The sequence below is a fragment of the Bufo gargarizans genome, chromosome 2 (genome assembly GCF_014858855.1).
Source record: "Bufo gargarizans isolate SCDJY-AF-19 chromosome 2, ASM1485885v1, whole genome shotgun sequence".
In the NCBI taxonomy this organism is placed as follows: domain Eukaryota; kingdom Metazoa; phylum Chordata; class Amphibia; order Anura; family Bufonidae; genus Bufo; species Bufo gargarizans.
Genome location: NC_058081.1, coordinates 207161088 through 207233176, shown reverse-complemented (window position 1 = coordinate 207233176; position 72089 = coordinate 207161088).

Genomic DNA, 72089 nt, shown 5'->3' with positions numbered 1-72089 from the left:
GATGGTGAGTTCAAAAATAGTTCAAGAGGGGCCTGGATGTATTTCTGGAGTGTAATAATATTACAGACTATGTCCACTAGGGATAGGTTGTTGATCCAGGGAGTTATTATGATTGCCTGAATGGAATCGGGAAGGATTTTTTTCCCCCTAAAGTGAATAAAATTGGTTTCTACCTCACAGGGTTTTTTGCTTTCCACTGGATCATCTTGCAGGATAACAGGCTGAACTAGATGGACAGATGTATTTTTTCAGCCTTATAAACTATTTTAATGTGTTACTATGTATATGTACTGCACACTGAACATCCTTAGGTGGAGGGGTGTAAAAGTATAAACTTTTCTGCACACAGACAGTTAATAGGAACTCCACTGAGAACATCATCTAGGTAGGATGTTGTAAAGGTCACTATCCATATCTCTTGTATTACCATGGGGTGTTGGCCATGTGCTACGACATAGCGGCAGGAGTCCCCTGAATATTGTATTGTCCAGGCTATGTGATTATTATTTATTCTGTATGTGATTTGTCTGTTTTACCTCATATTTAATCACACTTAGTAAAATATTCATCACTCAGCCTAGTTATTCTCAAATTGTCAAATTCACATTAAAACAAGTATTTATTAATGATGGAGAATTTTTGTATAAGCAATTGTTATTTAGAAAGCTAGTAGTATAACTAGTGAAATGACTTCAAGAAAAAAATACAAGTCTAGTTGCTCTGACTTATTACTACTGATATACCATGATGTGGATAGAAACCTTCACATACTTATACAAATGTCTCGCATATAATTGTAAGATAACGGGTGGTTATAGCAAATTAAATACTGCAATTATGAAATTTTTATACCCTTGTTATGATATGCACTGTGCATTACTGCAAGATAATGGATAGTTAAAGCAAAAGCAATCTGGTAATAATGCAATTTTTATACCCATGTTATTAAATAAATCTTATTTTTACTGCAACAAATGGTTTTTATTACTGCAAGATACTGCAAATATTAAACATTTTACAGCAAAAATTGAATTGTTAAGGCTCATGTACACGACCGTATGCCCTCCGAGACAAACGGTCCGTGAGCGGGCCATATGTCCCGGAGCGGCATACATCGCGCGCACGGGAGCGCTCAGCATTATAGGTTACTATGATGCTGTGCGAATCGAGCAGTCCGCGGGACTATTGTCCTGCACTCATATGATATTATTCAAAGACACACTGCAAAAATTGCATTCTTATATCCGTGTTAGTGAACACACTACTGCATAATACCTTGTAGCTCAAATACATTTTACTGTTAAAATTACATTCTTATACCTGTGTTAGTGAACGCATTACAGCATAATATAATCTAATATATAAAGCTGTGTATGTATGTATGTGTGTGCATGTATATATGTCTGCTACAAAAATTTAACTGTGTATTGTGGCCACTGGCGAGTGGCTGGCTAGGCCTGCACTCATACTGTTACAGGGTGTCATTCAGTCAAATACCTTGCAGAAAAAAAAAAAAAAAAAAAATTTAACTGTGATCTAATCACATTAGCAAGCCCGTGTGTGTCAGGCGCCCCACACATACTCTATTGTGTCCACTGGCTAGTGGCTGGTTCAGCCTGCACTCATACCGTTACAGGGTGTCATTCACCCAAATACCTTTCAGAAAAAAAAATCTATTTTAAATTTAACTGTGATCTAATCACATTTGCAAGCCCGTGTGTGTCAGGCGCCCACACATACTCTATTGTGTCCCCTGGCTAGTGGCTGGTTAGGCCTGCACTCATACCGTTACAGGGTGTCATTCACCCAAATACCTTTCAGAAAAAAAAAATTATATTTAAAATTTAACTGTGATCTAATCACATTTGCAAGAACGTGTGTGTCAGGCCCCCACACATACTCTATTGTGTCCACCGGCTAGTGGCTAGGCCTGCACTCATACCGTTACAGGGTGTCATTCGCCCAAATACCTTTCAGAAAAAAAAATTAAAATTAAAATTTAACTGTGATCTAATCACATTAGCAAGCCCGTGTGTGTCAGGCGCCCACACATACTCTATTGTGTCCACTGGCTAGTGGCTGGTTCAGCCTGCACGCATACCGTTACAGGGTGTCATTCACCCAAATATCTTTCAGAAAAAAAAATATTTTTTTTTTTAACTGTGATCTAATCACATTAGCAAGCCCGTGTGTGTCAGGCACCCACACATACTCTATTGTGTCCACTGGCTAGTGGCTGGTTAGGCCTGCACTCATACCGTTACAGGGTGTCATTCGCCCAAATACCTTTCAGAAAAAAAAATCTATTTAAAATTTTACTGTGATCTAATCACATTAGCAAGCCCGTGTGTGTCAAGCGCCCACACATACTCTATTGTGTCCACTGGCTAGTGGCTGGTTAGACCTGCACTCACACCGTTACAGGGTGTCATTCGCCCAAATACCTTTCAGAAAAAAAAAAAATAATTAAAATGGAACTGTCATCTAATCACATTTGAAAGAACGTGTGTGTCAGGCCCCCACACATACTGTATTGTGTCCACTGGCTAGTGGCTAGGCCTGCACTCATACCGTTACAGGGTGTCATTCGCCCAAATACCTTTCAGAAAAAAAAATTATATTTAAAATGTAACTGTGATCTAATCACATTAGCAAGCCCGTGTGTGTCAGGCGCCCACACATACTCTATTGTGTCCACTGGGTAGTGGCTGGTTAGGCCTGCACTCATACCGTTACAGGGTGTCATTCGCCCAAATACCTTTCAGAAAAAAATATTCTATTTAAAATTTAACTGTGATCTAATCACATTAGCAAGCCCATGTGTGTCAGGCACGCACACATACTCTATTGTGTCCACTGGCTAGTGGCTGGTTAGGCCTGCACTCATACCGTTACAGGGTGTCATTTGCCCAAATACCTTTCAGAAAAAAAAATTATATTTAAAATGTAACTGTGATCTAATCACATTTGCAAGAACGTGTGTGTCAGACGCCCACACATACTGTATTGTGTCCACTGGCTAGTGGCTAGGCCTGCACTCATACCATTACAGGGTGTCATTCACCCAAATACCTTTCAGGAAAAAAAAATCTATTTTAAATTTAACTGTGATCTAATCACATTTGCAAGCCCGTGTGTGTCACTTATATAGAGTGGCACAGTACCTTGCACGCATAGTAACACTTATCTAATAAAAAATGACAGACAGAGGCAGGCCACGCCGCAGGGGCCGTCGTGTTCGTGGTGCTGTGATTACCACTGGCCCTGGAATAATGCCCAGTGTTCAGAGGCCACATACCCTGAACCCCAAAAATTCGGAGAAAATAGTTGAACTCGAAAAGTTCCGAGGACATAGTTGACTGGCTTACACAGGACACCCAATCTTCAACAGCTTCCGCTAAGAACCTTGACACACCATCCTCCTCCAGCTCAGCTTTGGTCACCACTCTCCCGCCCGCCGCCACCACCACCACTACCACTACCACCACAACCACCACAGCCGACCCCTCAGAGGAGTTATTTACACATCAGTTGGATGAAATTAGTGATGCACAACCATTATTGCCAGGGGATGTAGATAACAGGGATATGTCTCAGTCAGGCAGCATTACACACATGGACATACAGTGTGATGATGATGATGATGTTGTACCCGCTGCTGCTTCCTTTGCTGAGGTTTCAGATACAAGTGAAGTGGTTGATGATGACGATGTGTCCGTGGATGCCACGTGGGTGCCTGCTCGAAGGGAAGAAGAAGAGGGGGAAAGTTCAGAAGGGGAGACAGAGAGAAGGAGGAGACGAGTTGGAAGCAGGGGAAGGTCGTCGCAAGGAGCTAGTGGCACAGTCAGACAGCATGTATCGGCACCCGGGGCCGTTGCCACCACCAGAATGCCGTCATTGCAAAGCCCAGCAGTGTGGCATTTTTTTTGTGTGTCTGCCTCTGACAACAGCGATGCCATTTGCAACCTGTGCCAAAAGAAAAGAATCGTGGGAAAGCCAACACCCAACCTAGGTACAACTGCTTTGCGAAGGCACATGATCGCACATCACAAAATCCTATGGGATCAACACATGATGACGAGTAGAAGCAGCACACAAGCTCAAAGCCACCATCCTCCTCCTGGTCCAGCATCTTCAGCCACGTCAACCACTGCTGTACTCCTTGCCCCCTCTCAACCACCCGTCACTCCGCCTCTCACCTTGAGCAGTTCCATCTCATCTGCCCACAGTCAGGTGTCTGTTAAGGAAATGTTTGAGCGTAAGAAGCCAATGTCACAGCGTCACCCCCTTGCCCGGCGTCTGACAGCTGGCTTGACAGAACTCTTAGCCCGCCAGCTTTTACCATACCAGCTGGTGGAGTCTGAGGCCTTAAAAAAATTTGTCGCTATTGGGACACCACAGTGGAAGGTACCCGGATGAATTTTTTTTTTATAATAAGGCAATCCCAAACCTCTTCTCGTGATTGAAAAGGAAGTCATGGCATCTCTGGCATACAGTGTTGGGGCAAGGGTCCATCTGACCACTGATACCTGGTCTGCAAAGCACGGTCAGGGCAGGTATATCACCTAGACTGCGCATTGGGTCAACCTGCTGATGGCTGCCATGCATGGAATGCGTGGCTCTGCAGCGGAGTTGGTGACACCGCCACAACTTGCAGGTAGGCCTACTGCCACCTCCTCTACTCCTCCTACTCCATCCTCTTCCATAACCTCATTGAATTGAATTTGGGCAAGTTGTCACATGTGCCGTGCATGGCACATGTGTTGAATCTCATCGTACAACGCTTTGTGTCCAAGTACCCAGGCTTACAGGACGTCCTTAAGCAGGCCAGGAAGGTGTGTGGCCATTTCAGGCGTTCCTACACGGCCATGGCGCACTTTGCAGACATTCAGCGCCAAAACAACATGCCAGTCAGGCGCTTGATTTGCGACAGCCCGACACGTTGGAATTCAACACTCCTAATGTTCGACCGCCTGCTCCAACAAGAAAAAGCCGTCAACGAGTATTTGTATGACAGGGGTGCTAGGACAGCCTCTGCGGAGCTGGGAATTTTTTTGCCACGTTACTGGACACTCATGCGCAATGTCTGTCAGTGACTTCATCGTCCACCACCTCACTCTGCTCATCCTCCTGACTTGTTGACCTAACCACTACCTTATTCTTCCTACCACCCTCTTCATCAACCTCTTGAGACAGTAATTCCAATGGAGTTATTGGCAACTGTGTCTCCTCATCATCCACCTCATTAAACAGTTATTGACATTCCCCACTGTCATCGGACAAGAATAGGCATTTATATCAATGGCCGCCCGTTCCGCAAATTGCGGAAGGCACACAGACGGCTTCCGTTTTTTGCGGATCTGCGGTTTGTGGACCGCAAAAAACGGCACGGTCGTGTGCATGTAGCCTGAGACTGAGCCGAACACATGTCATCGGGTGCTATATAGCACATGATGGCGCTTTCTGGACAGTGTATTGCCAGTAACCAACATGGCTATGGGATTACAGTGAGGGCAGTATTTACCTGCACGTTTATTGACCCACATGAATACTGTATTACAGTGAATGTGAGGACCTCCGCACACATTTATTGGCACACGCACACGTAAAATTAGTGTTCGGCAGAGCATGCTCGTCCAACACTAGTAATATGTATTTTTTTTTTTTTTAAGACCGGAGGGCAACTTAGAGAATGAAGGGGATGAGTCGGCTCTGCAGCAGTCAAGTGCCTGCAAGGATGACACTCCCTCTGGGCCAGCGCAGAGCATGCCCCAGCACCCAGCACAGCACCATCCAGGCCTCCAGCTGCTCCCCCCCTTTGGCTCTACCCAGCTAGGCCAGAAGACGGGCCATGCCTCCTGCTGAATCTCTGATAAATACCCAGGTTCTGGAGTATTTATCTAGAGCCCGGCAGACTGGATTCTGGCCCATTTTTTGCGCCGGCTGCCTCCAGAAAGATTACTGAGAACCAAATCGGCTCTCAGAATCATTCTGGATGAAGCCACTCTACCCAATGACCCTACGGAGATGTTTGTGGCCCTGGCAAATTGGCTCATACATGGGCACATGTTTTGCCCCCATGCAATGCCAATTTTTCCAGGGTTCACAACCTTCACCACAGTTCCCTCTTCCAAGTGATCATTATGGGCCACCTATTCGGCCATATGGACCACAATATCAGGGGGAATCCTCATATGGCAGCCTGCCCCCACCTCCTCACAAGCTGGCTAATCACAGTACTTAGGCCCCCCTTCCCAACCAGCCTATCATGGCCCCCCCCCCTTTGCAATTGCAGACAAGATTAGGCATTTTATATTATAGTGCTGGCGGTCTAATGTCATAACCCGCAAACCTACATCGTACAGTGTGCAGTGCCCCCCCACTCCCCATTGTGACAGTATGGGCTTCCCGTCAAGGGCACCAATACAATTTTGGATTTGAGCCCTCTCCTGGAAGCCCTGGGCTATATCAAGCCACTGCTGCCTGGTTGGATGTGGCAGCACCAAAGCTTTCAGTCTCAACCAAATGGTGGCACATGTAGCCCATACCAAGCCAGCAATTGTGGAAGTCCCCATTCTAAATTCAAAATGTAGAAGATGAAAAATAATTGCCAGTCTCCAGATATCTGAAATGCAAAATAAAAATAAAAAATGACATTAATACACAAAATATCACGTTTTTAAATTTAATACATTACTTTACATTATTTAATGGCAATGTGTCTGGCAAGTTGAAATTAAATTAGACCATACTCCAAGATTGGGACTCAATACTTTATATTGATATATATTTTAAAGTAAGGAAACCCATTTAGCTACATAAACTTCCAGACCATTACCATATACACACAGGTGACGAATCCTCATCATTACAGCCAGGATTAAAAAGATTAACCCCCGAGGAACTTTATTCTGGTGTGACTAATAAATGACTTGGTATAACACCAAGTGACTTTATACAAAGTGGCCAGCCCAAAAGCACAAAGTTTCTTACTCAAAATGTACTATATACAATACATGTGTACCACTATTAAGTACTTATACATAGAACAGGTAAACTTCAGAATACACAGGCCATAGACCAATCTGCTATGTAATGGCAAACTGTGGGTTATTCATGTATGAGTCTGATAATATAGTCTTACCTTAAAGTTATAATGAGATGTTCTTCAGGTGACACACTCCACCACATGTTGGTGTCCTGGAAAGTCAAGGCAGGCCTTAACTCCCCAAACAGCCAATCAAAGATAGCCACGATACGCGGCAATAATTAAAGAACTTACAGGGTGCGCACGGAGGTCAGAGTACCAACAAATTGCCCTTTGCTGGCCCCTTGCAAAATAATAGGATGCACCCACATCCGCTTTCTCCACAGTTCTTCCTCTATCATTTCTGGACGCTCTCCAAAACAGCAGAAGACCAGCCAGTGTAAGAACACATGGTCCATGGCTGATACGGTTAAAGTGGACATCCTGCAAAGGGAAATCCAATAACCAAACACACACACCAGCCAAATGACCAAATCTCCCCAAACAAATGGAGCTATCTAAAAAACCAATGCATGCTGGTGGTATTTATATGTGTTTGCAGTAACAGGTGAATCTAGAGCAGGCATCCTCAAACTGCGGCCCTCCAGCTGTTGCAAAACTAAAACTCCCAGCATGCCCGAACAGCCTACAGCTATCAGCCTACAGCAGGGCATTGTGGGAGTTGTAGTTTTACAACAGCTGGAGGGCCGCAGTTTAAAGATGCCTGATCTAGAGGACGGATCAGTTTTTCTCATGCGCGTTAAAAATGCATGCAATCCGCATGTCATCCGTTCGGGAAGAACACAATAACGCAATGCAATCTCAAACAAAACAGATGCCCGACACAAGCAAAATCGTGTGATTATCATTGAATGCACACTGAACGTACCCTGAACTAATCCGTGACGCTCATGTGCAAAAGGCCTTACTGCTCCATACGTTTACTCATAGCTATATAAATGTATGTCGGTGTCACTCGATGACAGTTTGGGTTCATAAACTTAAGTGGGAGAAGAGGAGGAGAGACAAAGCAAAAAATATGTAAAAAAATAAAAACAATACGAGAGCCTGGCAATGAAAACATATTTAAAAAATCCTAGGAGACCTCAGAATGTCATATACCAATTTTCAGGACAGTCAGAGCATATTTGAGTTGGGTAGTATCACAAATAAAAAATTTTGAAAAATTTGACAAATCAGACATGATTGGTTTAGTTGCCACTAATTGTTTAGCTTAGCTTTCTAAGATTGTTCTTTTTTCCTTCTCTTTTTCACTGGCTTATAGCTAACAACTAGGGTTGTTGAAATCATTTGAGATTTTAGTCAGATCCCAAATGACCAGACACTTAATGTTTTTTTCTGGATGACTATTGTTTTTAACAAATATGATCATGTTTCAGCTTACCTCGTGAACACCTTGCCCGTGCTTTTATTTTCCAGTTTGGAATCTCCTGACCCGTTTTGACCATGTGAACTGTAGTTCATTTCCATCCTTTATGTAGCACTTGGTGTTACTGTATCCAACTAAACCCATGATGCTACAGCTCCGCCTCTAACATCCTAGCTAGTTAATAGCTCCTCCCACCAGATAGTTACATAGACTCTCACAGCCCCTGTTGTTGCTTTGACACAGACAGGATTTAACATCACAGAAAATAAGAGCTGCATGGACATGGTCATGTGACCATAGAATGGAAAACAGAAGATAGGAACCATAAAGGCAAACAAAATGCATTACAAAATTACAACTACCTTCATAAATGATTATTTTAAAGGATATTAATGCAAATTGGAAAATCCTTTAAGTCATGTCCTATTAACTTGATACAAGAAAGTAACTCAATGATTTATGCAGTTGATTCTTTTTGGTTTAGGGTAGGGGAGGGGAAAACTTCTCTAGGAAAGGAAAAAAATATATAAAGTGAATATTTTATTGCATCTGGTATAATCTAAACATATCACGCAGATGTCGTTTCTCATATCAGTGATGCAAAGTAATAAAAAATCAGTGTGCAGTGAAGTACTGGAAGAAGACGGCTTTAGGGAAGAAATATGATTCTTGTGATAAGGTTCGAAAAATTGTACTTTTAATGAAGCTTCTGAGGCAGTTGTCATGGGAACAAGAAACAATCATCGTGTACACAGATGTAGTTTACGGTATTTCCACATGCTGCTCCTATCCCAAGGGATTGATGCATTGAGCCTAGTAAGTTTAGGGAAGAAGGCTACAAAAGGTAGATGGCCAGCCCTGTGATAGGAATGCCTATTCTTGTCTGAATAGGAAATGCTCTTATCTATTTTGTGGGGCCGCAAAATGGAACTATGGATGCGGACAGCACACAGTGTTGAAATTAATGGGTCCGTACCCGTTACACAAAATTGCGGAACAGATGCAAACCCATTCATACGGTCATGTGAATGGACCATTAAGTTCCAGGTGAATGTGCATAGATAAAAACAGTGGCGAACATAGAGAAGTAAGGGCCCCATAGCAAGGATCAAACCAGGTGCCCACACAGGACAGAAGGGTTGCTGCCTAAACCCTTTTCATTGACCCTTGGGCCATTTTTTCCACTGCCTCATTTGTTAAATGTTGTTCCTCTAGAAGGTAGCGTCCTGACCAAGTTTTCACCCCCAGTAGAAGATCCCAACTGGGCCCCCTCCTGTCCTGGGCTCCATAGCAGTCACATGGTCTGCCGCTATGGTAGTTACGCCCTTGGATAAAAATCTTACAGAATATTGGTTGATTCGAACCATTGCACATAAAGTAATAATCTGCTGAATATAGGATTGGAGAAGTGAAGGGTCTTCTGTTTTTCCAGATTATGGCAGGTTCTAGAAATGGGTCATCTGCAGCAGGTGTCCTGTTCCAGTGCTTAAAAGGGTAGACATTAAAACAGCTCATGGTGGCGCAAGCCACATTCGTCACAATTAATTTTAATAACCTATTAATGCAATAATAAATAAATAAATGACACCAATAGCTTATTTTGCATTGAATTGGCCGCAATGTTTTTATTAAGGGTAACCTAAAGACAAATAAAATATTTATCCAATAAATAAATACCAATAAATATTAATTAAAACCATAAATTAATACATTTTCACCAGAATTAAAACCAACATATAGTAAATGAACCAGTCCAGCATGCATGCATGGCATGGCTGGCTGAGGTCTTTAGTTCTTCTTTAAAACAGACACAAGATCCTTGAAAACACCTTATTTTAAAGACAATTCTTCCCAACACTGGAGGAATCATCCAATCAGCATCCTGGAATCTTCCTGCTTCTGAACCAGCACAAACCAGAAAGAACTGCTCATGGATCATGTTTGACCCATCTCTAGGTTTCACCTGAATGGTAAAAACCACTAAAAGCTTAAAAAGGGGGTGGGGGAGGGAGAGACACAAGAAAGTACCCCTTTAAACCACACTCAAAGTAAAAAATTACAGTAGCTGAGCTAGCATGAGTCCCCCAAGCTATTGCTATGGGGGGCCCCTGGTAGTCTCATGACAGAAGAAGAGATGACTGTAAGCAGACCACATGGAAATCCAGCAAATATGCTGAGTTTGTGGACTCATATATTATGTTTATGAGGTGTAACAATAAACATGGAACAATATCCTTGCAATCCTGATGTGAATAGAGACAACTTCCTCAGCACATATGATTCCATTTACTTTTTGAAAGGGGTTGTCTCACTTCAGCCAGTGGCATTTATGATGTAGAGAAAGTTAATACAAGTATGCGTTTTTTCAGGACCGCGCAACTTTACACTAAGTTATACCCTCTGTCTCGAATCTGTACAAGTACCGATTGAGCACCATATTTTCAAAATTTTCTCTTCCCACTACAGCTCCTGCGGGAGAAAGCGCACCAATGGTGAAGTACTGTGAGTGCTCCTCAAACGCATTCTGGTGCACTCCTATGACCGATCTCAATACCAGAAAGGAAAACGGAGATGTGAAAGTAGCCTAAAATGTATGAAGAAGTCTTGTGAGCTTAGCCTGTTCCATATATGGGAAATGACAACTGCAGCAGGACTTAATAAAAAGCATGGAGAATCCCTATAGACTGCAATAGGATACTACTGTAGTCTATGGTATTACTGATCAAACAAATGCAAGTCATGTCCTCTAGGGCAGTGGTTCTCAATCTTTTCACGTCAAGTACCGCTTAGTGACTAGTGTTGAGCGTGAATATTCGAAAAAGCTAATTTTTATCTCGAATATCTGCACTTCGAGAATTCACAAATATTTCAATTTTTTTAACACAGTACACATCTGGTGATCATCCCTCCCTTCTTCTAGATTGTGGGCCAATGAGAAGGCTTTGTCACAGCTTAGCAACATCCCTAGCATCCATAGCAACCAATAGAAAAGTTGCCTACCCCTTACTATATAAGAACCTCCCCAGCAGCTATTTTCTAAAGTTTATTGCAGTTATGATAGAGACAGCAGAGTCAGAGCTGTGCTCTGTGCTTTGTGTTATTACATTAGACAGTTAACTTATATATAAATAATTCAGATAGTTAGGGGAAGATAGTCGGTTTAGGTGAGATTGATCTGTAGTGTAGCAGATATTGCCGAAAATTTGCAAGGGCGAACATATTGGAGCACTCTATCTACATATAAAGCTATTAAAATGTTCTGCCATGCCAACCATTTTCTCCAGTCTCAGAAAAGTTATACCAGCTTGAAAAATGTAGCATAAGTGACCCACACCCGTATTTCATGCGCATTACGCAAATATTACATTGTCAATTTTCGCAATCAAGAATATAATCTCGAATTCTAGATCTCGCAAATATATGAAGAATATTCTACTAAATATTTGCAAAGTATCGCAAATTCTAATATTGCTCCTGCTGCTTATCACTATTAGTGACCAGAAGTTTGAAACAAGTACCCCCAAGGAACAGTGAACAGTGTTAAATGTTAACAAAATAAGGCCATTATCACGTCGTTGTCATAGGGTCTGTTCCAAGCCTCTGTCACTAGTTCCTTCAGATTTGATAGAAATAATAGTACAGCATACAGTGCTAATCTCCCTGTCATAATGACAGACACCAAATTAGGGATCATGATAAATGACTAGTATTTTTTAAATAACTTTTTGTGCTACCAAACATACAGAAGAACACAACACCACATACCTCTTACATCCAGTCACATCTCCTCTGATAGATATATTCTCTTTCCTCGTAGTCTCCATGATGACTTCTTTCCGAGTTTGTCGCACAGACATCTTACTTTACTTGTTTTCAATCAATTTTCCCCACGTTCTGAACCCCCATCCTGCCACTCTCTATACTGTTCCTGCTGTACTCCCCAACATTTTATACAGAAACAGATAGTCCCCCTTAAAATACTAGTACCAGACAGATAGTGCTGCCTTCTATAATTATTGCCACACAGTGCCATCAAAAATAACTGTGCCCAGCAAAAAGTAGTATAAACATAGTATCCCCCATGGTATCCCCCAATAAAAACTGCAGCTTGTCCTGCAAAAAACAAAAACAAAATAAAGCCTTTACTTAGCACTGTAGACAGAAATATAGAATATGGGTTGTAGATTATGGCAATGCAAAAAAGATTTAGGTTTTTATTTTTTTAAGCAATAAAACATAATATAAACTATTGTGGTAATGAGAAACAGTGCTGGAAGGCGCGTATGTCCCACCGACTGCTGGCAGAGGCTTACTACCAGCTGGGCCTGGAAGGTCAGTACGGCTGCAAACTTGAAGATTTTTTTGCCCGCTCCGCACACAGTCCCTAGATACACTAAAGAAGGGACTAGCTGTTCTCACAGAGCAACAGGAGAAAGCTCCAGAAGAGTCAAAGGAGGAGACTTAGAAAGAGATGAATGAACTAAAGGATCTAGAGTCACAAATAGTTTTTTTTTTTTTTCTTCAAGTTTGCTAATACAAGATATGGTTCCATTAAAATACAACTTATGCCACACAAAAACAAACCCTTATATGGCTATGCAATCAGAAAAGTATAAAAGTTATGGCTTTTGGAAGCCAGGGAGGAATAAAAGAAAAATACAAAAAAATGAAAATTGGTCTGGTCCCAAAGGAGTTGATAAAGATGCCCCTAATCAGGGCCGATCACGTTTGCTCTACTGCTCCAAATTAATAGTAATCCAAGTGTTTTTACGTGCATGGAAGAAAATAACTATGACACACACACTGGGGTCAAAGCAAATTCTCATTTATTACAGGAAGTACAGCAGTTTATAAAGTCATCAGAGGGGCATTCCCCCTAAGGCATGTGGCATTGTTACATTGGTTGAAATATGAAAATAAGAAAAGAGATAACACTTGGCATCTACCCATTGTGCATTGTTTTACTAACTGTGGTATGTGAACTATGTAAATATCTAACTACAGGCGCCATCTTGTAATGGAGTTCTCTAACAGCAGGAAAAGCATATATGATATAGCAAGGAGGTGTGTTCTCTTGGGTAAGATGGAACCTTTGTGCTCTGGAGAAGATAAGGTGTTGTCTGAGAGCTAAAGTATGTGGGAAATCAAAGAATGTAGTTCATATCTCTATCAGAGGTAAAAGTTGCATATACATTAAACTCAAACCAGTGGCATAACTAGAACTGACTGAGCCCCACAGTATATGTTTGTAAGTGCACCCAGCATCTTTTTCACAACCCCTTCCTCCTATGCAATCCCCAGTTCTGTCAAGATGGCTCTCTCAGACCAGGCCCAGCAGTCTCTCCATCCGTTTCATACACAAATCTACTGTATGGCATCTGATGTCATTGTATAATACTGCAGGGGCCCTGACAATAAAATCTTTTAGTTCACCTCCCAGGAGGTTCCTTCTGAATTTGGGCCCTGTAGCAACTGCTTCCACTATGGCTTTGCTTCTGACGACTGTGAGTTGCAGTTGTTGTTTTTTTGGTTCTTAGGTCACTACTAGGCTTGATCGGATCGAGTTGCGGGTCAGAGATCCGAAGTTGATTAGTTAAAAAACTTTGTTGTTAATTCTTTTTCTGTATAGCATTAAAATGTATGGTCTCCATGTAGCCAAACTTCCTCTCGGCCGAAGTTCTGCGAGACTTTGGTTAATGACTATGGTATTCCTATCTGCATATTTAAAAACATTTTTAAATAGGAATCCAAAGTGGGCTTTGGTACTGGCTGGTACCTCGGTTCCAAAGCCCACTTCTGATTCCAATTTTAAAATGGCTTTAAATATGCAGATAGGAATACCAGCCATTCACCAAAGACTCGCGCAACTTTGGCTAAGGCGAAGTTTGGCTAAAAAGGAGCCCATACATTTTAATGTTGTATGGAAACAGCATTAACAGCAAAGTCGACTTTGAATTTAGGATCTGAAGCTGGATTCGCTCAAGCCCAGTCAGTACACTCATTGGTACAACCAAGATTAACTATTGCAAGTGGCAAATTGTGTTTCAAAGCTCTGCAATGGAGTGTTCCAAGGATAATTACCAAGTAGTTACAAAATTACCCTTTTCCCTGAAGTGACTATTATTCATCATTTACTATCACTGTTTGTGGACACTACTGCAGAAAGTTCACAGCCGCGTTATAGACTAGGCGTCTGTATTATTCTGGAACTAAAATTACATCTGACACCTGGTTCCCATGGCACCCACCTGTTTCATGCAGAGGTTTGTTTTTTCATATCTGGTGCATATGCGTAGGCTTCATTCCTTGTAAAGAGTGCAAGTAAAAATCAGTCACTATTCCTGTTACCTGTCAGAATATATTTTATGCTAAAAAATATATATGCACAATGTGATTGGGCCAAGTGTCTACTGATTATCTATTACATATTGGATTAGAAGATTGCATCGGTCATTGTATGCAATGTGTATTTTATTATGAAGTCAGAGCACACAGAATGAAACATAATTGCAGGTTAGGCCTGATTCTCATGGCCCTGTTAAAAACTGTCCTTATGCAGTCGCAACACACAGATGATTTGTAATAGGCAATGAGTCCATATGGCCGCAAAGGACATCGATCTACCAACCAGCAAAGATTGTCTTTAATGATCTTAGAGATGAGTGAATCAATTCTAAATGAATCAGATTTGTTAAAAAATTTCACAAAAATTCTACTGCCAAATGAATCTGAAGTTTTGGCGTTTTGTTGTGGATGAATAATGCTAAATGGTGATAGCACCAATTTACTGTGAAAATTGCCAGGTAAAATGGCAGGGAAAAAGAAGATGGAGAATCAGACGACCCTTGGAGGGATGGGGATTTGCCCTGATTACCTCGAGGGCTGACAGGCTGTGAGCTAATCAAGGGGAGATTGTAAGGTCCTTCAGTCTCCAAATTCAGAGACGTCATTCTGAGGCTAGCTTACGATTTGAGAGCATCTGTCTTGGCTATGTCTGACAGAAATTACTGTACATTGAAGAGAAAGACCGGCAGTCACTCTGTAGTTAAATCTTGTTTCTTTCATTGTCTCATAGATACAGTATTGTGACGCATTTGCTTTCCCTATATTTCTTTTCTTTCATTATGTTGATCTGTTTACTATGGTTATCATGAGCACCTGATGTCACACACAGTGACTAGCGGACTATATGGACATAGTATCTAGGATGTCTCTTTATATCGATATAGAAGAACTGACACCATTACAACAACACTATACCATATATTGGATGAAAAAATCAAAAAGCAGCACAAAGAAATAAACTGGGTGCAATCCCCCTATTAATCAACAACCAAGATCCGCCTTGTATAAAAATAGGAAAAAGAGGTAGCACTCGAAAAAAATACGTGAAAAAAGTGGAAGTCTTTATTCACCCATGCGTGAACTGATGCATGGGTGAATAAAGACATCCACTTTTTTCACATATTTCTTTTGAGTGCTCCCTCTTTTTCCTATCTTTATACTATGTATTGGATATGAGCACCATTTATTTTTCCTTGTATATCACTTTTTCCCCTTTTTCTGTTTGGTTTACTCAGTTGTCATGGCAACCTGACGTCACGGGCAGTGACTGGCGGGCTATTTAAATTTTGTTAACCTGTGAGATTTATATATTTGAAGAAGGCTCTTGCTGAAACGCATCACAATACTGTATCTATGTGACAATAAAAGAAACAAGATTTAACGACCAAGTGAGTTCTCGCTCTTCAATATTATGCTGTGGGACGCCTTTCCTTTGAAAAGTACAGTACACCAAAGCGCACAGACAGCATGGCGACTGAAATCCTTTTGACTAGAAAGCAATTACAGGCACAAGCCAGTAAACTAAGTGTAGTAGGGACAATATAGGGGCAATACAGGGGCATATTTAAGAAGGTAGATTTAATCAATAGATTAGAAAAATAATCTTATCAGGGAAAGCATATGGAGAGACTGGTCACTTAAAGTTCTGTGTGTGTAATATTTCCATACAGCTGTTGGTAAGTAATGCACTGCAAATTCTAAAAAAAGAAAACAACCTGCAGCAGCCATATTTTTTTTGTTCATGAATATTTAAAAAAACAAAAACAAAAGAAAATCCTCACATTTCTACAAGTCATAAGTGTTTTACAGGTTTATTGCCAACAGCTACAGCACCAGTAGTACACATTACGCTGCAAACACTGCACAAGTACCTTTTTTTTTTGCTAAAAAACTGTTTCGATTTTGCTACTGTGTATAATTAAGCACTTCAGCGCATTTTATTAACATCACTGTAAGGGCTCAAAAATCCTGAAGACGTCGCAAGGCCGGATCCGGAATTAATGCCCATTGAAAGGCATTAATCCGGATCCGGCCTTAAGCTAAACGTCGTTTCGGTGCATTGCCGGATCCGACGTTTAGCTTTTTCTGAATGGTTACCATGGCTGCCGGGACGCTAAAGTCCTGGCAGCCATGGTAAAGTGTAGTGGGGAGCAGTATACTTACAATCCGTGCGGCTCCCGGGGCGCTCCAGAGTGACGTCAGGGCGCCCCACGCGCATGGATGACGTGATCACATGGCACCTCATCCATGCGCATGGGGCGCTCTGACGTCATTCTGGAGCGCCCCGGGAGCCACACGGACTGTAAGTATACTGCTCCCCCGCTCCCCACTACTACTATGGCAACCAGGACTTTAATAGCATCCTGGCTGCCATAGTAACACTGAACGCATTTTGAAGACGGATCCGTCTTCAAATGCTTTCAGTTCACTTGCGTTTTTCTGGATCTGGCGTGTAATTCCGGCAAGTGGAGTACACGCCGGATCCGGACAACGCAAGTGTGAAAGAGGCCTAAAATATACCAGTTTTAGTGAACGCATTGTGCTGCAATAACTGCATTTAAGGGGTTCTCTGGGAATTAAGAAAATAAAAATACTCAAATATTACTTCATTATAAATATATTACCAAATACCTTTCATTAGTTATAATTAGAGATGAGCGAATCTAAGCTGACGAAATTCGTTCTGAATTTCAGGAAAAATTAGATTTGCACCGCTGGCCCCGTCTGCTGTTGAATTCCCGTGCCTGCACCGTAACATTCCTCGATTGGCGCAGGCATACTGAGTAAAGGACACACGCTTGCCAGCTCCTTCCTCAGTGAGCCTGCGCCGATTACGTCACACTACACCCGGAAGATAAGACTGCCGGCATCAGCGATAATCGTCAGTCTTCTCTTCCGGGTGTAGTGTGATGTAGTCAGCGCAGGCGCACTGAGGAGGGAGCTGGCAAGAGCGCGTCCTTCACTCAGTACGCCTGCGCCGATTGAGGAATGTTACGGTGCAGGCACGAGAATTCAGCAGCAGACGGGGCCAGCAGGAGGAGGAGAACGCTTGCTGGCCCTGTCTATTAAGAGGAGATGGGGTGTGTCTAGAAGTGGCAGATGCGGAGGCTACCAGTAAGTACACGCCCAACTTGCTGGTAGTGAAGAAATTTGCATATGATAAAAGTATGATTTTTACAAGAAATAAGCCACAGACAAAGGTAGGACATGTATGATTGCACTCAGCTGACATTAGCAAATAGCTAATGTCGGATAATTAAAATTGCACAATGGGGGGTGACAGAAGCCATTTAACCTTCCCTTTAAGGATGCAGGGTGCACCGGTACTCCCTATTTCCCGAGTCCTTAAGGACTCAGGACGTACCTGTACGTCCTAACTTTAAATCGGGATTCCGGCGCCGCGGGGGTTAATCGGAACGGGATGCCGGCTGAAATCATTCCGGTCCATTCGGGTGTCCTGTGACCCGATGAACCGGAAAAAGACTGCGATTGGTGGCGTGATTACACACCAAAAATCGCAGTACGAAGATTTGGAGAGGCGGTGCTGGCCCTGGTGCTGAACACTGCTGTCCAGGGTGCTGATTGGTGCAGGGGAGAGAGGCGTGAGATTCAAACTTCCTGCACTCCTCTCACCCCTCATCTTCCTTTTCTGCACAAGCACCCGGCAGCATCGTCCAGCACCAGCTCCTGCGTCCCCCTAATCGCCATCCATCACCCTCCTGCACCCATCGCCACCCAGGTAGGTTAGGGTCAGTGAGGGAGAGGCACCGTTAGGCAGGGAAAGAAGGGAAAAGTAGAGTTAGGAAAAAAAAAAAAGCACTTTTATTCAAAACTTTCTTTGATCCATCTATCAGACCCCAGACCCTCCCCACCAAATTCATGGAGGCCTACGTACCTGGAAGGGAGGTCACGGTTGATGAGTCTCTCGTTGCGTTCAAGAGGAGACTCCGCCAATATATTCCCACAAAGCAGGCGAGGTATGGCGTGAAGCTATGCAAAATTTGTGAGAGTACCTCAGGGTACACTTACAAATTTTGTGTGTGCGAGTGGCGAGATTCCCGAATTCAACCCCCAGAATGTCCCCCCACTCTGGGTGTTAGCGGGAAACTCGTGTGGGACCTTATTTACCCACTGCTGGATAACGGTTATCACTTGTACGTGGATAACTTTTATACCAGCATTCCCTTGTTCAGGTCCCTTGCCGCCAGATCCACGTTCGCTTGTGGGACCGTGCGGAAAAATCAACACAGCCTCCCTGCCTACCCCCTCCAGGTACCTATCCCCAAGGGTGAGACCCGTGCACTTACCAGCACTTACCGTGCACTTAGCAGTGGAAACCTGTTGCTGGTCAGGTATAAGGACAAGAGGGATGTCCTTATGCTGTCCACAATCCACGGTAACAGCACCACCCCCGTCTCGGTGCAAGGTACCACGGCAACGGTCCTCAAGCCCGATTGTATCATCGACTACAATCGGTATATGGGAGGAATTGATCTCTCTGATCAAGTCCTCAAGTGGAAACCTTTTGAACTATCCTGAAGCGCTGGCAGCACAGGGACATTCCTCCAGTTCTATGGGGGCAGTCCTCAAGGACCTGATCTTTTCGGACCAGGAAAGAGCAGGCCGGAGCACCTCGGGAACTGGAGGAGCCCGGATCGTCCCTGGCCAACACTTTCCAGGTATGGTCCCCCATACTGGAACAAAGGGACAAACCCAAAAAAAGTGCAGTGTGTCGCAGGAGGGGAATACGGAAGGACACCACCACTCAGTGCGACACGTTCCCAGATCATCCGGGCCTCTGCGTTATCGATTGCTTCAGGGAGTATCACACTTCCATGGAGTACTACATTTTTATAATTTCCAACAGTACACTAGAGAACATAAAAAACGATGGCTCTCAGACTTTGGAGACACGGAAACAATTTTTTTCCCCAAAAAAAATATTAGTTTTAGTGCAGGCATCCTCAAACTGCGGCCCTCCAGATGTTGTAAAACTATAACTCCCAGCATGCCCAGACAACCTACAGCCATCAGCAGGGCATGGTGGGAATTGTAGTTTTACAACATCTGGAGGGCCGCAGTTTTAGGATGCCTACTTAGTGTCTCCAAAGTCTGAGAGCCATACATATCGGGCATCGTCGCATGCATAAAAGTCGTCGCTATAAAAATAACTTTTGACAAAACGCCTCGGATGAACGGTGTTAAAAATATAAAATTAAAACGGTGCCAAAACACCCATTTTTGGACAAAATTTCCATTTGAATCTTTTTTGCCGGTAATAAAGCAAGGTTTAACAGCCAAACAAAACTAAATATTTATTGCCCCGATTCTATGTGGTCGTAAATGGCTATATAGCCGCACGGCAGGGCATAGAACGAAGGGCACTCCATATGGTTTCTGGAAGGCAGATTTTGATGGACAGTTTTTTTTTACACCATGTCCCATTAGAAGCCCCCCCTGATGTAGCCTAGACTAGAAACTCCAAAAAAGTGATCCCATCTAAGAAACTACACCCCTCAAGGTATTCAAACTATGTTAACCCTTTAGGTATCCCACAAAACTAAATAGCGAATGTAGAAACAATTTTAGAATTACATTTTTTGTTACAGTGCCTCAAAAAAGAGTAATATAGAGCAACCAAAAATCATATTTACTTCTAAAATAGTCCTAAAACAACAACCACCTTATCCCGTAGTTTCCTAGATGGGGTCACTTTTATGGAGTTTCTACTCTAGGGGTGCATCAGGGGGCTTGAAAGGGTACATGGTGTAAATAAACCAGTCCAGCAAAATCTGCCTTCCAAAAACTATATGACGTTCCCCTTCTTCTATGTCCTGTCGTTTAGCCAAATAGTTGTTTACGACCACATATGGGGTGTTTCTGCAAACTACAGAATCAGGGCAACCCATTTTGAGTTTTGTTTGGCTGTTAACCCATTTTTTCCAGTAATAAAGTAAGGGTTAAAATGGAAAATTTTCCAAAAAATAGAAATTTTGAAATAGTTTCTCCATCTGCCATTAACTCTTGTGGAACACCTAAAGGGTTAACAAAGTTTGTAAACCCAGTTTTGAATACCTTGAGGGGTGTACTTTCTTAGATGGAGTCACTTTTTTGAAATTTCTATTCTAGGGGTACAACAGGGGGCTTCAAATGGGATATGGTATAAACAAAACCAGTCCTGCAAAATCTGCCTTCCAAAACCCATATGGTGTTCCCCTCCTTCTATGTGCTCCCGTTTGGCCAAACAGTAGTTTACGACCACATATGGGGTGTTTTTGCAAACTACAGAATCAGGGCAACCCATATTGAGTTTTGTTTGGCTGTTAACCCTTGTTTTACTCCTGGGAAAATTGATTATATTGGAAAATATTCCAAAAAATAGAAATTTCAAAATTGTTTCTCCATCTGCCATTAACTCTTGTGGAAGACCTAAAGGGTTAATAAAGTTTGAAAAAACAATTTTGAATACCTTGAGAGGTTGTGAGGTTTCTATTATCTAAGCCTCACAATATTACTTCAAACCTGAACTGGTCCATAAAAAGTGGGATTTTGAAGATTTCAGAAAAAAAACTAAATTTGCTTCTAAACTTCTAAGCCTTATTACATCCCCAAAAAATTACATCCCCAAAAAATAAAATATCATTCCCAAAATGCTACAAACATGAAGTAGACATATGGGGAATGTAAAGTCATCACAATTTTTGGGGGTATTACTATGTATTACAGAAGTAGAGAAACTGAAACTTTGAAATTTGCTAATTTTTCAAAAATTTTGATAAAATTTTTATTTTTTTATGCAGAAAAATTAACTTTTTCGACCCAATTTTAGCAGTGTCATGAAGTAAAATATGTGACGAAAATACTATCTCAGAATGGCCTGGGTAAGTCAAAGCGTTTTAAAGTTATGAGCACTTAAAGGGAACCTGTCATATGGATATTTGATTATAATCTAACTAATTATATACAATCATTAACTACTAAAAAGTACCTTAGATGTATTCACTTACTGGTGTGACAGATGGTTACCTCATAATATATACACAAAGATGCCGCATGCCGTATGCTAATGAGCTGTTTCGAGTCCGGCGTGAGGTCATCGAGTCCAGCGTATATTTAATTCAGAGCTATAGCCACTCCCCTGCCCACCTGCTGCTTATTCCTATGGAAACAAACTGTCACTCAGCAGCAGGTGGGCGGGGGAGAGTCAGGAGCTCATGAATATTCATCACTCATCATTATCAGCTGGAGCTTTTCAATACAAGATGTTGGTAGATTGACTGGGTCAATTAAAAAAAGTGACCCAGCATTTTGTTAAGCGAATCAGTCACTTATTTATGTTGCCCTTAGTTAGGACACCATAAAACTGGTGACAGGTTCCCTTTAAAGTGACACTGGTCAGATTTGCAAAAAATGGCCAAGTCCTTAAGGTGAAATAGGGCTGAGTCCTTAAGGGGTTAAAGACTTATTTGTGGTGAAAAAATGATTTATAAGTGCAGGGAAAGGATAGGGAGGAATCGTTTTACAGCGGTAAACAGGGTTCAGTAGGGGAGGTTACAGACTGGGTAATAGGAACAATCCTGTTACCACTTGCTGCAGTGACTGGGGATCCAAATTGCCATTATATAGCTCTGTAATTCCAGCAAACCGTGCAAGTGTAAGTGCTGTTTGATACAGCCATTAATAGGGTTTATTACAAGGAAATATTTTTACAGTACTTATTTGACCTTGTGCAGTGCAGTTATAAGTTAAGCCCTTTTTGCCGTGTATTAGTGGCAAAATAGAAATATATTCGCCGTTCTGCGTTGCCCTTATCTGTTGAAAAGCCTTTTGTGTTGTGTAAAAGTTGAAAAAAATTAGGGCCTAATTGCCATTCACCGGTGTAGTGATATACTCCTGTTGATAGTGATATACTCCTGTTTGCCATGCATTAGTGGCAAAATAAAAATATATTCGCCTTTTAGCATTGCAGTTATCTGTTTAAAAGGCTTTTGTGTTGTGTCAAAGTAGAAATTAATTCGGGCCTAATTGCCATTCACCGGTTCAGTGATATACTCCAAAGGCCTGTTTGCCGTATTTTAGTGGCAAAATAAAAATATATTCGCCGTCCAGCATTGCACTTATCTGTTGGAAAGCTTTTTGTGTTGTGTCGAAGTAGAAAATAATTAGGGCCTAATTGCAGTTCACTGGTTCTGTGATATAATCTAAAGCCCTGTTTACCGTGTATTAGTGGCAAAATAAAAATATATTTAATGTAACATTTGGTTATTTAATCTAACCGTATGTCAGACAGACAAGTGCCAGACCCTGCACAGTGGAGTGGCAGAGGACTAAATGTTTCTGGTGCAGGCAGAGATTGCAGCAGAGTAAGGGGGTATGGCAGCAGGGGTTGCAGCAAGAGGTCTGGTGTCATCTAGCGGTCATTGCTTGACCAGCAACCCAGCAGTTCTTGAATAGTTGACTCGGTCATCCACTTTGTCCCAACTAACATCAGACACCCCCAGCCAAGAGTCGGTGGATTCCTCTGACATGACACTTAGTTGGCATGGCCTGGGAGCAGTCCCTGTGCCCCCACCTATCCTGAACCTTCCTCTCTCATTTTCAGTTCCCTCAGTGCGATAAGTATTATATGCTGTAGGCTCAGCTCCACTTTTCAGCGAGGAGGAGCTACTAGAGAGCAGTTAGCAGCTACTGCCCAGCCAAGATCTGGAGGAGACATGCGCCGCTTCCTCCACTAGGCGGGCAAGTAGCGATGAGGAGAGTGGCATGGGAGCTGGTGTTGAGAGCGGTCAGGCTCCTGACCCAGAGACGGTTGAGGAGGACATCGGTGACATGCAGACACTATTCGATGATGATGATGTAGCTGATCACACTTGGGAGCTGGGTGACGAAGAGGCTTCATCATCATCGGGAGAAGAGGGTGGCACTTGCCTGTGAAATAGTGGCGGAGCCAGCAAGTCGCTGGCGTGGCTGGGAGTCAGCAGGGTGGCAGCAGTGGGAGGTCGGGAGCCAAACGTGCCCAGAGTAAACCACCCGCTTCATGGGAGCCCACCTGCCCCGGAAGTAGCGGTGCAGGGGTACAAGGAGGCAGTAGCAGTAGCAGTCAGTCAGTGCGGAGTGTTGGGGGTAAAGTCACCTACTCGGCGGTGTGGTAATTTTTTTTTAAGCCGCCAGAGGAGGTGAACGTGACCATAAGTAGAATCTGTGGGCAGAAGGTGAAATGTGGCCAGGATGCCAATGTTGGCACCACGGCCCTGCGTCATGTGTAGCATTGCCATAAAGTGGCCTTGGAGAACCGTGGCTTCGATGTGGTGGTCTAGCCGGCCATAGCAACCGCTGCATCACCCACTGGCACGCACCCGGTTTCTGGCAGTTAAGGCTCCACCACCTCAGCCGAAGGAAGCTGTTTGTCATTCCCATAATCTGCTGGTCCAAATGCTCCTGCTCCTCCTTGTCACTCTTTCCGTCAGCAATCGATCACCGAAGCGATTGCCAAGAGACAACAGTATGTGTGCACTCATCCAACGGCGCAGAAGCTGAACATGCTCCTGTCCAAGTTGCTGGTGCTGCAGTCCCTCCCTTTGCAAGTGGTGGACTCTGCACCTTTGAGAGAACTGTTGGCTTGTGTTGAGCCGAGGTAGAGAGTCCAAAGCTGTCATTTTTTTGCAAAATAGGCAGAACCAGCATTGCACACACATGTAGAACAGAAGGTGGGTCATTCCTTGAGCCTGATGGTGTCAAAGTGCAAGGCAGCGCCGACGTGTGAAGCAGTAACTACGGTCAGGGACAATACATGTCCTTTACGGCCCACTGGGTGAATGTGGTTCCTGCACAGCCACACCAGCAACTTGGCCAGGTGACGCCACTTCCACCTCCATGGTGCCACGCATTGGTCCAGCAAAAATGTCCGCCTCTGCCTCCTCATCCTCCACCATGTCCTCATCCTTCACTGCAGGGACAAGTCACAATGCCACTCCAGCATACCACATGTGCAGGGCAAGGTAGTGTCACACTGTTCTGCATTTTGTTTGCCTGGGCAAACGGACTCACACAGGGGAGGAACTGCTCCGTGTCATTTAGCAAGAAATCGAATCCTGGTTTTCTCCTGACAACTGAAAATCAAAACCATGGTGACCAACAATGGGAAGAACATTTTGTCGGCGCTGCATCAAGGAGGGCTGAGCCATGCGCCCTGCATGGCACATGTGTTCAATCTGGTTCTCATCCTAAAAATGGCCGGGAAACTTTGCATGCACTTCAGTCACTAGTACACCGCAAAACACACCCTCCTTGAGCTGCAGCGGCAGAATGGCATCCCCCAACATAGGCTGATATGCAACGTTTCCACCCGTTGGAATTCCACCCTCCATATTCTGGACTGACTATTCAAACAGAGAAAGGCCATCAATGTTTTCTTGATGATGCAAGTGGATAGCAGTACTCCAGCGTGTAACTTTTATGTCAACCAGTGGCAACTCATGTGAGACACCTGCTGTTTGCTCAGGCCCTTTGAGGAGGCCACGTTATTTGTCAGTCACCAGGACTACAGCATGAACGATGTTATTCCACTGCTTCATATCCTGGAACAGATGCTGGTAAATATGGCTGGTCAGGGGATTGGACACATGAGCCCTGTGTGGGCTGAACTGGAGGAGGAGAACATTAGAGCACAAGCAATGTGTAGTGAAATGGGTGGTTTTGCTACACAGGTGATAGGAGAGGAGCAGGAGCAGTCAGAGGAGCTACAGGATGATGAGAAAGATGAGGCAGAGGACCCAGACACACCATGGCAGTATGCAGTGGGGATGAAGGCAGGGAGTCCCTCTGAGCCACTTGCGCAAATGGCCTGGAGCATGCTCAATTGCTTGGGTAGTGACAGTCAAATTGTTACCATTCGGCAGAGGGATGACTTCTGGCTCTCCGCCTTGTTGGACCCTTGCTACCGGTCCAAAATGGGTGCCTTTTTTACACCTGCTGAGAGGGAGGACAAACTGAACTACTACAGAGACATTCTATGTAGTCAGTTGGTCGCTGCCCATCTGCACCATCGTCCATCCTCTCGCAGGTCTGACCGGGAGGGCCTTCTGCATTAATGTTCTACTGCCATGGCAGCAGGGGAGGGGTGGGGTGGCAGGGGCAGTACCAGCTCCATCAGCAGCAGCCTAAAGTTGCTAATGAGCAGCTTTCTTAACCCTCATAGTGAAGAAACTACTCACTAGCAGCAGCATCTAGACCTGGACAAGCAGGTTGTGGCATACATATGGACTACTGGGCAATAGTGATGATCGATCACCAAAGTATTTGGGTGTTCAGGTGTTCGGCCCGAACACATTGCTATATTCATGTTGAGCACTCAAGTATAATGGAAGTCAATGGGAGACAACCAGGCACCCCCTGCTCTGAAGAGGGGAAGGTGCCTGGTCCATTGGAAAAGGTCAGAAAGTGACAGAAACACCACTGAAAGGAATCAGGAACAGTATGGGGACGATGTCTGGATGTATCTTGGACTCCAGTTCGCTGCTCGGAACCATGTTGTCCGAGTTGTACGCCACTTTTACAGACTGACAAAAATATGCACAACCCCCCCCCCAAAAATCAATTTTACAGGAAAAATTGTTAGGAAACCTTCTTTCCTGTATATTCAATTGTATATAAAGTGCTGCAAAAAATTACAAGCAAGAGGTACTCCGAAACTGTATATCACATAAAGGAGGGCTTCATTCACATTGTGGTATAATTGTTCAGGTAGTGGGACTCCTACACTCATAAAGCCTATGCACTAAGTGAAAGGGCTGCCAAAAATTACAAGGAACCGGCACTACAATACACCCTTTATTACACATAAAGGAGGGCTTCATACATACCCTTGAAAAAGTATGATTGGTGGCCTGCTGGTGACCCTCAAAAACATTTGGATCAAGGGCTTGCTGATCTGACCATCCAAAACATGAGGTGTGAGGGCTTGCTGCTGTGCTGACCCTCTAAAACATTATGTGTGAGTGCCTGCTGGTGAGCTGACACTCTTAAACATTATATGCTAGTGCCTGCAGGTGAGCTGGTGCTCTAAAACATTATATGCGAGTGCATGCTGTACAGCTGATGCTCTAAAACATTATTTTCAAGTGTATGTTGTTCAGCTGACGCTATAAACCATTATTTGCGAGTTCCTTCAGGTGAGCTGATGCTCTTAAACTACATATGCGAGTGCATGCTGTTCAAATGACGCTCTAAAACATTATATGCGAGCGCATGCTGTTCAGCTGCCGCTCTAAAACATTATATGCGAGTTCATGCTGTTCAACGGATGCTCTAAAACATCATATGTGAGTGCATGCTGTTCAAATGATGCTCTAAAACATTATATGCGAGAGCATGCTGTACAGCTGATGGTCTAAAACATTATATGCGAGTGCATGCTGTTCAGCTGACGCTGTAAAACATTATATGCGAGCGCATGCTGTTCAAATGACACTCTGAAACATTGTATGCGAGTGCCTGCAGGTGAGCTGATGCTCTAAAACATTATATGCGAGTGCATGCTGTTCAGCTGACACTGTAAAACATTATATGCGAGTGCCTGCAGGTGAGCTGATGCTCTAAACCGATGGGAAGCATTATCTTCAGCAATCCAACCGACAGCAATATCCTGCACCGCCCAGCTAAGTTGGACTGAAGCTGGATACTGTGGATGTTTTTTTTTTCTGGCGCACTGGCAGAAGGCACAGTTTCATTGCGCCCAGGGCCACGGCCTCTGCGTGCACCATTAGCATCGCCCACTTCCCCGTCCCATAGTGCTCGCCTTCTTCATATTAATGGTTTTGTCACTAGATGTGGTGCAAATTGTTTTACTGTCCCCTAATGACACAGTTTTCCAATGCAGGACCGCATATTAGGCCCAGATTATTGGAATTTGCAATACAGGCATTGTTTTCTGTTGTAGTACAGTATTGGTTACAGAACATCACAGATTATGGACACTATATCAGGCCCAGATTAAAGAAATTTGCAATACAGACACGGTTTTCTGATGTAGTACAGTATTGGTTACAGAAAACCACAGATTAAGGACACTGTATTAGGCCCATATTATTGGAATTTGTAATACAGACACAGTTTTCTGATGTAGTACAGTATTGGTTACAGAACACCACAGATTATGAACACTATATTAGGCCCAGATTATTGGAATTTGCAATACAGATACTGTTTTCTGATGTAGTACAGTATTAGTTAGAGAACACCACAGATTATGGAAAATATATTAGGCCCATATTATTGGAATTTGCAATACAGACACGGTTTTCTGATGTAGTACATTATTGGTTATAGAACACCACAGATTATGGACACTATATTGGCCCCAGATTATTGGAATTTGCAATACAGATACTTTTTTCCGATGTAGTAGCCATGTAATAGCCAGACCCTTATTTCTGATATTTGCGGACTCTATACTGACAGGGAATGTCCCACAGGATTGGCGCATGGCAAATGTGGTGCCAATATTCAAAAAGGGTCCAAAAACAGAGCCTGGAAACTATAGGCCGGTAAGTTTAACATCTGTTGTGGGTAAACTGAAGGTTTTCTGAGAGATGCTATCTTAGAGCATCTCAACGGAAATAAGCAAATAACGTCATATCAGCATGGCTTCGTGAGGGATCGGTCATGCCAAACTAATTTAATCAGTTTCTATGAGGAGGTAAGTTCTAGACTTGACAGCGGTGAATCAATGGATGTCGTATATCTAGACTTCTCCAAACATTTGACACTGTACCACATAAAGGGTTAGTATATAAAATGAGAATGCTCGGACTGCCTGAGGAGGTGGTGATGGTGGTGATGGTAAGTACAAAAATGGAATTCAAGAGGGGCCTGGATGTATTTCTGGAGCATAATATTACAGACTATAGCTACTAGAGAGGGTTCGTTTATCCAGGGAGTTATTCGGATTGCCTGATTGGAGTCGAGAAGGAATTTTTTATTCCCCTAAAGTGGGGAAAATTGGCTTCTACCTCACAGTTTTTTTTTTGCCTTCCTCTGGATCAACTTGCAGGATAACAGGCCGAAATGGATGGACAAATGTCTTTTTTCGGCCTTATGTACTATGTTACTAGGTTACTAGTACAGTATTGGTTACAGAACACCACCGATTATGGACACTAAATTAGGCCCAGATTATAGAAATGTGAAATACACACACGGTTTTCTGATGTAGTACAGTTTTGGTTACAGAACATCACAGATTATGGACACTATATTAGGACCAGATTATTGGAATTTGCAATACAGACACAGTTTTTGAAAGCAGGACAGTATATGTCACAGAACACCACAGATTATGGACACCGTATTAGGCCCAGATTATTGGAATTTACAATACAGACACCGTTTTCTGATATAGTACAGTATTGGTTACAGAACACCACAGATTATGGACACTATATTAGGACTAGATTATTGGAATTTGCAATACAGATGTAGTTTTCGGATGCAGGACAGTATATGTCAGAGAACACCACAGATTATGGACACTATGTTAGGCCCAGATTATTGGAATTTGCAATACAGACCAAGTTTTCTGATGTAATAGAGTATTAGTTAGAGAACACCACCGATTATGGACACTATATTAGGCCCAGATTATTGGAATTTGCAACACAGACACGGTTTTCTGATGTAGTACAGTATTAGTTACAGAACACCACATGGTATGGACACTGTATTAGGCCCAGATTATTGGAATGTGCAATACAGACACAGTTTTCAAATGCAGGACAATATATGTCACAGAAACCCACAGCATATGGACACTATATTAGGCCCAGATTATTGGAATTTGCAATACAGACACTGTTTTCTGATGTAGTACAGTATAGGTTACAGAACACCACAGATTATGGACACTGTATTAGGCTCAGGTTTTTGGAATTTGCAATATAGACACAGTGTTGGGATGCAGAACAGTATATGTCACAGAAACCCACAGAATATGGACACTATATTAAGCCCAGATTATTTGAATTTGCAATACAGACACTGTTTTCAGATGTAGTGCAGTATTGGTTACAGAACACTACAGATTATAGACACTATTTTAGGCCCAGATTATTGGAATTTATAATACAGACAGTGTTTGCAGATGTAGTTTATAACTTTTTACACAAAGCCACGCACTATGGACACTAGATGTGGCCAAGAATATTAAAGTCACACTCTGCGGATGATGTACAGTATATGTTAGGCAACTTACTGAAATAGCAGCAATTTTTTTTTATATATACAGGTGAAACTCGAAAAGTGAAACATATATAAGATAGACTCATTACATGCAAAGCGAGATAATTCAAGCCTTTATTTGTTATAATTTGGATGATTTTGGCTTACAGCTGTAACGGATTGTGTTGCAGAAAACTAGAAGACAACAAACGAAGATCCGACTGACTTGATCCCAAACTAAGGAACATAAGGGTGAGCCCTGTAAAAGCCCTAGCACTCTCCCTGACTTCTCAGCCCATGCAAAGATCTCTATGATAGATAATTGCATGCCCTCGTGCCTCGACTGTATGACACCTGGCTCCCTACACTTAATACACAAATAAATGAAGAGACTTATCTGTAGAAGCATCAGTTGCAGCCTCCAGCATGCACACACTCCAGGAAGTTGTATAAACCATAAATGATGCAGTATGGGAGGGGATTTAAAGGGATGCAATCAATGCAACTAGATGACAGCTGAGAGAGGGAAACGAGATGACAAAACGAAAGCAAAACAAAAGAACCTCAAGCAGGAGGTTCTGAAGAACGTCCAACTGGTGGTGACAGCAGCTTATGAAACCCCAAAGTCACAATTTTGAGGTACCCTTTGCTCAGGGGGTATGGATTAATTAGCTGACAAGAGTGTGACACTGAGTCTAGAATATTGAACCTTTTCACAAAATTCTAATTTCAAGCTGCATAAATGCAATTCCTTTTAATTTGTATTACTGAAATAAAGAAACTTTTGCACGATATTCAAATTTTTCGAGTTTCACCTGTATACTCACCTCATCTATTTGCTTGCGGAGAGGCCATTGCGACCATTTCGATTGAAGATACTGCAAGTCATCTTGCACAAGGTGACATCATCAGTGATGATGTCATCGCTGTTTCCTGTCATTGACCCCGCTACATACAAAGGAATGCACTTTTGTGACAAAATAATTCATCACAAATCTAATTTTTGTGAAATTCTGCAAAGCACGGTAGCAGCAGTAGGGGATTAGCAGCAAGAAGTAGCAGGTGCGGCAGTGCAGCTGTACGGAATATGATGGTAGACAGGCAACATGATGGAAGCAGGACAGCAGAAAGCAACAATGGCAAGATGGGGCACTGTCAGCAAGGTTCATATTGACATAAATGATGTTTTCGACACTCGCAGAGGGCAACATGGTCAATTTGGGTGTCACCATACCCCCTGCGATGCTAAATACCCTCTCTATGACGAGCAAGTAAGAAGAAAGAGCATACCTGGCCACTGTTCTAGTCTGCCTGCCCAGAAGTCCATGGGTTTAAGGGAACAGGGTATGAGACTCCACCTCCTTCAGTGGCAGCAACTTCATCCTTCTCTTCCATGGGAGTTTCACCTTGTAGATCCCTAACAGTTACAGGGTGGACAGCAGGATGTATTATCTGCTCTTTTTCCTCTGTAATTCTTTGCTACATGAGTATCAGCATCTGTGCAGCATCTGCTGCAGTTGTCCCTACTGACAAATTATATGGCCTCTTTGAAGAGCTTCAGCACCAGACAGGAATCTTGGATGACCATCCACTGCTTAACCTCTAAACAGCACATGCTTCCTGCTGAGACATTCTGGTGCAAGACAAAATCATTCATGGCTTTCTGCATGTTTACTTCCAGTGAGTTTGAACATTGTGGATTAAGCGGTGTAACAGCAGACCATTCTGTCGAGGAGAGCGTTCCTCACCACGTAGACCAAAATAAGAGGGCAGTCTCTTAGACATTGCCAGCACCTTGCACAAGCCAATGTACTTTTAAAAAAAGTGTATGACTAGAGAGAGCCCATGTGCCTTTCATGCAGCATGTGTTATTTCCCCCAGGTTTAGCATGGCCACTATTTTTTGGCCATTGTCGCTGACCACCTTGCCCTGTAGGAATTGTCAGGGTGACACTGCCTGTAATAGTTGCTCCATGTGTCCACCATGGTTTGCATCTTGTCTCACACTGAGAATCGCAAGGAGTGGCCCACGTTCTCTGCCACGTGAAAGCACAAGGAAGAGATGGCTTTTTGATTAAATAATGCTGACTAGGTATCCTGCAGCGAGGCTGAGTGTATGCAATCAGCTCCGTAAAGGCAGCAGATTCTACTAAATGGTACGGCAGTGACTGCACCACCAGCAACTTGGCCAGTTGAGAATGAGGCTTGCACAACAGAGAATTGCTGGGTTTGTAAAGTTGTTTCCTGACCACATATTCCTTTATCAATGGAGTGGAGGAGTCTGAGAGAGAGGCACAAAGGGATCATGATGATGTGAAGGACGCCCTATTGCCCGTGGATGCAGCCTGGCTGCCGCTAGTGACATTGGGAGAAGGAGGAAAATGTTCTTATATTAGCTGGCGTCCACCTCTGTTTGCCCATGGGATGGGGTGGCACCTCTTTATGTGGCTTAATTGAGTTGTTGTGCCTATGTTTGTGCTTGACTGCCCACTGCTTATTTTACTCTTGCAGAGCTTGCACAGGGAAATGCTTCTATCTTCTGTCAGCATGAAGAAAAACTGCCAGAATGGAGATACTGCCTTCCTTAGCTCTAGTATGCATTGGTCCTAATGCACCCACAGTGTCAGTGGCATCACCAGTTCCCAAACAAAATATGGCCCTGGTAGTTCTTTGGGAGGTTCTGGGCCTTATGTCGCCTCTGCTCTTTTTAGCTGCTGCTGCTGCCACAACCCTCCTCCTCAGCCCGATACAGCTCCCAAGTCCTGTCCGACACACAATCATAATTGCAGTGCTTTGAACCCTGTATCTGTAAAGAATAAATCAAGGCAACTGGACGTACTGTCGATTTCTTGAAAACGTTTCACTCGTTCTTCAACGAGCTTTCTCCATTCTGAGTGATTGTACAAAAAATTCTGGGAATAAATATGTAACTGAATCCACATCTGGTAATTAGACCCAGATTACTAGATGTGGATTCAGTTACATATTTATTCCCAGAATTTTTTGTACAATCACTCAGAATTGAGAAAGCTCGTTGGAAGAATGAGTGAAATGTTTTCAAGAAATCTACAGTACGTCCAGTTGCATTGATTTATTCTTTACAGATATATACCATGACCTGGATAAATGAGAACCTTCACAGACGCTTTGAACCCTGGCTCAAAGGCATGATGTCAGACTCAGAAGTCACCTCCACGTCATCCTGCTGTGACTGAAAGGAGTGAGCCATAATCCACAATCTCATCCTCTTTCTTCTCAATGATAATATAGTGCCTTGCTAAATCCAGGGAAAACTGCGGCCCACAAAAAATATTATTTCTACTACTTCTAAATAGATAGCTGGTGCTGCTACTATCTGCATTCTAGCTCTGGGAGGTATGGCCCTGGTTCTTTCAAAACAGTTTGCAAGTCTGTTTTCTAGTACTTAAAAACTGAGAAATGCAAAAAATGCACTTCCTTTTCTAGAAACAACCCGAAGACACTGCTAAAGACAGGTTTATTTGGGAATAATGCTGTATCAGTGCCACTAACAGATTTGTACCTAATGTCTTATGTGTGTTCAAATATGCAGTTTCATAAAAATAAGCTTTCTCTAGTGTAAATAAGACTAGTTGTCAACCTACTATGAGATTACTTCCCCCCACACACACAACAACACTTAAACTATGTGGAGATGCCCTACTATTTACAGTGTTTTCAAACGCTGCCCTCTGTATTGTAAAACACACACATTGTAACTTGCATTTGTATTGCTATTTTCGCAAAAAATAAATAAAAAATCTGACTATTTTTTCCGGTATTGTCATGCAACGATTTATAACAGTACCCTCTGAATTGTAAAACACAAGTTGCACACTAGTAGTGCTACTGTATTTTTTTGGGGGAAAAAAACAAACACTTGAACTGTATGGGATGCCCTGTAAAATACTTGGGCCTACTGTCTGTAGATGCTCTGTCTCCAGATTTCAGACTATTGTTTCAGGGTTTTTCCTCTTAAATTAAAAAATGCTACCCTCTGGATTGTAAAACACGTGTTGCACAAATATTGGTATTTTCGCAAAACTAAACTCTAAAAGAATTGAACTGTATGAAGATGTAAAATAGCCGGGCTTACTATTTACAGTGTTTTCACTGAGATTTAAATAGCAACCTTCTGGTTTTTAAAATAAATGTTGTGTATTGCTTTTTCCCCCACCCGCTCCACCCAAAAAACCACTTGAAATTTCTGGAGATGCTCTGTCCAAGATTTCAGACAATTTTTTCATATGTTTTCACTGAGATTTAGAGAGCTAACCTCTGAATTGTAAAACTAACATGCGTTGTACACTTTGCTATTTTTGCAAAAAAAAAAAACTGGATGAAGATGCCCTGTAAAATAATTTTTCATACTATTCATGGTGTTTTTCTCAGAGATTTAAAATGCTTGTAAAACACCTGCTGTACATGTATAATGCTATTTTCGAAAGAAAAAAAAAAATAGACTGATTGAGTGGAAATGCCCGGTCCCAGATTTCAGACTGCTATTTATGGTGTTTTCATTGAGATTTAAACCACTAGCCTCTGGATTGTAAAATATGTTTTCGAAAAAAGGGCCTGACATCCAAAAATAAAGTTCTTTTATTCACCAAAAAATGGCTGCAATGTTTCAGTATTTAAAAAAAACTTTTTTTATTTATTTCTGGAGTGTGCTGCCCATTTTTATCCATATATATTTACATAATACATTTCTTATTTAGATTTCTTTGAGGATTTGACATGCAATTATGCATAATTATTTACATACACATAAAAGAAAAAAAATATCATAAAATGGAACAAAAAACTGTACCACAAGTTTTTTTATATTCCAAGCTCTAGATTTTTAGTGGAGCCAAATTATCTGGAGGCAGAATTCAGTTGATATACATGCATATTGCTACAAATAAAATATATGCCAGCTCATTCCAGTATGTGACCTCATAACAACACACAACTATATGTAACTAGTATCGAGACACTTGCCAGGTTCCATTCACCAATAATATGCCATTATAATATTCTTCCCAAGAAATCTTTTATTGTACCATCTAGCTGATTACCCCAAGCATCTATCCATTGTGTTCTATTTGTAGTATCTAGGCTAAGACCAGAGGGAGAGAGCTGAGTCTCTTGATATGATAAAGTCTTAGTATAGGGCTCTCTGTGAACAAAGTCACTATGAATTTGGATGAAGAACTCACACGATTTGATCATTATACTCACTATGCTCACTAGGTACCTAATTATTTCACACATTACACATGGTGTTAATGTAGTGAACATGTGTAAATTTACAATTTATTTTAACCACTTCAGCCCCGCTAGCTGAAACCCCCTTCGTGAGCAGAGCACTTTTTACACTTCGGCACTACACTACTTTCACCGTTTATCGCTCGGTCATGCAACTTACCACCCAAATGAATTTTACCTCCTTTTCTTCTCACTAATAGAGCTTTCATTGGGTGGTATTTTATTGCTGCTGACATTTTTACTTTTTTTGTTATTAATCGAAATTTAACGATTTTTTTGCAAATAAATGACATTTTTCACTTTCAGCTGTAAAATTTTGCAAAAAAAACGACATCCATATATACATTTTTCGCTAAATTTATAGTTCTACATGTCTTTGATAAAAAAAAAATGTTTGGGCAAAAAAAAATGGTTTGGGTAAAAGTTATAGCGTTTACAAACTATGGTACAAAAATGTGAATTTCCGCTTTTTGAAGCAGCTCTGACTTTCTGAGCACCTGTCATGATTCCTGAGGTTCTACAATGCCCAGACAGTAGAAAAACACCACAAATGACCCCATTTCGGAAAGTAGACACCCTAAGGTATTCACTGATGGGCATAGTGAGTTCATAGAACTTTTTATTTTTTGTCACAAGTTAGCGGAAAATGATGATTTTTATTTTATTTTTTTCTTACAAAGTCTCATATTCCACTAACTTGCGACAAAAAATAAAAAATTCTAGGAACTCGCCATGCCCCTCACAGAATACCTTGGGGTGTCTTCTTTCCAAAATGGGGTCACTTGTGGCGTAGTTATACTGCCCTGGCAATTTAGGGGCCCATATGTGTGAGAAGTACTTTGCAATCAAAATGTGTAAAAAATGGCCTGCGAAATCCGAAAGGTGCTCTTTGGAATGTGGGCCCCTTTGCCCACCTTGGCTGAAAAAAAGTGTCACACATCTGGTATCGCCGTACTCAGGAGAAGTTGGGGAATGTGTTTTCGGGTGTCATTTTACATATACCCATGCTGGGTGAGAGAAATATCTTGGCAAAAGACAACTTTTCCAAATGTTTTATACAAAGTTGGCATTTGACCAAGATATTTTTCTCACCCAGCATGGGTATATGTAAAATGACACCCCAAAACACATTCCCCAACTTCTCCTGAGTACGGCGATACCAGATGTGTGACACTTTTTTGCAGCCAAGGTGGGCAAAGGGGCACATATTCCAAAGTGCACCTTTCGGATTTCGCAGGCCATTTTTTACACATTTTGATTGCAAAGTACTTCTCACACATTTGGGCCCCTAAATTGCCAGGGCAGTATAACTACGCCACAAGTGACCCCATTTTGGAAAGAAGACACCCCAAGGTATTCCGTGAGGGGCATGGCGAGTTCCTAGAATTTTTTATTTTTTGTCGCAAGTTAGTGGAATATGAGACTTTGTAAGGAAAAAAGGAAAAAAAAGAAAAATCATAATTTTCCGCTAACTTGTGACAAAAAAAAATAAAATTCTAGGAACTCGCCGTGCCCCTCACGGAATACCTTGGGGTGTCTTCTTTCCAAAATGGGGTCACTTGTGGGGTAGTTATACTGCCCTGGCAATTTAGGGGCCCAAATGTGTGAGAAGTACTTTGCAATCAAAATCTGTAAAAAATGGCCTATGAAATCCGAAAGGTGCACTTTGGAATGTGTGCCCCTTTGCCCACCTTGGCAGCAAAAAAGTGTCACACATGTGGTATCGCCGTACTCAGGAGAAGTTGGGGAATGTGTTTTGGGGTGTCATTTTACATATACCCATGCTGGGTGAGAGAAATATCTTGGCAAAAGACAACTTTTCCCATTTTTTTATACAAAGTTGGCATTTGACCAAGATATTTCTCTCACCCAGCATGGGTATATGTAAAATGACACCCCAAAACACATTCCCCAACTTCTCCTGAGTACGGCAATACCAGATGTGTGACACTTTTTTGCAGCCTAGATGCGCAAAGGTGCCCAAATTCCTTTTAGGAGGGCATTTTTAGACATTTGGATCCCAGACTTCTTCTCACACTTTCGGGCCCCTAAAAAGCAAGGGCAGTATAAATACCCCACATGTGACCCCATTTTGGAAAGAAGACACCCCGAGGTATTCAATGAGGGGCCTGGCGAGTTCATAGAATTTTTTTTTTTTTGCATAAGTTAGCGGAAATTGTTTTTTTTTTGTTTTTTTCTCACAAAGTCTCACTTTCCGCTAACTTGGGACAAAAATTTCAATCTTTCATGGACTCAATATGCCCCTCACGGAATACCTTGGGGTGTCTTCTTTCCGAAATGGGGTCACATGTGGGGTATTTATACTGCCCTGGCTTTTTAGGGGCCCGAAAGTGTGAGAAGAAGTCTGGAATATAAATGTCTAAAAATGTTTACGCATTTGGATTCCGTGAGGGGTATGGCGAGTTCATGTGAGATTTTATTTTTTGACACAAGTTAGTGGAATATGAGACTTTGTAAGAAAAAACTAACAAAAAAATATATATTTCCGCTAACTTGGGCCAAAAAAATGTCTGAATGGAGCCTTACAGGGGGGTTGATCAATGACAGGGGGGTGATCAATGACAGGCGGGTGTTCACCCATATACACTCCCTGATCACCTCCCTGTAAGGCTCCATTCAGACGTCCGCATGTGTTTTGCGGATCCGATCCATGTATCCATGTATCCGTAAAAATCATACGGACGTCTGAATGGAGCCTTACCAGGGGGGTGATCAATGACAGGGGGGTGATCAATGACAGGGGGGTAATCACCCATATAGACTTCCTGATCACCCCCCTGTCATTGATCACCCCCCTGGTAAGGCTCCATTCAGACGTCCGTATGATTTTTACGGATCCATGGATACATGGATCGGATCCGCAAAACACATGCGGACGTCTGAATGGAGCCTTACAGGGGAGTGATCAATGACAGGGGGTGATCAGGGAGTGTATATGGGTGATCACCCCCTGTCATTGATCACTCCCCTGGAAAGGCTCCATTCAGACATCCGTATGATTTTTACGGATACATGGATACATGGATCGGATCCGCAAAACACATGCGGGCGTCTGAATGGAGCCTTACAGGGGGGTGATCAATGACAGGGGGTGATCAGGGAGTGTATATGGGTGATCACCCCCCTGTCATTGATCACCCCCCTGTCATTGATCACCCCCCTGGTAAGGCTCCATTCAGACGTCCATATGATTTTTACGGATCCATGGATACATGGATCGGATCCGCAAAACACATGCGGATGTCTGAATGGAGCCTTACAGGGGGGTGATCAATGACAGGGGGTGATCAGGGAGTGTATATGGGATGATCACCCCCCTGTAAGGCTCCATTCAGACGTCCGCATGTGTTTTGCGGATCCGATCCATGTATCCATGGATCCGTAAAAATCATGCGGACGTCTGAATGGAGCCTTACATGGCGGTGAACAATGACAGGGGGTGATCAGGGAATCTATATGGGTGATCACCCGCCTGTCATTGATCACCCCCCTGTAAGGCTCCATTCAGACGTCCGCATGTGTTTTGCGGATCCGATCCATGTATCCATGTATCCGTAAAAATCATACGGACGTCTGAATGGAGCCTTACAGGGGGGTGATCAATGACAGGGGGGTGATCAATGACAGGGGGTGATCAGGGAATCTATATGGGTGATCACCCGCCTGTCATTGATCACCCCCCTGTAAGGCTCCATTCAGACGTCCGCATGTGTTTTGCGGATCCGATCCATGTATCCATGGATCCGTAAAAATCATACGGACGTCTGAATGGAGCCTTACAGGGGGGTGATCAATGACAGGGGGGTGATCAATGACAGGGGGTGATCAGGGAATCTATATGGGTGATTACCTGCCTGTCATTGATCACCCCCCTGTAAGGCTCCATTCAGACGTCCGTATGTGTTTTGCGGATCCGATCCATGTATCTTTGGATACATAAAAATCATACGGACGTCTGAACGGAGCCTGACAGGGAGGTGATCAATGACAAGGGGGTGATCAATGACAGGGGGGGTGATCAGGGAGTTTATATGGGGTGATCAGGGGTTTATAAGGGGTTAATAAGTGACAGGGGGGGTGTAGTGTAGTGTGGTGTTTGGTGCGACTTTACTGACCTACCTGTGTCCTCTGGTGGTCGATCCTAACAAAAGGGACCACCAGAGGACCAGGTAGTAGGTATATTAGACGCTGTTATGAAAACAGCGTCTAATATGCCTGTTAGGGGTTAAAAAAAATCACAGGAAATCTCGGGTATCGCGAGATGACGCGCCGATGCGTCCAGGAGGAACAAATCAACCACCTCCCGGACGCATCGGCGCGTTAGGCGGTCGGGAGGTGGTTAAAGGATACCTAAAGTTTGCTGTAATGAAGAAAAGTGCTACTCGGCTTCAGAGTTCATTGGCATTGCTTGGTTTTTCCAACATGCAGAGTAAGGATCATATAGGGCTCATGCACATTAATGTATTTTCTTTCCATGTCTGTTCCATTTTTTTGCTGACCATATGTGGAACCATTCACTTCAATGGGTCCGCAAAAATGGAAGTTACTCCTTGTGCATTCCGTTTCCGTATGTCAGTATTTCCATTCCGCAAAAAAATAGAACATGTCCTATTATTGTCTGCATTAAGAACAAGGATAGTACTGTTCTATTAGGGGCCAGCTGTTCCGTTCCACAAAATACGGAATGCAGACGGATTTCATCCATATTTTTAGCTGAATTTATTTAGCGGACCTCAAAATACATACGGTTGTGTGCACTCCTCAAAAGTGGAGAATACTCTGAAAAGCAGTGCTGGACCTTTGTGGCTTTATCAAAGGTTTAAGCACTCTGTAATTGGTATTCTCTAGCCCTTTAAAGGGATGACTTCCATATTATTGTTGTACTGCTTCCCTATAATTTTCAGAGAGGATAATAAGTTATTAGACACATCTAAAGAAACCAAAACTTTTCATGTACATTAAGCAAACTTTACTGTCAAATTACTTTTATAAAGCCATAAAAGTCAGGTGGGGGTTTGACCCAAATTTTCAGGACCCCTCAATGTTTACTCTGTCTAATTGCGTACAGACTCCTTCTCTACTTGTGTATAACTTCATCTTGGCAGGACTAATGTGCAATAGATTCGTAAAAACGGGTAAAAATTCTACACAGATGTGGTTGTCACATTTAGAAAACTTAGGTAAGTAAATTAGTTAAAGGGAACCTGTCACCAGTTTTATGGTGTCCTAACTAAGGGCAACATAAATAAGTGACTGATTCTTTTAGCAAAATGCTGGGTCACTTTCTTTAATTGACCCAGTCAATCTGACAACATCTTCTATTGAAAAGCTCCAGCTGATAATGATGAGTCCTGAATATTCATAAGTTCCTGACTCTCCCCGCCCACCTGCTGCTGAATGACAGTTATTTTTCATATGAATCAGCAGCAGCTAGGCAGGGGTGTGGCTATAGCTCTGAAATAAATATACGCTGGACTCACTGACATCACGCTGGACTCCAATCAGCTCATTAGCATGCGGCATCTTTGTGTGTATATTATGAGGTAACCATCTGTCACACCAGTAAGTGAATACATCTAAGGGACTTTTTAGTAGTTAATGATTGTATATAGTTAGTTAGATTATAATCAAATATCCACATGACAGGTTCCCTTTAAATAACACTTCAATAGCTTGACAGAGGAAGACATTTCAAGAACATACAGTTATAAGGAATTGATTATAGCAATGTATTTCTTTTGTTGCTCTGAGGTTCCATTCTAGAGTTATGATACTTTTTCTTAATATGCAAATTAGCTTTTGGTGCAATGAGGGTGTCACCATTGCCCTTGTTACACCCAAGCTCTGCTACATTTTGTGGCCAGCCCATCCCTGACTGCCTTACCACTGCCTGTCCTGTCAATTTAAGCAGCGAGGGAGGGGCTGGTAACAGAAATGAGTGGAGCTTGAACAATGGTAACACCCTCATTGCGCCAAAGACCTCATTTTCATATTAAGAACAAGTATCATAACTCGGGAATGGAGCTGCAGATCAACAAAAGGAAAATTGCCTTTTAATCTGGCGAAATATGGCTATTTGTCTATGCAAACAACTGGATAGGGAGGTTGCTGGTGACGGATTCCCTTTACTATTGCTACTACTATCCTTTTATATCCGCTTTGTAATTGCAGGATGTTTTTGTTACCTTTCTGTCTTCCAAATATTTAGAAGTCCATTATCCTGATATTACATAAACCTGCAGTCTGAGACTGAATGAACATCACAAATCTGAGGTGTGCCTATATATATGTCGCTATGAATGGCAATGTGTGCCATTTCCATCTGCACACATAGCATTTCAGAAAAATCCTTTGCAATCATGGATCTGATGATAATTACGCTGTATACATTCAGCATGACTACTGTGCAATCTAATTATATCTACAGAACATTAGATAAATGTTATGGCAACAACAGAGTTAACAAAGGCACCTTGTCTATAAATCCCTTAGAAGCTGGCAATATTAATAGCCATAAGAATCTGAGGAGAAGAAAAAGCTTCCTGACATAATAGGCATTTTGGGTGGTGTGTCCGGTTCCCGCCTCCCATCTGCGACTATTGTTTGCAGGGACGTCAGCATGAAGCCAAATCATCATCTCAAGGAGGCAGCTGGAGTAAAAATGCTCAGAGGGAGGACTGCAGCCAGGGGTGCAAGGAACACATGGATAGGGGAGTGAGGCAAAAAAAAACTTATGGTCTGGCATTACGTTAACCCATTTTCTTCCTTGTAATACATTCGGAAGTAGGAGTCAGTTTTATCTTTATTAAATGGTTTTATGTTTCTTTCTAGCAATATATATCATTATATGCATTATATAAGCATTTACTGCCCACAGGATATTATGTAACGTCGCTGACAGTATATCATTTGTGCATACTATATTGGTTTCAGAAATAACCAACAAACGTCCAGTATAAAAACGTGCTGGTAATAGAGATTTCACTGCAATAACACCTTCTCACAACACATGGGCTGGCATGAATGCCAAATATACTTTGAGATTCTTTGTCTTCAGATGCCTAGCAACTTACAATGATTCTGATAATACCTGTATTATTAATATTATTATTAGTGCTCTTAAAAAAACTAATGATGCTGAAGTTAGTTGAAAGTGAAGGACTTATTTGTCTTTATTCTGCTGTATTAATTATTAAACCTACTGCAAAGAGATGATGGCTGGAAGAGAGCTGACAGTGTTTTCTTCTGTAAGCCCTGCGATTCATTGTAGCTAACCTGTGAGTACATTGGACAGCTCCTAAACCTCAAGAGGCTGTGCGCTCACTAAATTAACCCTGTGTATGTAAATGTAAATTTACTTTTCTCATTGCAGGTACAATTTGAGCCCAAGTGGCTTCCATATGTTTATTTCCATGGTAAAAATATACATAGGTCGGGAATTTGTTTATTTTTATTTTTTTACATTTCCACAAACACTGCACAAAGCATTGTGTTGTCTGAATTTATTAAAAATAGTCTGCTTTTTGTCTGTTTCGTTCAAGTGGCGGAGCTTCAATACCATGCGCAGTCCATACTTAACCTAGAAAAAAAATCATAATAATTAAGAAACATAAGTAGCTCTCCCTGTTTTCCGACTTCCATCTTTGGCTAGTGGCCAACTGAGGCAGTGGGATTTAGAGGCTTTGAGATCATTTTTGTCCCTCTCCAGATAGGATACATCAGGGAGGCTGCTGCTCCAGCCAGTTGTCTTACTGCCAGGCACAGGACAGTAAGGAGGAGTGGGAAGGGGGATTTATTGTATATTTTGTCTGTACAGTGTTCCTTTTAAAAAAAAAATACCAATTTTTCTAATCAAATCTGTCTAAATGTTTTTGGCACTGCTCATTTTAGGTAGATAGAAAATAACAGAATTACACATCTAAGGGCAATGTTTCTAAAGAGCAGATACTATATAATGGATGCTAGCCTCTTCAGGCATTTGACTGTCACTGACCCTTCAATGAAATAAAGGGATCTAAAAAATGTAATCTTTCGAAATAAAAGTTCCCCCTTTTCTGTGAACCACTTTCACAGGATAACAGACAGATGTGTAGTGTCCCACTAGGTAAATGTGGGCACTACGCAAGGGTCAATTGGGCCATGTTGTTCCCCACCTCCTGTGGGACAGGGTCATTGTATTTTATATAATATTTTTATGTGTATTTTTCCAGTTATCTGTGTGCCTGGCCTGTTAGGGGTGTAGTTCCTCCTCCTAGGCAGTAGAGGGAGCTAGGGAACCCCCTAGTATATATAGTCAGGTCCAGGTCAGGAGGGTAGTGTGTGGTTAGGAGCCAGTGTGACTTTAGCTAGGCAGCAGCTGAAGTGCAGCTTCTAACATGCAGCTAGACAGTCCAGGGTACTAGCTTGCATCCAGGGGAAGAGTTTGCCTCCTGAGAAACCAAGTTCATTTACAAGTACAGTGCAGAGCCAAGTTTATTCCAGCCAAACAGATAGCTGAAGGGCAGAAGGATATTTCTACAGCAAGGAGACATATACCAGAGGAAGGTTTCCCTACCCAAGGATAAAGCCAGCAATAGGGCATACGGGCTTTGGAGAAAGCCAGACAGGAGCTGAGGAAAATACAGCCTTGTCTGTAAGTGTTATTCCCTCTGAGTATCTTGCAAGGACTTTGCCTGCCGTGTGTGTAAAGCCTGCCTGGGACAATCTTGTACATGTGGAACTGACTAAAGACTGTAAATAGTTGAACTGTTTCAGTAAAAGGAAGTTCTGGTTCACTGCAACTTGTGTTCCTCAATTATTCCTTCAATAAATCGGTGTGCCACCGTTACCGGCACTGGCGTCACAAACTTAAAGGGATCTTTCCACCGGCACATTAAACCTGCAACACTCAGGACACCTCACCTACCACCCGGCCTGGTCCCTAAACACAGAGAGTGCCCCAGAGGATCTATGTGCCAGCCTCTCCATCACTGCTGTACGCCTGCCCAGGGTATATAAAAACTGAGTAACAATAGCAACCCTCGGTCTGTTAACTGCCCCTGTGACTTCACCATCGCTCACCCTGCAGGGCTGCGTACTTCAGATGCTAGAGCGAATAAGCTCTAACATTGCAGAATAAACTCTAAGATTCGGATAACTATAGACAAATCTATCTGCACAGTAAGAATAGCTGGATGTGATTATTTGAACCCTCTCATTAATAATGCCGCTTAGATGAGGCTAAATTCTGCTGAACTACTTTCAGTTACTAACTTCTTCTGGCATCAGCATAAATTTTTAGCAACATGGTTCAGAGTCTTTACATGTGTCAGCAGCTTCTGAAAATCTGTGCATATCAGTTCACAGTTCATCAAGAATCAGATTCAGTACATACTCATCTCTAAAGCTGACCAGGGGCACCTCTAACAAAGCAGAGGCAAAACCCGGGTTGGGCGTTTGATGAGAGGACGTGCACATTTCACACAACTGTTGTTTTATAGGTCTTGTGAGTAGAATAAATCTTTTTATTTAAACTTAGTTGGTGTTACTTCACTATGTCGGGGCCATTTCTTCTGTTCTTTAGGAAATTAGAGCATCAACCTTTGGGATAATCCACACATAATACTGAAGAATAACATTGCAAAGACACTCCTTATTGACTTCTAATGTGAATTTAGACTTATTCTAAGCAGCGCGGTTTTTCCTTTTTTTGTTTGTATTTCAGTTAAGTGTGAAAGGTACCCACCTCACAACAAAGACTGCAGCGCAATAAGGGAACATTGATTCAGGACGACAATTTTGTGTTAGTTTGTCTTGTTTTGTTTTGGTGTTTATTTTAGTGTTTTTTTTTCTTTTTGTTTATTAGTTAGGACTGGGTTGTATTTGTCCATTGGTCACTGTCTTCAATCTATAATTCATAGTGGCTAGACTACATATGTATGCACAATTGGTCGAATATAGCCAATGATTTGCTATTGTGTTCAAGGACCAGAATCTAATTGTTTTAAAAAACAGACTCCTTGGTTGGCCAGTTTAGTGTGGCTTGTTGCCGGTGGGATCAGTCATATGAACAATCTCCCACATCACTGATCATCCCCAATGTGGCCAGCTTAAGACTAAAGCCTGTATTACACTGGCCGATTTTTCGGCAGATGATTGCTAATGATCATCTTGCAATGTAATAGTACCGCTAATTGTCCAATGAACGAGCAAACACCTGATCATCTGGCAAGCCAAATCTTTTGACATTTGCAGTAGCAAATTATGGTGTCTAATTACAATCTGCTGCAGGCAAACCACTATAACTAACTAACTAGCTGTATGAGCCGACCCTTAAGTTAGGAGGGCCCATACACTGGAAACCTCAGAACCCTGAAATCCCTGAGGTTAGGAGACAGGGACAAGAGACAACCAGGTTCATCCAAGACATAGATGAACCAGAGTCTCCACAGGCCTAGCTGCAGGGAAAAGTGGACGATTGAATAAAGCAACAGAGTCGGCAGGTAAGAACACTAAAAAAACACCTGCCGCAGTCACCACGACTGGAACCCGTGCAAAAGTACAGGTGCCCACACACCAAATAGGACACCGTACAAACAACACCACACACAGGTATCCAGCACACCTGATACTGCCTGGGCCCCATACAGCAAGGTGCATGGCAGCCCCAGGCAGCACTGCTTCCAGACTTATGGTTCACCCCTCCTGGAAACCAGCCCCCTTCCGGAGGTATCAACATACCAGGTGACGTATAGCATACATGCAGGGACCAACACCAACAACAGCCCAGACAAGTAGAAACCAACAAAACACTTCACACACCCAGAACATAAACCCACACCACTCATAAAAGTGAGGGTAAAGGTACATGGAGGGTACATAAGGAAGGACAATTTATGTTCCACAAGGTGGCTCTCAGGGACTGGGCAGAAACAGCCAGGCAAGGAGCAAAGCTCCAACACCAAGCAAGGCTGTAGTACAACTGCACCCAGCCAGCAAGCCACAGGTATATATCAAGCCTGCGGCCACACCCAGGAAACACCTTAATCCCCACTAGCATGAAGATTAACCCCTTGCTCACCAAACAGGGAGGCAAACCTTAAAAGGGAAGTGCACATGCAAACTGCCAACAACACGTTGCCACCGGCAATCAGTCTGCATTGCAACCGCATCACGGTCAAGCACCAATATGACCGTGACACTGCCTTTGCAATTACCGACCAATGTGCTTGATGGGAAACAAGTCCAGAGATGCTGAAGGCCATTGTAGCAAATTCATAGTAGCATGAGCAACACGTGGCCTGGTGTTGTCCTGTTGAATAATGGCTCTTGGGATACTTAATAGCTGTTCCATGTCCAAATCAATGTAATGCCCAACTGTACTTGAAATTAAGACTAGAGGGGTCTGGCTCTAATACATTATGTCACTCCACACTATAATCCCAGTTTTATGCAAGTGGGTGTGGATCCACTTGGCCACTAACCGGCTATACCCTGAGGGGTGTGACTAAGTAACTACCTGGTCTTTACTAGAGCCTCTGATGGTGAGGATACGCATGGGCCGTTAGGGTAGTCACCAGGTACCACTCCAGAGCAGTCAACGAGCCAGTGGCAGCTGACCTGGGGGCAAAGCACTGATGGGAAAGACGGGCTCAGGAAATCTGGAATCAGGGCAGGCAGCAATCAAGCAAAGTTCATAATCAAAGTCCAAGGTCAGAGGCAGAATCAAGAAAAGTCCATTTAATCAAGGATCAGGGTCTGGTACAAAGTAAAGTAGAAGCTTCCAAACACCTTCACACAAGGAACTAGACTGACCAGTGACCAAGATTGCTCAGGCGCCTTCCTGAGGCAGGAAGCACCTTTAAATACATCCTGAAACCCAGCCATAGGCTGAAGAGATAAAGGGCATGTCCGTGCTGCCTCATAAATGTAGATGCCCGTGCACGTCCTAACAAACAGTACAGAACTCTAAGCAGGAAGGAAGGAAGCTTTTGCAAGGGGTGCAGATACAGTACAACAGTTTAAGCTACTTGCTGCCGGTGCTTGTCAGAACGGCAACGGGGGGAGTGAGGTAGCCCGTGCCCACGAGTAGGATCAGCAGCGCAGACAAGGAGTGCTGGGCTAAAACCCTGTGAACCATGATAACCTTTGAGGGCAGTGGCATGAGGTCCATGGAACAACTGTAGCTGAATGTCATACAATCACATTCTGATGGTTTGTCTAAAAACTGTTTGTTGCCCTAAGTTTTGGATATGATGTCCAATTTCACATTCAGTGCAGAATGGATCACTAAATGACATTCTTCTAATCAGAATATCCATCCATGCAGAGGTTCGCTTCTATGCACCTCTTGATGTCGCTCCAGTTCATCCTTGTACCCTCAACTACTGGGACATACTACTTTGAACATTGCTGACATCTCAGCCTACAGTGCTGACAATGTCTAGGAGATTGTCCTCGCAGTTCAGCCATTCTTATATAGGAACACCTTCCTGGACTTGCAGAAGAAAGTGGTCTGCCGTTGCACCACTTGAGCTGCAACGTTCCAAAACACTGGAATTCCACTTTGTTCTACTTTAATGAGTATGCTGGAGAGCATGGCAAACTGTATGCTTGCTTACAGAGTGACAGGCATATTTTTAGCTTCAAGCAATCTGATTATTATAGCTATGCTTTTACTATCTAAGCAAAATCGGGGAATATATTCATGTTGCTGAAAGGGGGTCCAAAGTGCTTTATTACCAGGAGACACTGTGTACTCAGTTTGACGCAGCTATCAGTGAGAAGACACCTACTACCCATGTGTCTGAGGGCCCTCTCTGCCCAGCACAGAATGGCCCATGCCCCATTGCACTAATCTGTTGAAAAGCCTTTTATGTTGTGTAAAAGTAAAAAAAGAATAGGGCCTAATTGACGTTCAGCGGTGCAGTTGTATGTCGTGAAGCACTTTTCACGGGATGGGCCGAATTACGTAGTGGTGAAATTTTTTACGTGAAAAAGGCTTTTGGGGGAAAAATGTATGGGTGAATGTAGACTTTCTTCTGTATGAACTGAATTCCACTATCCTTTCATTGGTGAAATTTTTTAAGTCAAACATGTTTTCTTCGAGAAAATTGATGGGTGATTGCAGACCTCCTTTTGCTGTATGGACCGAATTACGTTGTTGTGGGTCCTGCAGTAAACATAATGTCACCGCCAGTTCTGTGAGAAGGTCTGTTAGACGTTCTTCTCTACCTCTTGCATGACGTTCTGTCACGGCCACGGTTATGGTCGTGACTCCTCAACTGCATGCGGTTGCCTGCGGTTTGGTGTTGGTGTTCAATCACAGGTGAGGGCCGCTGGTTTGTGGCCTCACTTGTGGTTGCCGCGGGCAACTAGTTGTATGTGTTGGTTTCAGCAGAGCAGCCTGAGCGGTGCTGGGCAGCTTGCTGCTTGGCATGCGGTTGCACCTAACAACTTTCATGTTGGGTGTTGTGTTTATTTGGGTCTGGTGTGCACTGCGTTTTGTGTTGTGTGTGCACTAGGACTCTTCCCTTCACTGTGGCTGCCCGTGGCAACGTTTGATTGGATGTGTACATGTGGTGGCAGTGTCCCGGCCTTCAGGCTGACTCCCAGGACATGGTTGCCACCCATGTCGTTGCCTGCGGCAACAGCCACAGTGTGATCTTGGTTTGGACACTTCCCCTTTAAGTGGTGTTTTCCCTTCCCTGGTGTTGGAAGGGTTAACTCCCTTTCTGTGTGTGTGTGAGACACTGGGTGTGTCTGTGTGGGTGTGGCCTCTTTGGCCTATAAAGCCTCAGTGTTTGGCATGTGTCAGTGGGTTGTTTCAGCCATGCTTAGCTGGAGCAGCCGCCTGTGTATATCATCTGCCAGTGGGGGCCACCCTTGTGGTCATAGGTTTATCTGTGAAGTTTATGTCTTGATGTTCAGTTGATGTTTTCCTTTGTCTCTGTTTATTTGCAACTACGGATGTCCTGGTTACCTGTGTCTTATGTGTGCTGTGTCCTCTAGTTGTTCTGTGGACATTAGTAGTGCATGCATGGGTTCCAGTCAGCGTGGCTGTGACAGGTACGTGTGGAACTAGTAGTTCGCCTGTCATATCTGTATGTTGTATGTGTTTCCCCATTCCTTGTAGCTTGGCCAGTGAGACCCCTGTTCCTCTGTTTCCAGAAGGAACAGGCCGTCTTACCTTGACTCCTAGTTCAGGGACCGGTCAGAGGGTGAGTTAGGGATCCGAGGTTCCTGAGCATGGGCCCTACTACCTTCAAGGTCGGCCCATGCAGCTAGGAGTTAGGGTCAGGTTAGGGACGCTTTAGGAGGTGACCTGCTCCCTAATCCTGTTGTCCTGGCCGAGCAGCCTAACATCTTCTGGCATCACACAGCTGAGGGTTTTCCCCATCCTCAGCCATGACACGTTCTTTGTTTTGGTTTCACTTTGTCATCTCCTTTCCTTCTCCCAGCTGTCACCTATTTACACAAATTGTCTCCCTTTATATTCCCTCCCATACTGCCTCACTTTGCGGTTCATACTTGTTCCTGGATGATTTGTTCACTGCTGGAGGCTGCTACTGCTGATTCCTCAGATAAGTATTTTTCCTTTATTTGTGTTTCCTTGCTGGCTTTATTCTAGGTGACCCTGACTCCATCCGTATTAAGTGCAGGGAGCCGGTGGTCGTGTCCCCTCATTATTATAGGGTTTTCAGGTGTCACACAGTATTAGGTACGTGGGCATGCAATAGTCTACAATAAAGACCTTTGCATGGGCTTAGAAGTCAGGGAGAGCTCTAGGGGTTTTATAGGGCTCACCCATGTGCTCCTTAGTTTGGGATCAAGCCAGTAGGATGTTTATTTATAAGTTCCAGCTTTCTGCTACACCATCTGTGACACATAATCAAGACGTTAATGACAACACACCAGCAGACTTTGCCTTTACCATCTAGTCACAATTAAATCAAGCAGCTTCACTAAGTTGAAAACATTCAAGTGTTTTTATCTGCTCCGTCTGCATTCAATCTCCACAGCACACAAAACATGACAGGAGAGCCTCTGCTTTGGAGTCCAAGTCCAGTTTATTAATATCAGGAGTTCCATCAGAATTGTGCGTAACAATGTTGCTCCCTGTGCAAAGCCATAATAAAAAGGACTCTGTAGGCATACACATCAGAGGAAGCTGAAGCTGGTTGCACCAATTTTAATTCAGAAGCAGGTGGCTGAACTCCGCTGCTCTGTATCTCTTGTGAAGTCAATGTCTCCAGCAATGCCCCTCTCGCGATTTACAGCAAATACATTATTTTCATGTAGAGATCCAAGAATTATGTTGGAGACTTGTAGTCTATGCAAGCCATGTTCGACCCATCTCAATTAAGGACCTACTTGCCATTCAGCGGTGCAGTTATATGTGGTAAAACCCTTTTTGCAGTGAAATTTTTTATGTGACACAGCCTTTTTTCTGGAAAATGTATAGGTGATTGTACACCTCCTTTCTGCGGTATGGACTAAAGCACTTAGTGGTGAAATTCTTTATGAGACACTGGCTTTTTTTTTTGAAAAATGTATGGGTAAATGTACACCTCCTTTTGCGGTATGGACTGGAGCCCTTAGGTGTGAAATTCTTTATTAGTGATGAGCGGCAGGGGCTATATTCAAATTTGCGATATTTCACAAATATTTTGGTGAATATTCGTCATATATTCGAGAATTTGAGAATTTGCTATCTCCATTCATTATATTTTTTCAAAGCAAAAATCGCAATGTAAAATTTGCTTAGTGGGCATGCGAAAAAGGGGCATGGCGTAGTTAAGCAACTATTTTCAAACTACCCAAAGTTTTAGGAGATTGGAAAGCATGGCTGGCAGCAATTTTTGCGAAGTGAGGAAGAACTCCTGATCACTGTAAGTAATTTGACATTGCATCAGTGTATTTGATTACATTTCACATGCATGTCAGAACAATCGCTTTATATGCAGATAGATTGTTATAAAATATTTGTTGTTGCGAAAATCGGCACTTGTGATGTGAATGTTCTTTTGCAATACATACAACTTCACATTTTATCAAGTCTAAGTAGATATTACTGATTGGTGCACTAAGTATATTCATAACATCCCAGCACCATGTCTGTAGCATGTATGTATGGACAGAATAGAAATATCTCTCACATGCACATTGCACATCCATTTTCCTGCCGCACACTATATACCCCACCACACACACACACACACACAGTCTATAGATTAGAGTTTGCGTCCTGTTAGTCAGGACTCAGGAGAAGCTTTTCTTGTCTTACCGCCAGTCTTAGCCGGTTCATTTAGAGTTACCCAGGGTGCACCACGGGGAGGCGAACCAGCTTTACACCCCATACCATACAGTCACTTTACTAGACAGGTACATCTCTGCTCAGCTGGCCAAAATCAGATTGCTCGGACCCCACACACATGCAATCCCAATACAATCAGATCTTATAACTGTAAAATTCAATCTAATCTTTTCCCTTCAAAGACTAAAATACTATTTGATGTTTTGCTGACATTGGGATTATATGCTTGCATCTTTATCCTGCAGCGCATGTTAGAGCAGGGATATGACAGGACCCGGGTCCAGGCTGAGAAGCAGAGGATTGTGAGGGAAATCCGTTTCGAGCTCTTAAGGAAGTTTAATGGCAGGCACCCTAGGATGGCCATATTAAATAAATGGTTAGATTTGAAGAGGAACTCGGAGCAGATCAAAGAGATCTGTGAAAGAATATGTCCAGACAAAAAAAACTGAAAGAACATGGAGCTGTTATATATTGTATATGTAAGAAAATATTTTTTTTATGGCTACTTAGGAGCTCCATGTTCTTTCTGTTTTTTGGTTTGGTGTATTTGGGAGCTAGTACCAAGCTACTATATATGTGTGTCCCTCTATTGGCCACAACAGTTGTTACATTATAGATTATGGCATTAGGGACATTTATGATCGTTTTTATTACAGAAAATGCCCAGATACAATGCTTACATTACTTTTGCATCTCTCGCCAAAACTTTGTAATGTATATATACAGTTATGAAAATAAGTATTTCATCCCTTTACAAATGATTACTTATTACCTGGTGTGACACGTAGAAAATCAGCAGGTTACATCATACATCTCTACCTCGCCAATATATATATATTGAGATATATATATATATATATATATATATATATACACACAGCGAGGTACAGATGTATGATGTGACTGGCTGATTTTGCGTGCTTCACACACACATAATTATATATATGTGTGTGTGTGTGTGTGTGTATATATATATATATATATATAAACTGCAATCATCATTCTGTATTCCAGTAAAAGGCCATCATTACATCAGATACATCCCACACTTAATTGTGTGATTACAGGGGGTTCCTGTTCCCTCTGTCCGCCGCAGACCTTCGACAGAGATGGTGGTGTTGTCCGCCGAGGAGGATGATAGAGAGGAGGGAGAGCAGGCAAGACCCTCCCAGCAGCAACAGTATGAGGCGCCAGCCCCACCTGATGTGGGCGAAGAGGTGGAGGTGGAAAAGGCTGGACCTCCCAGCATCCAGATTCTCCCCCGGTCCTGATGACGATGAAGAGGAGGAGGATGTCACCAGCCCCTGTCAGGAGGGTAAATATGTGCACATAGCAATATAATTCTGTATCCATGCCACTTAATCTGAATTGCAAGTAATTTTCATATTTTTTATATCTGATTCAATAATGATTAATGAAAAAATAAATTGGCAGATGCAGCAGGAGCATGAAGCCAGCATGCACGAAATGTGGAGGCTGATGTGCAAGCAGATGCAGATGATGGAGGCGCTGCACCTCAAATGAATGCAGGAGTTGTTGGAACTTCAAGACCAACTGAAAAATTTGCCATAGGGGCATGTTTGTAAATAATAAAAAAAATTCTGTCGTAACGTGGGCTTTCATTTTTTTATATTGTTTTGTTTTCGGGTAATTTTGAACAATTATTTTGCAGTAAGGCCCCTTTAGTCCAGGGTCAAACTCATCAGGACAGACAGTAGCAGCAGCAGGTAAATGGTAGCGGTATAGTATAAGTCCTACACATAGCTGGTTCAAAATCATCAGGACTGTCAGTAGCAGCAGCAGAAGCATGTAAATAGTAACTGAGTAGTATAAGGCCTACACATATTTCGGCTAAAATCATCAGGACAAACAGCAGCAGCATGTAACTAGTAACAAAGTAGTATAAGGCCTACACATATCTCGGCCAAAATCAGTCAGAACAGACAGGAGCCTGTTCTTTCAAATACAAATGTAAATAAACAATTCTCCGTTACGTTGCTTCTATTGTCTTCGTTGGCGCTGCAGATTCACCGTGTGAAGTGGTTTAAATTCACAGTCAAAGTCAATATAAAATAAAGGTGATCGCACTGCCAAATTTCACCTCAACAAAAGAAAGTTGCCGACCAATCACAGTTAGCTTGGGCACCACCAAACATCAGAAATCCCCGCAGTTTGGAAATCCTCGCCAAAGCAAGAACTTCTGTGGGAGTTTAAAGATTGATGCACATAGTGAAGTACCGCCAGATAGACCATATAAAAGGAGATTTATTATACTCACAAATTGAAAACTTAAACATGCATTGAATTAAACGTATCCACATCTACAGGTGTGCCCGACCTAGGTTTCACCTGGTTTGCTTTATCAGGGGCAAATGTCACCTCCAGGGGCGTGTGTTTATATAGGCAGGGAATTACAAACGAACACCCATCCACTCTTTTGTTATCATAAAAAGACATAGATTAAATTATTAAAGCATATATTAAAAAAAAAAAATAAAATCATCTCTAAACATTCATATATAACGTAGCCCAATTTTCTAATTCATATAATCAGTAAAGCACTTTTTTGTTTTATAAAGATCACATGGTACATTCCAGTCAAAGAGCTGTTACTATCACATTGTGAACCAATCAGAGGTTACTATGCGGGTGACGTTTACCTACATTGATCACTTCCATTTATAATATAGTCACCTGTTTTGGCTCACTGACTCCGTACTGCAAAATTTCCACCTTAATCAAACAAACATATATTCCCATTCTCTATACCATGTCAATCTAAAATTCGCTTAATAGCTTAAAAAGAAGGGAGGGATCAAAGTCCTCTATCATTAAAACGACAATGTAGTTGTCGAACGAAAGCTCCCAAAGAACCTACTCAAAACAGCTTTGCAATAAGTTCATAGTATGTATCCAAAAAGTCATGTAAACTGCTGCCCTGTCAGTACAAGATGTAAACTGTCTCTTTATATATAATAGAGTGACAACTTAAGTGATATCCAATGGAACATTTTCCATCCCCATATTTCCCACCTAAGGGGCTGTAAGGTCGATTAATATTTGCCAATAGTGTCACCACCATGCCATTTATTATATACTCTCTTAATCCCTGCAAATTTCAGCCCCTTTGGATATTTTTCATGCATATTTTTAACCACTTAAAGCCTACAGGTTTATACCCCCCTAGTGACCAGGCCCTTTTTTACAAATCGGCACTTCACAAGTTTAACGGTTTATTGCTCGGTCGTGCAACTTGGCACCCAAATGAATTTTACCTCCTTTTCTTCTCACAAATACAGCTTTCTTTTGGTGGCATTTGATTGCTGCTAAGATTTTTCGTTTTTCCGAAATTAAGCCAAATAGGCAGAAATTTTCTAAAAAAAAAAAGTGTATTTTAACTTTATCTGGTTAAATTGTTCAAATATAATTACATTTCTATACAAGTTTGTGTCAGAATTTATTGTGCTACATGACTTTGATAAAAAAAAAAATCCAATAAGTGTATATTTATTGGTTTGCGCAAAAGTTATAGTGTTTACAAACTATGGTACAAAAATGTGAATTTCCACATTTTGAAGCAGCTCTGACTTTCTGAGCACCTGTCATGTTTCTTGAGGTGCTATAATTCCAGGATATTATAAATACAGCACAAGTGATCCCATTTTGGAAAGAAGATACCCCAAGGTATTCCGTGAGGGGCATGGCGAGTTCCTAGATTTTTTTTTTTGGCACAAGTTAGCGGAAAATGATGTAGTATTTTTTTAATTTTTTTTACATAGTCTCATATTCCACTAACTTGTGACAAAAAATTTAATTTTACATGAACTCACCATGCCCCTCACTAAATACCTTGGGGTGTCTTCTTCCTAAAATGGAGTCACTTGTGGGGTATTTATACTGCCCTGGCATTTTAGGGGACCTAAAGCGTGATAAGTAGTTTGGAATCCGAATGCGGAAAAAATGCCCTGTGAAATCCTAAAGGTACTCTTTAGAATTTGGGCCCCTTTGCGAACCTAGGCTGCAAAAAAGTGTCACACATGTGGTATCTCCGTACTCAGAAGAAGTAGGGCAATATGTTTTGGGGTGTATATTTACATATATCCATGCTGGGTGAGAGAAATATCTATGGTACAAAAATGTGAATTTCCGCATTTTGAAGCAGCTCTGACTTTCTGAGCACCTGTCATGTTTCTTGAGGTGCTATAATTCCAGGATATTATAAATACAACACAAGTGATCCCATTTTGGAAAGAAGATACCCCAAGGTATTCCGTGAGGGGCATCGCGAGTTCCTAGAAATATTTTTTTTTTTGGCACAAGTTAGCGGAAAATGATGTATTATTTATTTTTCTTTTTTTACATAGTCTCATATTCCACTAACTTGTGACAAAAAATTTAATTTTACATGAACTCACCATGCCCCTCACTAAATACCTTGGGGTGTCTTCTTCCTAAAATGGGGTCACTTGTGGGGTATTTATACTGCCCTGGCATTTTAGGGGACCTAAAGCGTGATAAGTAGTTTGGAATCCGAATGCGGAAAAAATGCCCTGTGAAATCCTAAAGGTACTCTTTAGAATTTGGGCCCCTTTGCGCACCTAGGCTGCAAAAAAGTGTCACACATGTGGTATCTCCGTACTCAGAAGAAGTAGGGCAATATGTTTTGGGGTGTATATTTACATATATCCATGCTGGGTGAGAGAAATATCTCTGTAAATTGACAACTTTGTATAAAAAAATGTAACAAGTTGTCATTTACAGAGATATTTCTCACACACAGTATGGGTATATGTAAAAATACACCCCAAAACACATTGCCCTACTTCTCCTGAGTACGGTGATACCACATGTGTGACACTTTTTTGCAGCCAAGATGCGCAAAGGGGCCCAAATTCAAATGAGTATCTTTAGGATTTCACAGGGCATTTTTACGCATTTGGATTCCGTGAGGGGTATGGTGAGTACACATAAGATTTTATTTTTTGTCACAAGTTAGTGGAATATGAGACTTTGTAAGAAAAAATTAAATAAAATTTTCCACTAACTTGTGCCAAAAAAAAATGAATCTTCTATGAACTCGCCATGCCCCTCAAAAGTGATCTTTATAGCACCGCAGCAATTTTACGGTGTTTCTGCAGTGATCAGAAAAAAAATAATTCTGTCACTGCGGTGGGACGGTCTGAACGCAAGTGTGTGCACAAGATCAGGCCTGCGTTTTTTGTAGAGCCTATAGAACATGTCCTATTCTTGTCCGCAATTGCGGACAAGAAAAGGCATTTTCTATGCAATTCTGGAAATGTGCGGATCCGCAAAATGCGGAAAGCACATTGCCGGTGTCCGTGTTTTGCGGATCCGCAAGACACATACGGACGTCTGAATGGAGCCTTACAGGGGGGTGATCAATGACAGGGGGGTGATCAGGGAGTCTGTATGGGGTGATCAGGGGTTAATAAGGGGTTATTAAATGACGGGGGGTGTAGTGTGGTGCTTGGTGCTACAGAGCTGCCTGTGTCCTCTAGTGGTCGATCCAAGCAAAAGGGGCCACCAGAGGACCAGGTAGCAGGTATATCAGACGCTGTTAACAAAACAGCATCTAATATACCTTTCTGGGGTTAAAAAAAATTGCATCTACAGCCTGCCAGCGAAAAATCGCCGCTGGCAGGCTTTAAATCAACTTGTTTACCTTGCGATCCTGTGAACGCACGCGCTCATATCACAGGAAATTTCGGCTCACGCAGGATGACGCCTTTCAGCGTTAGTGTGGCCTGGGAGAGCCACAGCACTGACGCCTTTCGGCGTTAGTGTGACGGGAGATGGTTAAAGTGCAAAGATACACTATGGGTTTCTAAACCGTTTTTTATATTTCTAATGTGTTCTTGCAGTCTTGTTTTTATTTTTTGCAGCGTTTGCCCCACGTACTGCATGCCGCAAGGGCATTCTAGAAGGTAAATAACCCCCATATGTTCACATGTTACCTCACCCTTAATCTTAAAAGTTGAACCAATTTTATTGGATTGGATTTCTTGGATATTTTTCTTTCTATCACTTTGCATGCAGAAACCGCACCATGTAAACTGGTTCTTCTCTTTCCTTTTTCATTTGCAGGTATGCAACTATGTACCAAATGATCATGTATTTGGAGCCCTTTTGTATACCTCTGGCTTTGCTGGAATAATAGCCCCCAAAATGGGGTAATTTTTCAATACCGCCCAGTTTTTCTGTAGGGTATTTTTAATGGGACCCTTCATAGCATTAAACTGGGTAAAGAATGTGAACCTATAATTTGTATCCTCTTTTCTCTTAATATCACTATTATTGCTTCGTATGTCACTCATTTCAATCCATTCGCTGCACCTAATTAGGTCTTTTTTATCATTCATAGCCTTTCTCTTCAAACTGATTACATATAATGGTACTTTGTTCTCTATAATCCTTCCTATCTGTACAGTTACAATGTATTCTCTTCAATTGTCCCTTAGGGATATTTTTAATCCATGAGTTGTAATGGCAGTTTTTACGTCTATGTACACATTAACATCTGTTGTTGTTTTTTTTTAAAAGGTCCGAACTGATTTCACCAGTAAAAGTCAAATTGTCAAACTGTTCCTATTAATACCGGCTAAAAACTTCTCCAGGCCCTGACGTTCCCCCTTACACATTATCAAGCAGTAATCAATGTACATTTTCCACAGGGTAAGTTTCCCAACCTGCGGTTCTTTTTGTAGCACTGGTTCAATAGTCTTCTCCTCCCAAGATGACATAAAAAGATTAGCAAAACTGGGGGCGAATTTTGCCCCCATCACTGTCCTAGTCTGCTGTAAAAAATGCATATTACTAAACCAAAAATAGTTATGGCTAAGACAGATATCGAGACAGATAAAAATTCCTTGCACTTCGGACATAGCCGAATCATTCATAAGCCTCTCTTTTACCTCTTTAATACCCAGATTTTTTGGGAGGATGGTATATAGTGAGGCTACATTAACTGTAGCCAACCACATATCCTCAGCCCATGGGCCCAGATTTTTGATAATTTCTATAACACTATCAGTATCCTTCAAATATGAGGGAGATTGCATAACTTACTTCTGTAGAAAACAAATCAATGTACAATGAAACTTTACATTCAAATAGTTTAACTCCTTTGGTTTATTACCCCACTGTGAAAACCTTCTAGCAACAATGAGTCAAGTTTATGCTTGAAAGATACAGTATTTTTTATTTTATTTTTTTATTTCATAGGCTTATATGTATTTTCATCGGACAAAAGTCTTTTTAAATTATTCTCATATTTATCTTTATCTAACACAACCACCCCTCCCCCTTATCAGCTTGTCTGATAACTATTTGTGAATTTTGTTCTAGACCTTTAAGGTTTTTTTTTTCTTCTACCGTCAAACTGTGCATCTTTGGTTTATCATCCATCGTTTCTAATTGTCTTAATAACCCTCGTTTGAATGCCTCTATGCATTCATTTTTCTTGTTAAGTGGAAAAAACTGCTCTCTTCGCGTAGATTGGTATGTATTATAGCACTCGTGACTGGAATATCATTCACACTGGTCTTTTGGTTGTTTATAACGTACTGGGCCATATTAAGTTTCCTATAGGGATGAGCGAACTCGAACTGTATAGTTCGGGTTCGTACCGAATTTTGGGGTGTCCGTGACACGGACCCGAACCCGGACATTTTCGTAAAAGTCCGGGTTCGGGTTCGGTGTTCGTCGCTTTCTTCGCGCTTTTGTGACGCTTTCTTGGCGCTTTTTGAAAGGCTGCAAAGCAGCCAATCAACAAGCGTCATACTACTTGCCCCAAGAGGCCATCACAGCCATGCCTACTATTGGCATGGCTGTGATTGGCCAGAGCACCATGTGACCCAGCCTCTATTTAAGCTGGAGTCACATAGCGCCGCCCGTCACTCTGCTCTGATTAGCGTAGGGAGAGGTTGCGGCTGCGACAGTAGGGCGAGATTAGGCAGATTAACTCCTCCAAAGGACTTGATTAACTGATCGATCTGCAGCTGTGGATCATTGAGCTGCTGATCCTCAATTGCTCACTGTTTTTAGGCTGCACAGACCGTTTGTCAGTCTCATTTTTCTGGGGTGATCGGCGGCCATTTTGTGTCTTGTGGTGCGCCAGCACAAGCTGCGACCAAGTGCATTTAACCCTCAATGGTGTGGTTGTTTTTTGGCTAAAGCCTACATCAGGGTGAAGCTGTGACACCAAGTGCATTTAACCAGCAATAGTCTGTTCATTTTTTGGCCATATACAAAATCAGGGGCAAGCTGCGCCTGTCACCAAGTGCATTTAACCCTCAATGGTGTGGTTGTTTTTTGGCTAAAGCCTACATCAGGGTGAAGCTGTCACACCAAGTGCATTTAACCAGCAATAGTCTGTTCATTTTTTGGCCATATACAAAATCAGGGGCAAGCTGCGCCTGTCACCAAGTGCATTTAACCCTCAATGGTGTGGTTGTTTTTTGGCTAAAGCCTACATCAGGGTGAAGCTGTCACACCAAGTGCATTTAACCAGCAATAGTCTGTTCATTTTTTGGCCATATACAAAATCAGGGGCAAGCTGCGCCTGTCACCAAGTGCATTTAACCCTCAATGGTGTGGTTGTTTTTTGGCTAAAGCCTACATCAGGGTGAAGCTGTCACACCAAGTGCATTTAACCAGCAATAGTCTGTTCATTTTTTGGCCATATCCCAGTCTAATTCTGTCACTAAATCCATACCGGTCACCCAGCGCCTAAATACTAGGCCTCAAATTTATATCCAGCTAAATCTGTCCCTAGTGCTGTAGCTGGGCGAGTTATTTAGTGTCCGTTCAAGCACATTTCTTGTTCTGGGTTGAAATACAATTCCCAATTTAGCAATTTCATAATTTAGTGGTTCCTGCTATATCAGAGCTCTTTGAAATCTATCCCAAAAAGGGTATATAATATTGAAGGTGCACATAGGGTCATTCAGAGTAACTTCACACACACCCGCTACTGTGTATTTCCAAGTCTAATTCTGTCACTAAATCCATACCGGTGACCCAGCGCCTAAATACTAGGCCTCAAATTTAATTCCCTCTAAATCTCTCGTTACCCACCGCTGTACTGTTGTTGCTGGGCAAGATATTTAGTGTCCGTCAAAGCACATTTTTTGTTCTGGGTTGAAGTACAATTCCCAATTTAGCAATTTCATAATTTAGTGGTTTCTGCTATATCAGAGCTATTTGAAATCTATCCCAAAAAGGGTATATAATATTGAAGGTGCACATAGGGTCATTCAGAATAACTTCACACACACCCGCTACTGTGTATTTCCAAGTCTAATTCTGTCACTAAACCCATACCTGTCACCCAGCGCCTAAATACTAGGCCTCAAATTTAAATCCCTCTAAATCTCTCGTTACCGTTGTCCTGTTGTAGCTGGGAAAGTTATTTAGTGCCCGTCAAAGCACATTTTTTGTTCTGGGTTGAAGTACAATTCCCAATTTAGCAATTTCATAATTTAGTGGTTCCTGCTATATCAGAGCTATTTGAAATCTATCCCAAAAAGGGTATATAATATTGAAGGTGCACATAGGGTCATTCAGAATAACTTCACACACACCCGCTACTGTGTATTTCCAAGTCTAATTCTGTCACTAAATCCATACCGGTGACCCAGCGCCTAAATACTAGGCCTCAAATTTAATTCCCTCTAAATCTCTCGTTACCCACCGGTGTACTGTTGTTGCTGGGCAAGATATTTAGTGTCCGTCAAAGCACATTTTTTGTTCTGGGTTGAAGTACAATTCCCAATTTAGCAATTTCATAATTTAGTGGTTTCTGCTATATCAGAGCTATTTGAAATCTATCCCTAAAAGGGTATATAATATTGAAGGTGCACATAGGGTCATTCAGAATAACTTCACACACACCCGCTACTGTGTATTTCCAAGTCTAATTCTGTCACTAAATCCATACCGGTGACCCAGCGCCTAAATACTAGGCCTCAAATTTAATTCCCTCTAAATCTCTCGTTACCCACCGTTGTACTGTTGTTGCTGGGCAAGATATTTAGTGTCCGTCAAAGCACATTTTTTGTTCTGGGTTGAAGTACAATTCCCAATTTAGCAATTTCATAATTTAGTGGTTTCTGCTATATCAGAGCTATTTGAAATCTATCCCTAAAAGGGTATATAATATTCAAGGTGCACATTGGGTCATTCAGAATAACTTCACACACACACGCTTCTGTGCATTTCCAAGTCTAATTCTGTCACTAAATCCATACCGGTCACCCAGCGCCTAAATACTAGGCCTCAAATTTATATCCCGCTGAATTTGAATACAATACATTGGGCCAAATAATATATTTGTTGTTGTGGTGAACCATAACAATGAGAAAAACATCTAGTAAGGGACGCGGACGTGGACATGGTCGTGGTGGTGTTAGTGGACCCTCTGGTGCTGGGAGAGGACGTGGCCGTTCTGCCACATCCACACGTCCTAGTGTACCAACTACTTCAGGTCCCAGTAGCCGCCAGAATTTACAGCGATATATGGTGGGGCCCAATGCCGTTCTAAGGATGGTAAGGCCTGAGCAGGTACAGGCATTAGTCAATTGGGTGGCCGACAGTGGATCCAGCACGTTCACATTATCTCCCACCCAGTCTTCTGCAGAAAGCGCACAGATGGCGCCTGAAAACCAACCCCATCAGTCTGTCACATCACCCCCATGCATACCAGGGAAACTGTCTCAGCCTCAAGTTATGCAGCAGTCTCTTATGCTGTTTGAAGACTCCGCTGGCAGGGTTTCCCAAGGGCATCCACCTAGCCCTTCCCCAGCGGTGAAAGACATAGAATGCACTGACGCACAACCACTTATGTTTCCTGATGATGAGGACATGGGAATACCACCTCAGCATGTCTCTGATGATGACGAAACACAGGTGCCAACTGCTGCGTCTTTCTGCAGTGTGCAGACTGAACAGGAGGTCAGGGATCAAGACTGGGTGGAAGACGATGCAGGGGACGATGAGGTCCTAGACCCCACATGGAATGAAGGTCGTGCCACTGACTTTCACAGTTCGGAGGAAGAGGCAGTGGTGAGACCGAGCCAACAGCGTAGCAAAAGAGGGAGCAGTGGGCAAAAGCAGAACACCCGCCGCCAAGAGACTCCGCCTGCTACTGACCGCCGCCATCTGGGACCGAGCACCCCAAAGGCAGCTTCAAGGAGTTCCCTGGCATGGCACTTCTTCAAACAATGTGCTGACGACAAGACCCGAGTGGTTTGCACGCTGTGCCATCAGAGCCTGAAGCGAGGCATTAACGTTCTGAACCTGAGCACAACCTGCATGACCAGGCACCTGCATGCAAAGCATGAACTGCAGTGGAGTAAACACCTTAAAACCAAGGAAGTCACTCAGGCTCCCCCTGCTACCTCTTCTGCTGCTGCCGCCTCGGCCTATTCTGCTGCTGCCGCCTCGGCCTCTTCCTCCGCCTCTGGAGGAACGTTGGCACCTGCCGCCCAGCAAACAGGGGATGTACCACCAACACCACCACCACCACCTCCGTCACCAAGCGTCTCAACCATGTCACACGCCAGCGTTCAGCTCTCCATCTCACAAACATTTGATAGAAAGCGTAAATTCCCACCTAGCCACCCTCGATCCCTGGCCCTGAATGCCAGCATTTCTAAACTACTGGCCTATGAAATGCTGTCATTTAGGCTGGTGGACACAGACAGCTTCAAACAGCTCATGTCGCTTGCTGTCCCACAGTATGTTGTTCCCAGCCGGCACTACTTCTCCAAGAGAGCCGTGCCTTCCCTGCACAACCAAGTATCCGATAAAATCAAGTGTGCACTGCGCAACGCCATCTGTAGCAAGGTCCACCTAACCACAGATACGTGGACCAGTAAGCACGGCCAGGGACGCTATATCTCCCTAACTGCACACTGGGTAAATGTAGTGGCAGCTGGGCCCCAGGCGGAGAGCTGTTTGGCGCACGTCCTTCCGCCGCCAAGGATCGCAGGGCAACATTCTTTGCCTCCTGTTGCCACCTCCTCCTTCTCGGCTTCCTCCTCCTCTTCTTCCACCTGCTCATCCAGTCAGCCACACACCTTCACCACCAACTTCAGCACAGCCCGGGGTAAACGTCAGCAGGCCATTCTGAAACTCATATGTTTGGGGGACAGGCCCCACACCGCACAGGAGTTGTGGCGGGGTATAGAACAACAGACCGACGAGTGGTTGCTGCCGGTGAGCCTCAAGCCCGGCCTGGTGGTGTGTGATAATGGGCGAAATCTCGTTGCAGCTCTGGGACTAGCCAATTTGACGCACATCCCTTGCTTGGCGCATGTGCTGAATTTGGTGGTGCAGAAGTTCATTCACAACTACCCCGACATGTCAGAGCTGCTGCATAAAGTGCGGGCCGTCTGTTCGCGCTTCCGGCGTTCACATCCTGCTGCTGCTCGCCTGTCTGCGCTACAGCGTAACTTCGGCCTTCCCGCTCACCGCCTCATATGCGACGTGCCCACCAGGTGGAACTCCACCTTGCACATGCTGGACAGACTGTGCGAGCAGCAGCAGGCCATAGTGGAGTTTCAGCTGCAGCACGCACGGGTCAGTCGCACTACAGAACAGCACCACTTCACCACCAATGACTGGGCCTCCATGCGAGACCTGTGTGCCCTGTTGCGCTGTTTCGAGTACTCCACCAACATGGCCAGTGGCGATGACACCGTTATCAGCGTTACAATACCACTTCTATGTCTCCTTGAGAAAACACTTAGGGCGATGATGGAACAGGAGGTGGCCCAGGAGGAGGAGGAGGAGGATGAGGAAGAGGGGTCATTTTTAGCACTTTCAGGCCAGTCTCTTCGAAGTGACTCAGAGGGAGGTTTTTTGCAACAGCAGAGGCCAGGTACAAATGTGGCCAGCCAGGGCCCACTACTGGAGGACGAGGAGGACGAGGATGAGGAGGAGGTGGAGGAGGATGAGGATGAAGCATGGTCACAGCGGGGTGGCACCCAACGCAGCTCGGGTCCATCACTGGTGCGTGGCTGGGGGGAAAGGCAGGACGATGACGATACGCCTCCCACAGAGGACAGCTTGTCCTTACCCCTGGGCAGCCTGGCACACATGAGCGACTACATGCTGCAGTGCCTGCGCAACGACAGCAGAGTTGCCCACATTTTAACCTGTGCGGACTACTGGGTTGCCACCCTGCTGGATCCACGCTACAAAGACAATGTGCCCACCTTACTTCCTGCACTGGAGCGTGATAGGAAGATGCGCGAGTACAAGCGCACGTTGGTAGACGCGCTACTGAGAGCATTCCCAAATGTCACAGGGGAACAAGTGGAAGCCCAAGGCCAAGGCAGAGGAGGAGCAAGAGGTCGCCAAGGCAGCTGTGTCACGGCCAGCTCCTCTGAGGGCAGGGTTAGCATGGCAGAGATGTGGAAAACTTTTGTCAACACGCCACAGCTAACTGCACCACCACCTGATACGCAACGTGTTAGCAGGAGGCAACATTTTACTAACATGGTGGAACAGTACGTGTGCACACCCCTCCACGTACTGACTGATGGTTCGGCCCCATTCAACTTCTGGGTCTCTAAATTGTCCACGTGGCCAGAGCTAGCCTTTTATGCCTTGGAGGTGCTGGCCTGCCCGGCAGCCAGCGTTTTGTCTGAACGTGTATTCAGCACGGCAGGGGGCGTCATTACAGACAAACGCAGCCGCCTGTCTACAGCCAATGTGGACAAGCTGACGTTCATAAAAATGAACCAGGCATGGATCCCACAGGACCTGTCCGTCCCTTGTCCAGATTAGACATTAACTACCTCCCCATAACCATATATTATTGGACTCCAGGGCACTTCCTCATTCAATCCTATTTTTATTTTCATTTTACCATTATATTGCGATGCTACCCAAAGTTGAATGAACCTCTCCTCTGCCTGTGTGCTAGGCCTAAATATATGCCAATGGACTGTTGCAGTGGTGGCTGACATGAAGCCTGATTCTCTGCTATGACATGCAGACTAATTCTCTGCTGACATGAAGCCAGATTGTCTGTTACGGGACCTCTCTCCTCTGCCTGGGTGCTGGGCCTAAATTTATGACAATGGACTGTTGCAGTGGTGGCTGACGTGAAGCCTGATTCTCTGCTATGACATGCAGACTGATTCTCTGCTGTCATGAAGCCAGATTGTCTGTTACGGGACCTTTCTCCTCTACCTGGGTTCTGGGCCTAAATTTATGAAAATTGACTCTTACAGTGGTGGGTGACGTGAAGCCTGATTCTCTGCTATGATATGAAGACTGATTCTCTGCTGACATGAAGCCAGATTGTCTGTTACGGGACCTTTCTCCTCTGCCTGGGTTCTGGGCCTAAATTTATGAAAATTGACTCTTACAGTGGTGGGTGACGTGAAGCCTGATTCTCTGCTATGATATGAAGACTGATTCTCTGCTGACATGAAGCCAGATTGTCTGTTACGGGACCTTTCTCCTCTGCCTGGGTTCTGGGCCTAAATTTATGAAAATTGACTCTTACAGTGGTGGGTGACGTGAAGCCTGATTCTCTGCTATGATATGAAGACTGATTCTCTGCTGACATGAAGCCAGATTGTCTGTTACGGGACCTTTCTCCTCTGCCTGGGTTCTGGGCCTAAATTTATGAAAATTGACTCTTACAGTGGTGGGTGACGTGAAGCCTGATTCTCTGCTATGATATGAAGACTGATTCTCTGCTGACATGAAGCCAGATTGTCTGTTACGGGACCTCTCTCCTCTGCCTGGGTGCTGGGCCTAAATATATGCCAATGGACTGTTGCAGTGGTGGCTGACGTGAAGCCTCATTCTCTGCTATGACATGCAGACTAATTCTCTGCTGACATGAAGACAGATTCTCTGTTACGGGACCTCCCTCCTCTGCCTGGGTGCTGGGCCTAAATATATGCCAATGGACTGTTGCAGTGGTGGCTGACGTGAAGCCTCATTCTCTGCTATGACATGCAGACTAATTCTCTGCTGACATGAAGACAGATTCTCTGTTACGGGACCTCTCTCCTCTGCCTGGGTGCCGGGGCCTAAATATCTGAGAATGGACTGTTCCAGTGGTGGGTGACGGGAAGCCAGATTCTCTGCTATGGAACCTCTCTCCAATTGATTTTGGTTAATTTTTATTTATTTAATTTTTATTTTAATTCATTTCCCTATCCACATTTGTTTGCAGGGGATTTACCTACATGTTGCTGCCTTTTGCAGCCCTCTAGCTCTTTCCTGGGCTGTTTTACAGCCTTTTTAGTGCCGAAAAGTTCGGGTCCCCATTGACTTCAATGGGGTTCGGGTTCGGGACGAAGTTCGGATCGGGTTCGGATCCCGAACCCGAACATTTCCGGGATGTTCGGCCGAACTTCTCGAACCCGAACATCCAGGTGTTCGCTCAACTCTAGTTTCCTAATATACTTATGGATCTCTATAAAAATCACAAATTTATTTGGTCTGTTTGTGGGAGTGAATTTCAAACCCTTCCCTAGTACACTTTTTTCAGAGTCTGTTAGTTGGTGGGAGCTCAAATTATAAATACCCTTTACTTCTCTCTGCTCTTCTTTGATTTTGGGCTGTTTTTTTCCCTGTTTTTCCTCTGCTAGATATCTTTTTAGTGGGGTTCCCACTTAGATTTTATGTTTCTCTGGAATTTTTTCCTCTATTGCTGTTTCCCTCTGTATCCCCTTTATTGATTGATGGGGAAAATTTTATGGAACTTTAGCCAGGGAACTCATATTATTTTGCCCATCCGTAGTTGTACTTACATGCTTCTTATAATAATTATTCTGAAAAAAAAGGTGCTGATTCTGCAGATATCTGGAGTACTGATTATAGTGGTAACCATACTGTTTACCAGAATATGGTTTGTTTTCCGGCCTGTATTGGCCTGTTTGGTAATTGTTCACATTGTGCATTTCTCATGGAAAATACCTTTGATACTGTTGTTGGTAACTATGTGAGTGTCTTATAGGCGGTTGTGTACTTTCTCAATTTCCAATATATTTTCCTTGATTGGGCAAGACAGTGTCCCTGTTGTATGGTCGACTCTTCTCTTTTGTCTTTGTATCATTAATGTTATTTCTCCACTTACATACTTTTTTATATTTATAATCTTCACAAATATTCATATATTTTTTATGTTATTTTGTTTTCAATTCTTCCTCCACTTTTATAATGTTATGTTGGCATTTTGTTTGGACACACCTCCAAATTCCTCATTATCTCTATAGGGTTATAGAGTCTTTCGATATTATTATTAATCTGTCTTAAATTATTTTTTATTTTTCCTATGATAAATTTAATCACTTTAAAACCGCATTCATTCATCAACATTTCCCATTCATCAAGATCATTGGGCTCATCAGAATTCAGCCGTAATTGCCATCTTAGGCCCTCAGGAATTTTTTCCTCAGCTAGGTATTTTTCCAGAGCTATGAATTCCCAGGTGGTTCGTTTGTAATTCCCTGCCTATATAAACAAATGCCCCTGGAGGGTGTGACTTTCGCCCCTGATGAAGCAAACCAGGCGAATCCTAGGTCAGACACACCTGTAGACGTAAATACATTTTATTCAATGCACGTTTAAGTTTTCAATTTGTGAGTATAATAAATCTTCTTTTATATGGTCTAGCTGACGGTACTTCACTATGTGCATCAATCTTTAAACCCACAGAAGTTCTTGCTCTGGTGAGGATTTCCAAACTGCGGGGGATTCTGATGTTTGGTGGTGCCCAAGCTAACTGTGATTGGTCGGCAACTCTCTTTCGTTGAAACGAAATTTTGCAGCACGTCACCTTTATTTTATAAGGAGCCTGTTCTTTGTTTGTAGTAGGAGTATGTTCATAGGAATGGGCCCCTGCCAGACCGGGGCAACACCAAAAATAAACTTATGTGCCTCTGACAGCAGCAGGTTCTTTGTCTATAGCAGGAATGTGTTCCCGTGCATACAAATTGCAATATATTCCTTTGACAATTTTTATTTCAAAGGATTTCTTAGATGGTAAAGCCCACAAGAAATAAATAAAAATATTTTTTTATATACAATGGATATAAAAAGTCTGCACCCCCCTGTTAAAATGCCAGGTTTCTGTAATGTTAAAAAAATGAGACAAAGATAAATAATTTCTGAAATTTGTCCACCTTTAATGTGACCTATAAACTGTACCACTCAATTGAAAAACAAACTGAAATCTTTTAGGTGGAGGGAAGAAAACAAAAAAAATAAAAATAATAATGTTGATGCATAAGTGTGCACACTTATAACTGGGGATGTAGCTGTGTGCATAATTAAGCAATCACATTCAAAATCATGTTAAATAGGAGTCAGCATACATCTGCCATCAGGTGCCCAAATAAAGTTCAGCTGCTCTAGTTGGTCTTTTCTGAAATTTTCTTAGTCGCATCCCACAGCAAAAGCCATGGTCCACAGAGAGCTTCCAAAGCATCAGAGGGATCTTATTGTTAAAAGGTATCAGTCAGGAGAAAGGTACACAAGAATTTCCAAGGAATTAGATATACCATGGAACACAGTGAAGACAGTCATCATCAAGTATAAATGTAAATTAAATAGTAAATATGACACAACAGTGACATTACCAAGAACTGGACATCTCTCCAAAATTGATGAAAAGACAAGAAGAAAACTGGTCTGGCAGGCTACCAAGAGGTCTTCAGCAACATTAAAGGAGCTGCAGGAATATCTGGCAAGTACTGGCTGTGTGGTACATGTGACAACAATCTCCCGTATTCTTTTTTTTTTTTTTTTTTTTTCAAAAGAGCTTTATTGGAAAGCTTTATAGCATACATCAAGTTTTTGTAACAGCATTTAAAATTAACATGAGAGTTAACAGAAGTATACAGTGAATGTCTCACATTATATTGGTATACAATAACAACAGTGAGAAATAATATGATTATGATGGGTCAATGCTTCAAACACTTGAAATTCCTGAAGTGTTCCCAGTTTTCCCAGGTAGTTCTGAATTTTTGGTAATTGCGGTTTTCCTAAGCTGCTAATTCTTCAAACCTATATATATCATCGACTTTTCCTATCCATTGCTCCAGGGAAGGGAGCCAGAATCCAGGTATTAGAAGACGGACACTAGCCAGAAGTATAATCTCCCGTATTCTTCATATGTCTGGGCTATGGGGTAGAGTGGCAAGACGAAAGCCTTTTCTTATGAAGAAAACATCCAAGTGAGGCTACATTTTGCAAAAACACATCTAAAATATCCTAAAAACATTTGGGAAAAGGTGTTATGGTCTGATGAAACCAAGGTTGGACTTTTTGGCCATAATTCCAAAAGATATGTTTGGTGAAAAAACAACACTGCACATTCCCAAAAGAACACCATACCCACAGTGAAGCATGGTGGTGGCAGCATCATGCTTTGGGGCTGTTTTTTTTTTTTTCAAAGCTAGAACTGGGGCCTTAGTTAAGCTAGAGAGAATTATGAACAGTTCCAAATGCTAGTCAATATTGGCACAATTTTGAATCCCAGGAGACTAGAGGTTGTTATTTTCAGGGTAATTGGAGCAACTTTGGTTTGGTCCAAAACTCAGAATCAAAGTCCAAACCTAAACTAAACTAAGTCTTGAGTGGTTTTGTCATCTCTAGGTTGCAAAGGAATGCAGATAAGAGAAAACAAGCACAGCAGAACATGAATTATACAAGGAAGTGATGGATTTGTGTACAATATATCATTGTCGGCGAATGTCGACTTTAGGAAATAGGTTTTCCCTACTGGCCATGGGACTATGGATTGGGAAACAATTATGACCGGTGTTCATAGTGACAGAAGGAAATCATTCATTGTCCCTTTATTTGAGTGTTAGAGCCTGTTCAAATCACAATTAACTACCCCAAACCTTACCCCATTGTAGAAGCAAATAAGGTAAGTAATGGCTAAAAATACATTAGAATACCATCAACAAATAGTACCATCCATACTGTATAATTGTTCCTTAAAAATATGGACATTAAAGTGTACCTAAACTTTCACATAAAATTTATTAAAAGCTATTTTAAATTTGATAAAAAATATTTTTGAATATACATTATTTATTTTAGTTCAGGTACCTATAGTGCTTTGGAATCTGTACACTTGTACATTGCTGACAGGCCAGTGGTCTAAAGGAGTATGGTTTCCACTTGGATCACACTGAATGATGTACATGGAAGACCACACATTGCTGCTCCTGCCTGTACCAGCTCTGCTCACTAAAAGCTCTAAAACGGATGTGCTATGCCAGGCTTTAGTGGAGTGGGCACAAGCAGTGATGCGCTATGCAGAGTTCCTGTCTGCGCTCACTCCGTTCTACTAAAAGCCTTGCATACCATATTGGTAAGGCTTTTAGCAGAGCGGACCAAGCACAGGAACTCTGCGTTGCACATCACTACTCCTGTCTGTACCAGCTCCACTAATGCTTGGCATAGTACACTGGTGATGTGCTATGCAGAGCTTTTAGCGAGCAGAGCTAGTACAGGAAGGAGCAGCGATGTGTGGTCCTACATGTACATCATTCAGTAGGGCCCGAGGGGAATCATTACACTGATAGAGCACTGACATGTCAGCGGTGTACGAGTGTACAGATTCCAAAGCATTATATGTACCTGAACTTCTTGCAAGGATAACTATAAAAAAATGAAGGTATATTACAAAAATTCTTTTTAGCAGGTTTTAATAAAGTTTGTGCAAACATTTAGGTACACTTTAATGGGGTGTTGTAGAGATTTAAAAGAACATGTTGGCTTTCTTATAGCTTTGGCTTTGTCAATGGACTCTGGTTTTCTTATAATTTCAATTGGACAAAAGAACAATACCACGGTGTCCACGGTCTCACAGACCCCATTTAAAATGCCTCATAAGTTCTAAAGGTATATTACAGTTGTGACAAATTACCCCTATCCAAAACATAGGAGATAACTATTATATTGGTGGGGGAGTCCTACCACTGGGACCCCCACTGATAATGAGAAATGAGACTCCATACCTGTCAGGGCTTCCTGAAATGAACACAGCAGCTAGTTGGCATGCAAACTACTGCTTCATTTATCTCTAAAGGAGTTCTGTAGACAGCCAAGTACCGCATTCGGCTATTTTCAGAACTCCTATAGAAATGTATGGAGCATTAATGTGTATCCCGACCTACCACTCTGTTTATTTCAGGGGTCCCTGAGGGGTATGAGGTCTCTGTTCTCAAAATCAGTGGGGGTTCCAGAAGTTGGACCCGCACAGATCTAATAGTTGTCCCCTATCCTGTGGGTAAGAGAAAACTTGTAACAATGTGGGATACTGTAGATGAGGGTGCATTTCAACAAAAGCATAAAATGTTGCACGATAATTAACATCTAAAGCTAACTATACACTTGTGTTTTAAAGGGGTTGTCCCACAAAAAATATTCTACAGTTTTTAAACCAGCACTTTGGTCTCAACACTTTTGCAATTGCATGTAATTAAAAATTTAGCACAGTCAGTGAGTTATTCATTAAAATAT